The sequence below is a fragment of the Stenella coeruleoalba genome (assembly GCF_951394435.1).
Source record: "Stenella coeruleoalba genome assembly, chromosome: 5".
Classification (NCBI taxonomy): domain Eukaryota; kingdom Metazoa; phylum Chordata; class Mammalia; order Artiodactyla; family Delphinidae; genus Stenella; species Stenella coeruleoalba.
Window position 1 is genome coordinate 57091454 of NC_137150.1, and position 72089 is coordinate 57163542.

The following is a 72089-nucleotide window of genomic DNA, read 5'->3' on the forward strand; positions in this document are numbered from 1 at the left end:
CTATAATCTCATTTAGTTTTACCACATATGACTCTAGGCCACAAACACATTAGGGCATGTATGTGAACTAAGACGTTTAATAAACATGAAGCATATGTGCACAAACACGGATCCTATATCGTAAAGTTGCATACCATACATTAAGGGAGAATGGACTGATAGTACAGCTAAGAGTATCTTTGGCACCGTTTTATGCAGGGGCAAAGTTTCCCCTCCAGGCCAGTAGGCTCCTAGTGTCCTGTGAGCAGACCATGGTGTTTCCTATTGTTTCTTTCACCTGGAGCATCCTCCCTGAACCTCTCCACCAGCCTAAGGCCTACACATTGCTCAAAGATCAGTTCAAATTCTGCCTTTTTCCTGAGGGATACACAAATGTGTAGCTAAAATGAAAAAGGGGAATACAAACCTTGAAGACAGACATAAATAATAATCATAGGTACCACTGCTACCAAGTACCAGATTTACTTTTCACATCACACCACCCTTATAAGCATGGAATGATTATAATTGTCATGTTACAGACAATGTAACCATTCTGTGACCTTAGAGAACTTTCAGTCTGATGGAATCAAATTTGTGCAAATTCACACAAAGGGCTAAGGGAGAATTTGCCCAGAGAATAAGAGTTTATTATAGCCTGCATTGGGGGGAAAACTCCTGCAAGGAAGCCCATTTTACAGACAAGGAAACAGGTTCACAGAGGTTAAATGTTCATGATCACAGCTAATAATTGGTGGAGCCAGAAAGCAGACACAGCAGGTCTGTCTGAGCCCAACATTCCCCCTCTTTCCACTATGGGAAGTTAACATATTCATTGTACATTCCCAACACTAAGTATATCAGTTACCTAGGGCTGCTGTAACAAATTACCACAAACTTGGTGGCTTATAACAATGGGAGTTTATTCTCTTATAGTTCTGGAGACCAGATACCTAAAATCAAGATGTCAGAGGATTGGTTCCTTAGAGGGAGAATTTATTCCATGCTTCTCTCCTAGATTGTGGAAGGTACAGGCAATTCTTGGTGCTCCTTGACTTGTAGGTGCATCATTCCTATCTCTGCTTCCATCTTAACATGGCCTTCTCCATGTTTCTCCTCTGTGTCTATCTTAAATCCCCCCTCCCTTCTCTTATAAGGAAACTAGTCATTGATTAAGGACCCATGTTAAATCCAGGATTATCTCATCTCAAGAACCTTAACTTAATTACATCTGCAAAGACCCTATTTCCAAATATCACATTTTGTGACCTTTCCTAAGGTCACATTGACAGGCATCTGGGGTTAGAACTTGGACTTATCCTTTGCGGGAGACATTATTCAGCTCACTACACAAAGCACATTGTTTACAAGCCTGTTCTAGCTTTTACTTCTCGGCTGCAGGCCTCAAGTTCATCCAGGGGTTTGTGAAGAATTCTTGAGCATGTGCAAAGCCTTGGGCATGTAGGCCATCTTCCAGACCACCAAGAATAAGTGGGAGTTTACCAAGACCCACTGTGAACTGCCTCATTCCCTTTATCTCCCTAGTAATTTTCTCACTAGTCTGTTGGTTTCTTGTTTATTCCAACTAGGAGCACAACATCAGGCTAGCTGCATCATTAACCTTCCCTGTTTATTTGCCATTTCTGACAATAATTGAGGGCATGGGGTTTCCCACTCTCCTCTCCAAATCAAGTCAGGCCCCTCTAGTGGCTAACCTGCTCTTTTTCATGGTTTGCTCCACCCTGACCCAACTATCACATGCTAGAACTGTGGGAGGTGGAATGGAAGCAGCCCAGGTTAATACAGCACAGACTCATTGCTTGTACCCGAGGTTCAGCAGTTGTTGTAAAATAAATACTTATCAATTTGTTGTATGCCCTAAGTCAATTTACAGATCTCTGAAATGGTTGTTTTTGGTAGTGTTATCCAGTTTTATCATTGCTTTCTGAGAAGAGGATTTGCTATGCTCCTTACTCTAATCTCTCAATATTAACTAAAAATAGAGCCATTGGGCTTCCCTCTTGGGGCACTGATTAAGAATCCAGCTGCCAGTGCAGGGGACACGGGTTTGAGCCCTGGTCCAGGAAGATCCCACATGCCTCAGAGCAACTAAGCCTGTGCACCACAGCTACTGAAGCCCGCGTACCTAGAGCCCATGCTCCGCAACAAGAGAAGCCACCGCAATGAGAAGCCCACGCACAACAGCGAAGAGTAGCCCCCGCTCGTCACAACTAGAGAAAGCCCATGCGTAGCAATGAAGATCCAACGCAGCCATAAATAAATAGATAGATAGATAAATAAATACATATTAATTAATTTAAAAAAAATAGAGCCATTGCCATATTGCAACTGTACTCTCAGTAGTGAAAGGAGAGAGGCAGAGAAGTCTCCAGAAATGCTCTCTGCACAGTTGGGATGGGACTAGACGGAGCGGGAACAGACAATAGTTTCTTTTTCCCTTCAAGCATATTTATTGTCTACATTTCTCAATATCTCAATAGTAAAAGAAAAGAGTATTATTGCCTAAGCCTATATTTTATAGATGAAAGGAAGAGTTCAAGATCTAGATAAAATAATCCATCCATCAAGATGCAAATTGCTACAGCAATTGCAGGTTACTCTGTATACATAGGCAAAAAATTCTTACCTATTTTCATTGTCCAGGGACCATACTGATGCATTTTAAATATTTATGAAGGTTTGTTTTAGTTTTATAAATCTATAAACCTGTTATTATGAAGTTTCCATAGCTCTTCTTTCTGACTAGGAAGCCAAATCATTGAAAACCACTCCTATTTATAATATAGTCCAGTTAAAAGGTGATAAACGCAATCGTTCATTATTGACTTTGGGGCTATTAAAGTACAAAGTAACTGGATCTATTTTTCCATCTATTCTTTCACCTGCACATGCCCATAAACATAACTGCAAGATAGTCTTTATTTCAGAGGCTACAAACTAGTAAACTCTGGCTGAAACAGAGGTTTTATTTAGCTCTTATAATACATTTTAAAATATTGAGCTAATAATTAAAAATCCTCATATTTCACATAAAAAATGAGCACCTGCTTTTATTTTGAAAAAAGGGCAAGCAGTCTCCAATATGTTGCAACCTCCACCTGTCCCGGTAGTTTCCCTGACATCGAGAACCAAAGTCAGCTGCCATCAATCACTTCACTTGCGTTATTTTTCTTTTTATGGTAGAGAAATATTTTTTGTAAAAATGTCTTTATTAAAAATGGGAAGACAGGGCTTCCCTGGTGGCGCAGTGGTTGAGAGTCCGCCTGCCGATGCAGGGGACACGGGTTCGTGCCATGGTCTGGGAAGATTCCACGTGCCGCGGAGCGGCTGGGCCCGTGAGCCATGGCCGCTGAGCCTGCGCATCCGGAGCCTGTGCTCCGCAACGGGAGACGCCACAACAGTGAGAGGCCCGCGTACCGCAAAAAAAAAAAAAAAAAAAAAAGGGAAGACAAAATAGAAACTAAGAGGGCTATTTGATTATCCTTCACCCAGTTCTCTTCACTTAATGCCCTTTGTCTAACCCCTATAGGCATTTGAATTTGTGATCTTCCCTTTTTGTTCCTAGATTAAAACCAAATAATCTCTTGAAATAAAAATAATTCAAGATTGTGGGGTTCTTGCTTATCAGGTTGGCCTACGCCAGAAGGTAGTCCAGAAGCTGTCCAAAAATCAATTGATTGCATAGTATAGTGGTTACATGCCTAGATCCTAGAGCCAGATTATTTGAGTGCAAATCCTGACTTTGCCACTATAGATTTTGTGACCTTGGGCAAATTACTTAAAGTCTCTGGGATTCAAGTTGTCCTGCCTGTAAAATGGGGAAAATAATAGCATTCACCTTGTAAGGTCATTTGAGGGTGAAATTAAGTTCTCAGAACTGTGCCTCGTAAGAGGTAAATGCTATATACATCTTTGCTATTATTCTTATAGAAAAGCAGCCACCCCTATAAGCACTCCCACATTGTCGAGTGTCAGTGGAAACAATCATGCTTTGTAAAACTAATCTATCCCCAGGACACATATAAACATTTTTATGAAATCATGTCTACACAATTAAAATTGGTTAGAGAACAAAGCAATTATCTAATAAATTGAACTAATGTAGACAGTTAATTTGCCTGGATAATTAATTCAGGTCTTAATTTTTTTTAACCTTTCAAAACAACTAGTAGAGCTTGGATCCTGAAATGTCTAAATATCTACATCAAATCTCCAAATTACTCACTTTGCCTACATATTCCTAGTTGGTTATTTTTTTAAGTAACTTGTTTAAAAATAATAACAATTATGTCTTCAACAAAAAGTTGAAGTTCTACAAATATTAATGTCTCATCTAAGTACAATTCCCTTGAGCTCCCTGCTCTACCTCTGAATTTTTCCTTTCTGAAAGGAGGTGCTTACAACTCAACTTCCTTCCCATTGTCCTCAGAACCACTGCTTGGACGGTTAGAGATTTATGGTAATCTGAGGCAAGGAAAGGAAAGAAAGTAAAAATGTACCTAATTCAAAGGAATGCACAAAGCATCATTTATAATTTAACAAAAATAGATCAAAGGCAGCTGTTAGATTCCAATACATGCATTCCATTAATGCAGTAAGGGGAAAATATAAGGGCATGAATACCACTGAATAACGCAGAGTGAGTCTTAATTATCTGTCCTGGAAGCAACCTATTCGCTTAAACATTGCCCAGCAATACAGGGAGATCCCTGCACTTCAGCCCTAACTAGAGCCCTAACTATGAAATCTGTAGTCCCAGGAAGGACCCATCCTAGGCCATTCTGATTTCCAAAGGCTCTACTTTCAACTTCAGAATAATTTATGATGTCCACTGGAGACTCCGAGGGCAAAACTAGACATTATGTTGGTGGATTTGATCAACCAAATCAAAATAGCTACATCAAAATGTAAAAGATTTTTTTTAAATTACCAATTAATGTGTGCTACAAACATTCCTCATCTTTACCCCAATCCTGGAGCTCAGGGATAGAGGGTCAGCTTCAGGAATGATATGTCTCACATGACAAGGAATTTTTTTTCTTGCAAGTTTAATGGTTCTCAGAAAATGACCAACTTGGGTGTTCTAGATGCTCTCATAGAAATAGAGAGGACACTACCAAGGGCCAGTTTTAAGTTTCAAATGGGGCCACTGATGAAGATGTTAATAAAGCAATGAATACCAGGTTCTGACCATACAATAAGTATTTTAAAAGTCCAGGGGTCAAATCTGGAGCTAACTTCCTACTCCATCTGTCCAACAGCTCTTCCCTGCTTTCAAACTCACTTTGCCCTCACTAAATTAATTATTTCATAAAACTGAATTAAGCACTGCCAGGTGAAACAATTTGGACTCCTGGAAAAGAGGCAAAATATATTTTTCTGCAAAGTGTTCACCTAGAGAATCAAACTACCCGCAACACTATAAAACACAGACAAACAATATATATGCATGAGCAGAGCAATTTAAGGGTCCCATGTATTTTTGGATCAATGCAAGCTTTGGACCAAGCAAGACTGAGTGAAAAGAACAGTGAACTAAAAGGTAAAAGAATGGGCTGTAATCCTGAATGCTTACACAACACGCACTGCCTGTGTAACCCTGCATGGAACATTGTTCCTCTCTAACACCAGTGAGTGAAGTGACCAGATTAGATAGAAAAGTTCCCTTTTAAGGAAATTAATTTTACAATTTTCTATGAAAGTAACTTATCATGTGTTTTCTAATTATTTTCTTTTCTGAGATGTTTTTATATTCTCACTTTTTGCCTTGTTTTACATTACATTTCATTATTTTGTGGTTCTGTTAGCTTGATAATTTATACTTTCCAAAAGTAGCCTTTTAGTGAATGCCTTAGATTCTACACATACCTCTGACTTTTTAAAAAAAATTATAGATGATCTGAAGTTTTCTTTCATATTGAAGTACCCCAGCAAGTGTGCTGCTAAAAATAATTTTCAATTTTTCCAAAAGACATTACTATTTTCAAATAATATTTATAAATGATATATAGAAGTGGTTAAAGTTTGTTTCTTTAGATATCCAATTGTTGCAGTACCATCTTTGAAATCACTTTTATCCCTCTATTAAAGTACCTTGGCACATTTGTTGAAAATAAATTGAACATGTATGCATGAAAAAAAAAAAGAAAAAACAAGAAAAGTTCCCTTTCGGCTCTGACTAGAACTTAATACGAAGAATACCAAAGATCTTCAAAAGGCTTGTTGCTGTATTCCATAATGGTATGGTTTAAATTATTAGGAAAATCCTGAGCTTTTCAGTTCAGTGGTGTTTCTTATAACAGGCTTTGTCCAGGATATCATAAACTGAGCCTTTAAATACACACAGAACGTAGAGTAAAGAACCAATTAGTGTAAAGTAGAATTAAACATGGAAACTTCCTAGGGGCATAATCTGTGAAAGAAAGTAGACAGTATGTTTAAAACTACAAATCTCCCCCAGAATAAAAATACACAGACACGCATTTTGCATACAATTTTAGAAGACTCACTGACCCTTAGAAAGTTTTGAGAAAAACTGGAATCTGAACATGAGAAATTAAGGGGACAGAGGAGGGTGACCTAATGAGGGCTACCTAGCCAGTGTGGGAGAAGGGTATTATGTGATACTTTGCTTAAAGTCTAAATGCATTGTAGTTGACAGCTACTTTATAATATAAAAAGTTTATTATGACTAGTTCAGCTAGAAGGCAAATACGGCATTTTTAGTCACATTCCAGCTTTTGAAAACATTAACATAATATTTTCATTCATTCATCCCAAAAAGGAAATGCTGTTCATTTTCATTCAAAGACCAGTTTCCTTTTCATTCTTAAAAAAAATAAATAAATCTGACAAAAGGCATGATGAGGTGCCCTCTTCTGTTTCTAAACAGTTAATGCAGGGTTATTGAATCCAAGCAATTTTTGGAGGATTTCATATTAAACTGTGAACACAGCAGGATTTTAAAATCCTACTCTATTGACCTCCAGCAATTGGAATATCTCCTTATGCAGCAGAAGTTCCTCTCTGCCAATTAAAGAGTCCTCATTCCTCTCTCTGTGTAATAGTATACCCTGTTCCTGTCTGAGAAGAAAATAAAATTAACCTTGGGCTGGAGGCCATGTGCCTGATTTCCCTGGGCGAGTGAATGAGCTCACCAAATGTATAAATAATGTGCCCAAGTCCCCTTGTTGCTCAGTTTTTTTATATTCACTGCCCACAGCCTTGAGCACAATTCCAAACTGTTAATGTGTTAAATATTTTCATCAGGGCTTGATTCCAGTTGCTGAAAAACCAATAAGATAACAGTAAACCCAGAAGGGCAGCCCAAACTTCCTGTTCTTTGTTGGCAGAGTTTTGCTGTGCAACTTGCAAAGTTTGACAAATTATGCAAAGAACCAAATGTAAAAGGAGAGTTCCGAGATCCACATCGAGGTGCTGGAGCACAGTTTTAGTGGAACTGCTTCTGGGCCGCTGCCAGTAGCATCTGGGCAGGAAGGAAATGCAAATTAAAAGGAAAAATTAGGCCATTTTAGAGCAAAGCCATTTTTCAGCAAATGCTCAGTGCTAACACTAAAGAATAAAGAAGGCATTATGTAGTTTTAAATTGAATTGATGGATTCTTTTCCTGGGTTCTTCTAAATTGCTTCTTTCCCTCTTCCCTGGAGGCACTGAGGGGTTTTGATAAGAGCAGCGGGCTGTTCTCATCCTTGGTACTTCATACAACCTCTTCTCATCTCATTCAACTACAGAAAGTGAGTTTGTCCTTATGTAAGATGTGTAACCTTTGCCAACATCAAAGCTATTCGCTTTTTTTTTTTTTTGTCTTTTAATCATCTTCAAAACTAAACAAATAACTCTAATCTAGAAAACTAGACTTTGGAATCAGAAGTGAATTTTAGACACCTCTCTACTACTTACCAGTCCTTTGAACTTTTAAGATTCAGAAATAGATGTTTCCTGTTACACTATCAAGTGGCTGTTAAGATAAAATGAGATTATATATGGAAGTTCACTTTAACACTATTCTTTGCCCTTTATATTTATTAACTCATTTAATCCTCGCAACAGATTTACAAAGTGAAGACTATTTTATTCCTATGTTACAGATAAGAAAACTGAGATAGAGAAATTAAGTATTTTGCCTGAGTCCTCCCAGCTACTGATGTCAGAATCTCTGACACTCAGACCCAGGTAGTCTGGCTCCAGAGCTCAGACTTTTTACAACTACGCACACCGCCTTCCAGTATGGATGTCAAGGGTTGTCATTCATTCATTTGTTCAGCAGATATTTATTGGCCATCTACCATGTGCCACACACTCTTTGATTATAAATGAAAAATGATCAAATCAATAAGATTTTTATTACTTTTCATTTTCACTTTCTTCACCCTACAGAAAATGAACAAAACGCAGAAGGAGAAGAAGAAAGAACCCATCACTGAGACCCTTTTCAAGATAGTCTCATAGAACCTTACGATGCTACTGTTCCGAGGAGAGGACCCCTCTGTGGCGCAAACTCAGTTACTGCTGATAAGAGGGTCTAGGGGTGGGGGAGACAATGGGGCACAGCAGACAGCCTCCCTCTCCACAGCAGGTGCGGAGGGGGGAAGGCCACAAAAGCACAGGCAAGCTAAATTGGGATGAGGATTTCCTGCTCACTGAACAGCAGAATCACTAAGCAGCAAACCCCAGAGCCCCACTAATCTTCAGCCTGCTTCGTTAGGTTCTAGAAGATCCAGGGAGACAACGTGAACTGTGAACACACTTGCTGGACGGAAAGCGCTTACGGTGTTAGATGTAATGACCAGGTGACCTGTAGTGAGTGACCCCCACCTCAGCAAGGACTCCAAAATTGGTAGCTCTCTACAGGAGACATAGAGGTAGTATTTAATTTGTAAAATGAGGGAAAGGAGATTCAAGTCCCAGAATTTACTTATAATCATCTAGAAAAAAAAATCATTAGAAAAAGGATAATTAATAGTTTTAACGCTAATAAGGCTTTCTCTTCCAAAGTAATCAAGAACATCAAATAAGTTTAACTTCATTAGTCAATCACCTTCCCCTGTAGTAAGTTATCATGGCTATTATTTACCCTACTTTTAAGAAAGGGAAAATTTAAATGATCAAGAATAAATAGGATTGTGATATTGTGACATAATAAGAGATAGATATTTGGACTTCATCCCTGATTACTGGCACAGAGTTTCTAAAACCCTTCTAATTTCCTAAGTCATAGGGGTGAGAGGAGTGTCTTTTGCTGTTCATAATAAGCCCCTTTCAACCCCACCTGAGTTTATGCTAATGAGGTGACACTCAGCAGACTGCTAGATAGTTTCAGGATGGGGCTGGTAACCAGAGTAACCAATAGTGTGATTAGAAGGTTGGAACTTTCAGCCCCACCCCTGACCTCCAAGGCAAAGAGAGGGACTGGAAATTGAGTAATCACCAATGGCCAATGTTTCAATCAGTCATACCTACACAATAGAACCTCCATAGAAACCCTAACCAACAGCGTTTAGAGAGCTTCTGGGTTGGTGAATGCATTCATGTGCCAAGAAGGGGGCATATCCCAAATTCCATGAGGACAGAAGCCCCTGCGCCCTTTCAATCTCACCCTGTATACTTCTTCATCTGGCTGTTCATTTGCATCCTGCAAAATATCCTTTATAATAAACCAGTAATAGTAAGTAAAATGTTCTCCTTAGTCCTCTGAGCTGTTATAGCAAATTATCGAGCCTGAGGAGGGGCTCAGGGGAACCTCCAATTTGTAGCCAAGTCAGAGAGAAGTCTGGGTTACCTGGGGGCCCACTACGTGCAATTGGCTTCTGAAGTGAGGGGTAGTGTTATGGGACTGAGTCCTTAACCTCAGGGTTCTCTAACTCTGGGTAGTTATTGTCACATTGAGTTAAATCGTAGGACAGACCTATTGGAGTCCACAGAGAATTGGAGAATTGCTTGGTGTGGAAAACCTACACATTTGGTGTCAGAATTGTTGGTAGTAAAAACAGATAATAGCAGAGACATTCAGGCATTCCTACAGGAAGTTACAAAATGTCACCTGCCAGGAAAAAGATTCCCCTATCAGGGAACGTACACACTTTCTTCACTTGAAAATGTCGATTCCTTTTTGAAAATTCTGGCTAAGTATGGGCTCTGTCCTCTCCCATAATCTGCCCTTCTGATGAATAGTAACAGTATTAACTTGGAAAGTGCAACATCCCTCTCTCACCATGCTTTTTGCCCCATCTTCTAGGACACTTGGAAAGAGGAGGATCTTGGAGATCATTGTTGTCAATCAGTTCTCTATCACACTACACAGACACACACACACACACACACACACACACACACGGAGTGTGTGAGTGCATATACACCATCCTGACCCTGAACAAGCTGGTAATCTTCAAAGACACAGGTGGAATGAGTAAGAGGTGCACTAAGTTCACAGAGGCCAGTCAAGCAGTCCAAGGGTAATCCTGGGCCTCAGAGTTCAGACATTTACTCAAAACAACACATCAAACTTATCTCAGAAAAGTGGAAGAGTAGACAGAAATAACCACAGATATTATTCAAAAGCAAACTGAGGGGTTAATGGTGTGGGGGATTATAAATTGGAGAAGAAGAGTGAGGCTTCGTCGTCAGTGGTGCTTTTCTGCTGAGTAGGGCTGTCATTTAAGAAGCAGAAGGAAAACAGAAAGCATCCATGACACTGTGATGCCTGGAAACTTTTCAAATTCAGCTTTAGATAGAGGTTTGGGGTCCGAAGGAGGCTCAACGTATCAAGAGGGATTTAGGTCTCATCTTTAAAAAGCACCTGAAAAGAGAGAGCAGTTAACACACTGGTAACCAAGGGTTAACAAGAGAAGATGTGAATTCTGTAGATTTTTGGAACACACGTTCTTCCAAAGGCAGAAGAACCAATTAAATGACATAGGATCACAGATTCTTTGAAAATGTTTTAGAGATGTAGACCCTTGTTCCATTCCACAGGATTCTGTAGCCTTTGACTGAAAATTTTTGTTTGTTCATTGGGATGAAATTTGCCTCCATATAACTCACATTTACTGATCCTAGGAGTAGTGAGAATAAGTCTCTGTGACAATTCTTAAAAAATGAAGGCAGTTATCAATCCCTCTCCAAACCTGCTCTTCTCCAAACCAAATAGCTACAGTTCCCTTTGAAAGTCAGATGACATGGCTCCTAGGGTCTCTCAAAACCCTAGGAGCTCTGTTTTGGCGTCAAACTTCAGCGACCTAATAATCACCTGGAATGCTTGTAAAGATGAGAGGAAGCCTGCCAGCCACACCCCACCCCCATGTTCTGTTGTAGTCAAATATCTAGAATGGGACCTGAATCAGAATGTTTAGGGATCCCTTCCTGATGCAGGTGGCCTAGGACCCACACTTGAGAAACTGCTAGTATATTCTTGCCACATTAAAGTGTGATGTCACAAACTGGATGTGGCACTTCAAACTCCCTCCTACTAATCCAAGGTCGAGTGAAACAATAACCCTCTCTGATCTGGACACACAAGCCTATTTTCAAAGCCTCACCTCTCTTGGATAAAATATTTTGTCAATTCTGTCCTTTGGGAATATAACTACAGAGCACACTAACTTTAATGTCTAAGTGAATATGTTTTATATGACCCAAATCATAACTGTGAAAGTTGTATTTGGAGTTTTATTATGATGGGAGCAGATATAATTCAAAAACAGATATAATTCAAAAACAGTCTTTTAAGTCCTGACCCTGGTCCTGCCTGACAAGAAAGATCCTGACAGCCTAGGAATATTCTTACACATTGATCTCTTTTTAGTTGAAACGTTTTTACTATTATTATAGTCTTTGGAGAATTATTTACTATTCTAAAACTCAATCATTTTATGTGCCTATTCTTACTTTTGATCAGAGACCACCCTGTCAGTACTCTTCATAAGTCCCCAGTGTCATAGGATCTGTGGACAATTATAAGAGCTCCTTCTAGGAAAAACAAAAGACAGAACAGACTCCATTTTCATTTGGGGTTAAATGGGTGGAGACACAATGTCCTACCCAGCAGCATAGTGAAGTGGAAAGTAGCAACTCCAGGTTCAAGTATGAATCAGGAACAAGGCATGAAGCAATGTCCTGGCCGGACATCTGATATGCCCAATAGGAGTGAGGCCTCCGCATGACCAGAGACAAGTCCCCATATCAGATTTCGGGTGTGACAAGAGAATAGAGGCTTCCCTTGTCCCTGATCTAAACAGAGAAACTTTGAAAGAAACTAATTTAAGAGCCAGACTGGTTCAGACACACCAAAAGAATAATGTTTGTGAAAATAAAACAGAAGATACCGATCATCAATGTTTACATAATAGTTCAGAGAGATGCCATCAGCCAGTTTCCTCTACTAGTAACAATGTATATAACTACAGTACAATATCAAAATCAAGAAATTAACATGGGTACAATCCACAGATCTTATTCAGATTTCACCTGCTTTATATGTGCTCCTTTGTATATGTTTCTACGTGGGTATATGGTTCTCTGCAATTTTATCACATATGGAGATTCATGTAATATTATAATATTATGATATATTATCATGATATTATGATACCATATCATACCATAATAATATTATCAAGCTTTAAATCAGAACATGATTTATTTTTTAAGCTTCCATGTTGTTGGTGAAGTTATTGAACTAGTATTGTAATGAAGTTCAACCTCACTATTAATCAAAGAAATCCTGTGTAAAATTTTAAAATACTCCTTTTTCCTTTTAAATCAGCAAATTTTCCTAACTGATAATATTCAGCGTTAGAGTATAGTAAGTCTGGCGTGCTCATGGTCTGCTTCTAGGAGTCAAAATCAGTACAACTGTTCTGGAAACAAATATATATCGAGGGCCTTTTAATTTTTTTCCGCCTTCTGATCTAGCAACTCCCCTTCTAGAAATATATCCTAAGAAAATAATCAGAGAATTGGACAGTTATCAGGAAAATATGTTTACTTAATGTTATCTACACTAGTGAAAAACTGAAAACAGACTAAATGTCACAAAAAGGCCATTGAAGCAATGCTATGTTATACAACAATTAAAAGTGGTGCTTTTCAGGGACTTATAGCCTAAAGAGAATCCCTATAATAAAATATTAAGTAGAAATAGTAGCTATAGCTCATACCTCACATTAGTTTTGTGGAGATGTATTTTTAAAGCCCTGGGCTTCTGCTTCTGGGAAGGTGGGGAGGATGTACTTTTCTCTAGTCCTCCTGCTAAGTAAAATGTTATATGTAAGACAATCATAGGAATAATCAGAAAGGTGGAGAAAGGAAGGCCCAATGGCTAGGGACCTCAAGATGCAAGGAATGATATGGTCGTGAGTACCCTGGATTTTCTGTTTGCCTCATATATCTCAGACTTGTACAATAGCTAAGGAAGCCAGCTACTCAATAAATAAGTGCAGATATTTAAAAAGCTCTGACAGGGGTGGGATAGGGAGGGTGGGAGGGAGGGAGACGCAAGAGGGAAGAGAGGTGGGAACATATGTATATGTATAACTGATTCACTTTGTTATAAAGCAGAAACTAACACACCATTGTAAAGCAATTATACCCCAATAAAGCTGTTAAAAAAAAAAAAAAAGCTCCGACAAAAGCCTGCTGTCTCTAGCCAAAGGACTAGGAGAGGGGGAGCCAAGCAAGATAGTAAATGTTCAGACAGAAACAGCTATACTCTAGGCAAATACCACAGAAAAACCTGTGGTTCCCAACCCCACCCATGCCAGCCAAGGCTGAGTGGGGAGCTAGACTTCCACCCTCACCAGGCACCCCAACACCCCTGCCAGGGTTGCATCTGAGAAGGCCAAGTAGAGAACCTGGACTTGCATTCCCATCAGCCAGTAATGAGCCCCCACTCTAGCAGTATCATGGGAGGTCACATGGGAGCCTGGACTTCCATCTCCACTTAGTGCCCCCTGACATCCCCAGTGGCATGGATCAGAGGAGGCCTACTGATGAGTCAGGATCCTCACCACTGCCCAGCAGTGAGGAGGCCACTGGGTGACAGTTGAGGCTGTCTGGGAAGCAATAACAAGGCACTCCAACCCCTTCCAGCCAGGCAGGTGTCAGTGGAGGCCAAATGGGGAGCCAGAATTTCCACCCCTGAAAGGCAGTAATAAAGAGCCTCCTCTTCAATGTCAATAGAGGCCAAGTGGGAAACCTGAACTTCCAGCCTCACTTGGCTGTCTCAGTGTTCTGCTGCCATTTCCCTGCTGGAGCAGGGCTTCACGAATCCAGCTGATACAGTAGGTTTAATTAAGATCCAAGGTCTCATAACAAAATGCTACCCAAATGTCCAGATTTTGTTAGAAAGTCATCTGTCATACTAAGAAACAGGAAGATCTCAAATGGAATAAAAAAGACAATTAATAGATGCCGACATTGAGATGACAGAATTATCTGACAAACATTTTAAATTATCTATCACAAAAATGTTCAATGAGCAATAATTAACACACTTGAAACAAATGAAAAAAATTGAAAGCCTCAACAAAGAAATAGAAGATATAAAGAAGAGTGAAATGGAAATTTTAGAAATGAAAAATACAGTAACCAAAATAAAAAACTCAGTGAATGGGCTCAGGAGAAGAATGAAAGGGACCGAGGAAAGAATCAGTGAAATAGAAGATAGAATGATAGAAATCACCCAACCTGAACAACCAGAAAGAAATACATACTTTTAAGAAATGAACATAGCCTCAGGGACTCGTGGGATGATAACAACAGATTGAACATTTGTGTCATCAGAATTCTAAAAAGGGAGGAGAAAGAGGAAGGGGCTGAGAAAGGACTCAAAGAAATAATGGTGAAAACTTCCCAAATTTGGCAGAAAACATAAACCTACAGATTCAGTTTGGGAGAAAATCCCAAATAAGGAAATCCAAAGAAATCCATACCAAAACACATTATAGTCAAACCTCTGAAAATGAAAGACAAAGAAAAACTCTTAAAAGCAGTAAGAGAGAAATGACATGCCATCCATAGGAACGAACTATTTGAATGAAAGTGTATTGCTTATTCGAAACCACAGAGGCCAGAAGGAAGTGGCACAACATTTTTCAAGTGCTGGAAGAAAGAACTGTCAACTCGGAATCCTATATCTAGCAAAAATAACCTTTAGGAAGGAAGAGAAAGACAGTACATTCCCAGATGAATGAAAACTATGAGAATCTGTCACCAGCATACCTACCCTAAAAGAATAGCTAAAGAAAGTTCTCTAAACAAAAAGGAAATGATAATAGTAGGAACCTTGGAAATACAAGGACCAGAAATATGGGTAAATACAATAGACTTTCCTTCTGCTCTTCAGTTTTCTAAATTATGTTTGAGAGTTGAAGCAAAAAATATTACACTGTCTGACATGGTTCTAAATGTATGTGGAGGAAATAGTTAAGACAATTATAAGGAAGCAAGGGTAAAGGAAAGTAACAGGGGTAAGGTTTCTACACTTCATTTGAAATAGTAAAAGGACAATACTAGCAAATGGTAACATTAGGTATACATAATGTAATACCTAGAGCAACCATTTAAAATGTTATACAAACAGATATCACCAAAACACTATAGATAAATTAAAATGAAGTCTAAACAATGTTCAAGTAACACCCAGGAGGGTAGGAAAAAGAAAACAGAAACAAAAAGCAGAGAGAACAGAAAACAAAAAATAAAATGGCAGTTTTAAGTCCTAACATATCAATAATTACATGGAAATGGTTTAAATACAATAATTAAAAGGCACCAGTTGGCAGAGTGGATTAAAAATCATGACATAACTATATGATGTCTATGAGAAACTCACTTTATTTTCTTTTTTTTACTTTTTCTTTTTTTATTGGGCTATAGTTGTTTTATGTTGTGTTAAGAAACTCATTTTAAACATAGCAATATAAGCATGTTGAAAGTAAAAGGATGGAAAAAGGTATACCATGAAAACATTCATTTAAAAAGCAGTAGTGGCTATATGAATATCAGATAAGTCTTCAGAGCAAAGAAAATTACTAGAGACATTATATAATAATAAAGGGGTCAATCCACCAAGCAGATATAGCAGTCCTAAATTTAGATACACCAAATAATAAAGTTCAAAATATGTGATGCAAAAATGATGAAACTGAAAGGAGAAATAGACAAATTCACAATAGTTAAAGACTTCAACACTCCTTTCTCAACAATTACCAGAACAACTAGATAGAAAATCAGCAAGGATATAGAACTCAAAAACTTATCAATCAACATGATCTACTCATTCATAGAATATTCCATGCAACAGCAGAATACATATTTTTTTCAAGTTCCCAAAGAATATATTCCAAAATAGACCATATTCTGGGCCATAAAACAAACCTCGACAAATTTTTAAAAATTGAAATCAGGCAGGGAATTCCCCAACAGTCCAGTGGTTAGCAGTCCACGCTTTCACTGCCAAGGGTGTGGGTTTGATCCCTGGTCAGGGAACTAAGATCCCACAAGCCATGCAGCACAGCCAAAAAAATCAAGCATCATTCTTTGACCACAGGGTAATCAAACTAGAAATCAAAAATAGGAAAATCTCCAAACACTTGGAAGTTAAGCAATACGCTCCTCACTCTTAAATAATCCACGTCAAAGAGGAAGTCTCAAGGGAAATTTTTAAAAATATATTAAACTGAACAAAGTGAAAACACAACACATTAGCACTATAGCTGTGCTGAAAGTGAAATTTACAGTGTTAAATGCATAATTAGATACAAAGAAAAATCTCGAATTGATAATACAAGCACTTGCCTCAACAGTCTAGAAAAAGAAGAGCAAAATCAACTCAAAGCAAGCCTAAGGAAGGAAATACTAAAGAGAAGAGAAGAAATCAGTGAAATTGAAAACAGAAAAACAATAGAGAAAAATCAATCGAATGCAGAAGTAATTCTCTGAAAAGATCAATAAAACCAACAAAATCTCTAGCAAGACTGACAAAGATTAAAAAGAGAAAAGACACATATTACAAATAAAATGGAGCTAGCACTACAGATTCTGCAGCCAACAAAAGGATGATAAGGGAATACTATGCATTTGAAATAGTACATGTAACAAACATTGACAGTTTAGGCAAACTCAACCAAGTATCGAGATTTTGCTAGGTTACTCATTTTAATAATAATTCCAGCAATAAGTTAATTGAAGCTTGAAAACAATACCTTCTTTTCATTTTCTTATCTTTTAAAACAAAAACATTCCCTCTAAACCACTGTGGGTACTGCCCCCCAATCAGGTTCACCGTAGGTACCTGCTCAAAACGCAGATTTCTGGGTTCAAGCCAGACCCCTGAAGGTGGGGCTAAGGAACCAGCACCCCAGGGATTCTAGTGCACACTGAAGCTTGAGAACTCCAGCCTCACCTCAAGAAGCCCTGAGGTGAAAACAGCCTGATTGTTTTCAGAATATTACCTTTTGTTCTTCATTCTTGTTCTATCTTTTGTTACCATCCCATGAGTGAAAAATAATTGCCGTAACTAAAGGACTTTTAGTCTTGCTTCATAAAGCAAAGATGGTGATGCAAACAAGATTTTCACAAAATTAAATATGGAAAAACCAGCCTCAATGGGCAAATGCAATTTCCCTTTCCCACATTTTTTTTCCCATTACTTTACCCATATATGCATCCACACTTTTGGTTGTTTGGTTTGTTTACTTCGATTTAGGCTCCTGACTAAATTTGTTAAACGTAGTTGAGTGTTGCATCCCTGAATCAGGCATATCGTCCTCCCATCATTCCATGCAGCTATATTCCTGCCTGTGTTGTGGTGAATCAGTTGTGCATGTCTTCACAGGATGGTTATGAGACAATGGAAAGATTCCCACAGACATCAAGCATGTAACGTTTATTTAATGGTAAGGATGTGAAAACTTTGAAGATGGTTGTGTAAAGCAGGCAATAACACAAATAGAAGCAAATACATTCCACGAGGAGATTCATGGCTGTGGATAAACCACCCTTCTGGGCATGAGAATTTGCTGGGCAGGAGACATCTTTTCCACTCTCATGGAGACTGGTGCCCCTCTGTTCTGGAAACCACCCGGACTATGCCAGACTACCAAACACCCCCAAATCCTTCCTAGGTGTTTACAGCAATGCTGGGGAAAGCAAAGGTACTTTTTCCAGAAGCATGTTCCCCCATGTTCTGGACAGTCTGTCCATTCCTGTATCATTTCCAAAATATGTCAGAGCCTCAAGCACTGTGGTTTCTAGAAATGCCACAAGGAAAACCAACAACAGAGGAATGATGCCATTTGGCAAAAGTAGAAGTTTAGTTGCCAAGAACTTGACAATGTTCTAAGAGGCAGGCACAGTGTTACTCATATTTTAGGAGACCAAGTCCAATTTATTCTTCCTTCTTTTTCACTTTCTAGTGAAATTCAAACAAGGTCACCACCTCCTACAATCACACTGGCTGGCTTTGTCTCCTGCTCCACTGGGAAAATTTAGGTCAACTAACATCACCCATCTCAGCTTTCTTTTCCCTAAGTATGTATTTTCTACATTAGCTTCCCTTAAGAAACCATGAGACATAGTGGAGAGCATGAACTTTGAAACCAGATTACCTGGCAATCTGACTATGTACCAGCTGTGTGATCTTGGGTAGTTACTTAACCTTTCTGTGTCTCAATTTTCTAATCTTTAAAATGGGGATAATAATAATACATACCTCACAGGATACAAGAGTCCTTGTGAGGAAGAAAGGCTTACACTTGTTAAATATTTTGAAAACACTCAGAACGTGCCAGGCACATAGTAGATAGTTTTTTGGCTATCATTACTCCTATCTCAGAGAATGAAGAATCCTTCACCTTTTAGAGGTAAGCACCTGCATCTGCACCCCTGATGCCCTTCCCATCATCTCCAACAAGAGCGGGCTCCATCAGTGTCTTCTCCCTCTATCTGCAATCTCTCCCTCTCTCCTAGTTCTTTCTCCTCAGCCTTTAAAGATGCTGGAGTGTGGAGGAGTTAGGTAAGGGTCCACAGAAGAATCTAAACTGAAGCTGGCCTTGAAGGCTGAGTAGGAATTTGCTGATGGAAGGAGAGGAGCAGGGAATCGGCATAGGGCTGCAGGAGTGGGGTTTCAAGCAAAGCAAACAGCACTAGCAAAGGGCTTTGATGTTGCCTGGAGTGCCTGAGGACTTACTCCGGGTGGTCATGGTGTAGAATACCTGGAGTGAGTCGCTAAAGGAGAGTCTCTAGGGCACGGTCACAACTGCAAAGACCTGCAGAACCAGGAAGGTAAACTGAACGAGTCAAGTGGGCTGGTTAAGAAAATTGGGAATGGAGGAGGTCTTAGCCTTGGTGCCCACCAAGCAGAGCCTGCGACAGGGGCTTAAGTACAAGCAGTTTATCTTAAGGAGGTCTTCCCAAAGAATGAGAGTGAGGGACTGGAAAGAGTGAAAACGAGGAGAGAAAACCAATCCAAGAGTGAAGGTGATCTGGTTACTGCGGTGGAAAACTGCAGCTCCGTTCCACTGGGGACTCTCCAGGAGCTATGGAGAATTACTACATGGAACACAGCTTGGAATTATCCCCCCAAGACATAAAAATAGGGAGCATTTATCAGCTGGCTCTTGATCCTCATTACCAAAGGGCTGCCACATAGGTTATTAACACCTTGACGCTCACAGGTTTGCACCTATAACAGAAAGGTTAGAGTTCCTTCCTGCTTTCCATCCTGCAGCAGCAGAGGAGCTGCGGGGCAGAGAGCAGGCTTGTAGTTCCAGAAGCCCCAGAGGAGTCCAATAAAGGGTGGAGGCCCGGCTGTTTTTGCAAAGTGGAGAGCTCATGCCCCATCCAAAAAGTGTAGCCACAGCTCACACATCATCTTCTGACTTACACAGAAATGCTGCCCAATATGGCCAGAAATCCAAATTTTTATGGTAAATCCATTGGCTTTAGTCTCTTAGGAACTAATTCTAATTTTTCTAAAACACTGTGGGGCTAGAGAAAATATATCTGCAAGACGAGTTCAGCCTTAGGCTGCTGGTTTGTGAGCTCTACTTTAAAAAGACTTTGATTTAATTATATGACAACAGGGAAGCAGTGAAGGTTTTAAAGGCAAAGAATGACACGGCCAGATTTGACTTAGGCTCCTTCCTCAGATGCTTGGCTCTTACTCTTCAGGGCATCAGTCTATGAATTCCAAAAGTGGCAACCACCTGTGATAGGGCAATTACAAGGTAGCACATAAATCTCTCTTGAAATCCAGCACAGGCCACAGATTTTCTAACTGGTAGTGACTCTGTAGAGTCCTTGAACCCAAAGATGAATTCCTGTTTTCCTCGCCAGCTACCAAGTGATAAAATGGTGATCACACGCAAAGAAACACGAAGCTGCTCATTTTCTTTCCTGGTCCACTAAGAAGGACTTGGCAGGAGGGCATGTGGATGAAATATATGGCGGCATCAGGCAACAGCCATTCTGAGAGTGCCCATCTGCAGAACACAATGAGCATTTCCTAAGGCCTTTGCTTATGAACCCATTGGGTGGATACCGTGCTCCAGTAATCAAAGAGAATTCCTAAGGAACAAATTTCATCATCCTCATACACAGGTGGAGGAAGGGAACAGAGGAAAAACAGCATCACACTCAGCAAACAAAAATCCCCCAGGCTGCTGACTGCGAGCCACTGGCACTAGAGGAAAGCGACAGTGGGTCCTCACGCAGAAATAGAGGCACAGTTCTTGTCCCAGGGAAAGGCTTTGCCTTATAGTTTTATCCATCCAAAACAGGAAACATACAACTAAGGTGTCGCTGCTTGCCTTTTAAAATACAATTCTGCTACAGCAGTGAACTCTTCAGCTGTGGTCACTTGTTTTAATTCTCTAGCGTGTATTTTTAAGCTGTAACGGGGGTGAATAAATTCATATCTAGTGTCACACATGGAAGAATTTAGCAAATCTGGGCTAGAGATGAGAACATATGGTTAAATAAGAAGCACTATAACAGACACTAAAAGTAAAGGGCTTAGAAAACTTCTCCAGTAAAACATAAAAGCTACATACTTAGAGATACAGTGAAATAGGTTTGGAAGGATGCACATTATGCTGGTAGTACGAGTTACCTCTAGGAAGGGAAAAGTGGGGTTGGGGAAACGGGGATTTTAAGGAGCATTTTCCCTTTTCAAAAGTGTTGGAATATTTGACAGTGAAAATATTTGTGTGTCTACTTACGTGATTAAACATGAACTTAAGTAATGGGAAAAAACAAATTTTTGAGAAAGTTCCTTCAGGTCACATAAATACACTTCAAAATAGCTGATCCAGTTGTGATTTAATGCTCTGTTCTACAACTTATTTGCAAAACTGCAGCGTAACTGGATAGGTGAATTCCCAAGACTCCACTGAAGGTCAGAAATTTTTCCAATTTTAGTGTTGGGCAGAAAAGCCCACATCACTAAAGGGACAACGTCCCAAGTTCTATTTCTTTGGGAAGCGGCAGTTTTTATGCACTCAAATCCTATGCCCTGTCCAGTAAGTGGGTGGCAGCTTCCCCCAGGAAGAGCCCCAGACTGGATGCTGAAAACAGAGTGCTTCACAGCCCGCTGAACACAAAGCACAGAACCTCAGCATCCTGCAGTGCGATCTTCCTTAGGACTAACGTATTCTGACTTTCTGTCAAACTGCACTTTTTCACTCAAAATTCCAAAGTTTTCTTAAGTGGAAAGGAAATTTTGCAACAAATTTTAAGAGAGATAACATTAACAAAGTGCTCTTTCGAAGATTATCTGATATATAGTTAGTGCCTTACAAGTGTGAGTTAAGCAAATTAAGCTCTATGGACTAAGAACTAATTGTACTTAAAATAGGACAAAGCATTTGCTCAAGTGTTTTGAAAATTTCCTGCAATACAAATTCCATCATAATATCTACCTGCCTGCTCTAGCCCCTTGTTGGTAAAACTGTCCTTTCGAAAGAGCCATCCCAGTAAAAGCCCAGCGACACACACAACGCAGCCACGGCTGTTTTGGTCCAAGCAGTCATTCTAAATCTTGGCTACATATTATAATCACCTAAGAAGCTTTAGAAGTCTCTGGAGACTCAGGCACGTCCTAGAGCAATTAAATCAAAATCTCTGGGGAATGACCCAGGCATAAGTTTGCTGTTATTGTTATTGCTGTTGGCTTTAAGTCCCCAGGGGATTCAACTGTGGGACTGTTTGAGGACAACTGATCAAACTTTAATATGCCTACAAATCCCCTGGGGATCTTGCATAAAGATAGGTTCTAATTCAGGAGGTCTGGAGTGGAGTCTGGGATGCTGCACTTGTAACAAGTTCTGACGTGATGAAGCAAGGAACCAGTTTCTAGAATCTGTTGAGATAAATTTATAAAATCCATTGCAGTATTGTTTCTAAAAAGGAAATATTGAAAAACCACCTAGACGTTCATCAACAGAAGGATGAATTCAGACAGTGGGACACTATATAGTATTTAAAATCAATAAATTATAGCTAAATGTATATCGATAAATCTCAAAAACAATGATGAGAAAAAAGAAAAATACAGATATCTGTATATTGTGATGCCATTTATATTAATTTTGAAAGCATAAACAATATTATATATTGTTTATGATACATGTGATATTAATATAGTAATGTACGTGGAATAATAAATACCAAGTTCAAGATGTGGGTTTATCTGGGGAGAGATGAGATTAGAATTGGAAAAATGTGCACAGTGGGCTTCAGCTGAACCTGTACTTCAAACTACCAGAATAAAATATGGCAAAATGTTAAGATTTGATAGTGCTGGCAAGCTTTGTGATGAGTATATGTATATCTGTTTGGTTTTCCTCTATATTGCATATATGAAATAATTCATAATTTTTAAAAGTTTAAAATTTTTGTACACCCATGTTCATAGCAGCATTATTCACAATAGCCAAAAGGTAGAAGCAGCCCAAATGTCCATCAACATTTGTCCAAATGTCCAGATGAATGGATAAACAAAATGCAGTATATACATACAATGAAATATTATTTGGCCTATACAGGAAAGGAATTCTGACACATGCTACAACTTGGATGAACCTTTGAGGACATCATGCTAAATGAAATAAGACAATCACAAGAAGACAAATACTGTATGATTCCACTTACATGCGGTACCTAGAATAGTCAAATTCATAAAGACAGAAAGTAGAATGATGGTTGCCATGCTCGGGGTGGGGTGGGGGGTGGGAAAGAGCATTTTTTAATGAGTTACATAGTTTCAGTTTAGGAAGAAGAAAACAGTTCTGGAGTTGGAGGGTGATGATAGTTGTACAACAGTGTGAATATACTTAATGCCACTGAACTGTAGACTTAAAAATGGTTAAAATGATACATTTTGTTATGTATATTTTACTACGATTTTTAAAGGTTTTTAAACTTAAACAAATCACAAGAATATATACATCCATCAGTAGAGGACCAACAAAAGAAATTTTGGAAATTATACAAGGGAACACCACACTGTCAAAAAGAATGAGATCCACATGTGTTGGTATAGAATGACTGCCAAGGCACATTGGTCACTGGAAAAAGTGTATGAAATGCCACCATTCATATTGCATAGAATATCTCTGGGAAAATAGCTAATAAACTGGTAACTGTGATCACCTCTGGGGAAGGAAACAGGGAAGCGTGAGATCAAGACTTATCTATTCAAAAAACTCAGTTAACTGAGTTTTAAATGATCAATTCTCTAAACTATCCATACTAAGAGGGATGAAAATAAATAACTAGAATTCACACCTAATACCCCAATTCTGAGTAACTGAATGTTAGAGAGGTTAAGTGACATGCCCAAGAGCACACAGGTAACAGAACTGGAACCAGTTATCTTAGTATGTACTTTTCTAAACGTTTGAAATATTTAATAAAAGACTTAAAAATGTCTCTTTATGTACTGCTAGCTTACTGAGGCAGAAAACATTATGTTCTCCAAAATAAATTATGTTTGAGAAAACCTCAGTATTACCTAGTTTAGTTTGTATATTGTCAGCATGATTTACACGTCTGTTAACATTTGTCCCTGTATATAATTTTTAAATTTTCAACAATCTTCTTTGATGAAAGATTTTTCTAGTCCTTTCCTTCTAGTTTGGGACTTTTGTTGACCATCATTTTAATGTAGTTTCCATGCTTGTTGTTCACATACCCAAAAATGTATGGATAATGGATTCTTTAAAGCAAAAATAGACATTTTTAAAACATCACAAAAAAATCATAGACACATATGCCTATATATACAGACATATACATACATATGTATCCTGAATCCAGATCTGCCACTTTTCCCACTCTGCACACTTTAGCAGATAAAACTGTAAAAGAATACACTCCTCAATATCTCCCAAAGACATATCTGCCTTTGCTTTATTTACGGATGAAAAGTCCTTTCCACCACTAGGTGTTTTTTAGCCAAAGATCCTGCTTCAAAGGTAGTGTACCAACCACATTCCAACTGCTAACTGCAAGATTTAAAGAGTCCACAGGGTGGCACTATATACCTTTCGTCAAAGTCCATAACCTGGTAAACCGTTTCCAGAAAACAAGGATAGAGAAGAGCCTCTATCATCAGCAAAGATTAAAAAATTGAGGCTAATATGAAAGACATCTTGTTCCTGTCTGGAGGGATGGCTGCCAGCCAAAACACATTTGAAGCTCCAATTACATACTTAAAAACTTATCCAAAATGCCAAGCAGAAGTTATAGACTGCCTGTGGTGGAGCATATTTCTTCCAGTGGCAAATTTCCGTCTGTTCCTTTGGACATACTTCACTACAAGTATTTGATCATCTTAAACATATTTCCATCTTTCCATCTACTCCCCCCAATACACATCTCTCTCTCTCTGTCTCACACACACACACACACACACTATGGAGTGTATTTTCAGGTGACTTTTGTTTTCTGATACAGGGTAAGAACTCATAATCACATCTCTATTAAATAATATTTATACTTCAAAATAGTTACCTGTCTTTATCTTTTTCTAAGTTCCCAATTTTCAACAGTTTATGAATGTCTCACTAATAGGAATAAAACTTGGTGGGTTAAGTTTCAACTCAGATGATAAAAATCTTAAAACTTATCACAAAAAGATCTATTTATGATCTTAACAATCTTGTATCAATTTATAACAGACTGGGAAAGTTCAGTGTTAGTCTTTGCCATACAGGCAATTTTAAAAGATAACACCCCATGCTTGACCTTGAATAGATTTTCAGCAAACACATAAGCCTCAGAAATGCCTGAAGAAAGAAAATCTGACAAGCTCAAGTGGTTTAAAACTCTGTTTTTATGCCCATTATCGTGGCTTTCTTTTAAGCTAAAAATCTCCTGTACATGATTTAATAAAATGTGACGATGCCTTGAGTATTTTACAACACACAGACAGATTCAATGCAATCTGTTCACTTCATTCAGAAACATTTTTTCTGTGCAGACACAAGAATTTTTCCCACGACAGTAAGCGTATGTGTCTTGCATCCCAATTAAAAAAACCACAACAGCACCTTCCAGGCCTATAATCTTCTTTTTAAAATAAGCATTCAAGTTCAAAAGCACGTTGCATACAGTTAACCAGGGTGCTTAAAAGACCATACCCCAGTAATATATTGTTTATATAAGCTGATTATATTTGCAAGAGTATTTTATATGTGAAATACACGAAACATTAACGGGCATATACGCCTTTTAATATGTGTTTATTTCCAGAAGCAGCAGTTATGGTCCCGCTAAGCAACTTTTCTCAGAATTTGAAGGAAAGATAAACTTCAAAATACATCAATAAAATTGAGAACTCGCTCCAGTCCCAGGTGAACTCCAGTGATGGGGGAAAGGGGTAGGTAGTGTGGGCAGCTGGGTCAATACTACTGCAAGCCCAAGTAGCTGACAATACTCTGCATGAGTTCAAGAAGCAGGTGGTGGAGTACATGCAGACTGATGAATCCACAGCCATCAACCATCTGCATCAAAAATAACACCTCAGCACCTCAGTGCTGACAATGTACCTTCTTTCCTTGATCTCCAACTCATAAGCAAATGATGTGCAGACAAGACTCAGAAACTCTTTTATTAAATTGAACGCAAAATGACTGTTATAATAATGTCAAGCCTTTATCAGAAATCAATACATAAGTGAGTATACACAGCCAAAATGAGCCATCAACATAAGCAGTGTAAATTTTAAATAACTTTCAGATTTCTCTATCCAATATGCTGAAGAAAATAAAACCAAAAGAGCAATTTCAGTTTCACAATTCACAGTTGAGTGGTTTTAATCCCATGACACTTTTGTCATTTATGTAGCCTCAGAACACAAACAGATTTCCAAAGTGGTGACTGGCACATAGCATATACAGCATATACAGATGTTAAACCCCTGTATGACATTTAGGGAAAATTGTAGGAAACAATCCCAATTTCATACAGTGTTGGCTGGCATTTTTTAGCTATATCCTTTACCAGAGACCTTGTCCTAGTGAAACAGTAAAAGCAGTTTTAAAAGTTTGCCATGCCATTAAATGAAGGGTTCTAAAGCCTCCTTGGTTTTCCACGATTTTATTCTCTAATTTAAAACAATGACTGCGCTAAAATGCAACATTAACAGTGAAAGCAAAATCAGTTTGGCTTCTGGATCTAGAGCATACATCCAAGAGAGGCAACTTATTGTCCTAGCAGATACATGAAATGCTTTAGAGCAGAGTCTGACATACTCTAGTAAGGCATTTCAAAGCAGACACACCATACCCAAAGTAAATTATTACGGCAGCCGAGGATACCACAAGGTGAACACCAATTAATACAGAATAACATGAAATTCTTACAAAACGACACACTAATTTACAAAACCACAGAAATATGCTCAAGTACCAAAAGAAGGCAAAACAATGACCAGCCACTCTAAAAGAGTTTTGTTCCCATAAATGCCAGATTTTTCAGAGTAGAAATAAACTGCTTTATATGTGCTTTGCCCTAGGGTAATATCGTTCATCCAGACACATGGGGTTACTTTTCCTTAAAAAAATATATCATGTAGAGAATATACATATAATCAGCGATATAGAACATTTATTTTCACTAGTGAGGGGGTCACTTAAGCACTTACATAGAAAGAGTTATGAATGAATCAAGAAAGTTATATAATGCAAAAGGAAATCTGATAAAACCTGTATTGTTAGTGAGATTTTTAGCAGTTGCATTGACTTAATGAGGAACTCTGACCATGGAAAAATCTTGAAGCTCAAAGAACTGTGAAATGTCTAAAAGTGAAAGTCTAATTAGTAAAAATACATATTTTCATTTTAAGGGCCCCAAAGGAAGTGTTATTTTGAAAGCCATGAATTTTATCAAGCAAGCACAAGAACATGCATCAGGAATACTGACGTTTCAGTTCTGACTTACCCGCTGAATCTTCATGACCTGCAATAAGTCACTTAAATTCTTCCGATTTTGTCCACAAAAAAATTGGCATAAAAATAAAGGCATATGTCAAAACTTTTTCCTAAACAGTACTAGAGTAAAGCTGAAGATGGTTACTAAGGCTCACAATTTCAACAACTCATCGTACAGTACAATCATTTTTAATCCTGCTAATTATGGCTAAGAGAAAGCACGGGCAATTACAATTCTCAGGGAAGTCAAAGGCTTTAGATAAATTAATGGTTCCACTTTCTAAACTACTCAATCTGTTCCTGTAGAGTTGATTAAAACAGCTAATAGTCTATGGGGTTGACTCTTTACTCCTCTCTACTTTCTGGTAGAACATGTGAAAGTAGTAAAAGAAGTGATACCACGGAGAAAAGCAGCAGTAGATTGAAATGAGGTATAGCTGATTTAATAAACCCCAATCAGTAACTTACAGTTTTCTAAAGAAGCTGCATAGTTCAGCAAAAATACATCATAAGAGGAGGGGTAAAGAAAAAGTTCTTGTCATGAAGCTTTAAAATGTATGACAATTAGCATTTAAAACGACCAACACCAGAAAACTTCAGTTTGAAAAGGAGTCGTCTTCCCTCACTCTAAGCACATACAGAAACTGAAAGTGGTAGGCTAAAGTCCACAGGAGAAAAGGACATATGTTAATTGGCTCAGGTTTTCAACTTCATACACAGCTTTTTAAAAGATGTTAATATGCAGACAAATATTAAACTACAGTTAATGCCACCTATGCTAAAGTGTTTAAGGGAAATGTCTGAAATTTACATTAAAATGTGTATTTTTTTAAAACTCCATTGTTTGATGGATAAATAGAGGGATAGACAGATATGCAGTAATACAAGTACTGGAAACTGTTGATGGTAGAATCTAGTGGTAGTGTATCGTAAAATTCTTCAACTCTATGTTTAAAAATTTTCATAATAAAATGTCAAGAAAAATGTTAATATTTCTACAATAAAATTAATTTAGCAGTGTGTTTTAAAGACTCAAAGTACTCAGGCAATTTAAAATTTTGAATTAATTGAAGCAAGGAAAATTTTGCTTTAAAACACCTTGAACCTGATTTGTGAAGATGCCTGTTTTTAATGTAGAGACGAACTAGCACAATTAATAAGTATTGTGAAGACAGTCTCTTCACACACTTCATTTGCAAATACATAATTCTATCCTCTCTACAGTATTAGATAAGTTTGAAAAAGACACTGGAATAAAGTTTTTCCAGACTTCAATATCAAGCTCTCCCAATCCACCACACTACTATTCACTAAATATAAATGTAACACAGATCAAGGCGAAAAACAAAAATCAATGACTGTTGCCAGCCTGGGACAACTGGATTCATTTTCAGGATGTATGGTTCCTGATCAATAATGATACAGTCTTACTCAATATCAAATTGAGATTGCATAAATAAAAAAAAAAGATGTAGAATGCGCATAAAGCTTTGTTATTCCAAGCTCCTGTTTTATGAATCGTGATTAATGGCAATAATTCTATCATCTCTTCTCTCTGTGAAATGCTAAAACTTGCTAAAGGCACTCATATTCTGGGCTTATCAAAGACAGGGTCACATGGTACCATAAGCCGGTTTTTTTTGGTAGCTACCCAGAAAGGGAGTTGATAAATGATCCTCCCATTCATAACAAGAAGGCAGAGTCAAACAGCTATCAGTAGAAATATCATATGAGAAGCTATTTACACAGCTATTTGTCCATTCAGTTAGATTGACAGTAATAGCTCACAATGGCAGGGGTCCACCACCAAAAAACTAAAGCAACAACAAAACATTCTTTATGATGCCTGAAGCTCCTGAAGGGAGATTTTGCTGGTTAAATAAAAAAAGTTGGTAAGGTGGAGTATTTTTAAAATATCTGTTCAAAAGCCTGCATTAAACTTTTGCCTATACTGACAAAACATTTCTCTATCTCTAAAGCAGCTCTATTGTCTTTAGTACATGTCCCAACAAGTTTTTTTAGAAGGTACTTCCAGCCTTCCAGTTCTGACATTGAGGAAACAAAACAGATTAGCTTCCAAATCCATCACTCCTAGGCCTCTCTGTAGAGGATATTATGCAGAACAGTTACCTGTCTCCCCTGACACAAGCAAGACTCGTTTCACATGGGTCACTGGATAGTCCTCAAACTGTCGTTGCTCATAATCCCAGCCAATTCAGGAGTGAAGGAATCATTAATCCCACCACTAATCTATCTACAGAGGAAGATTTAACCAGATATAGATATATACATATATCCTTTTATCCTTGTTCAAAGTGTAGATAGTGTAGCTACAAGCAAGCACACCAGTACTGGAGAACAGCTCTGTAAAATAAAGTGGAAGATCTCATGCTTTCCTTTTAGTTGTTTAAGTAAGAGGGACATGGGGATGATCTCTGATAGCCATGGTTCTTCATTCAATCTCAGGGTTTCAAAAACTCTAAATGGTTTTCTAAGTTTACCAACTAATGAAAAGGGGCAATAGGGAGGAGAAGTTGGAGGCAGAACTTTTTCTAAATGAATCGTATAAAACAAGTATTCACCTTGCGGAATTCCGTGCAATAAGAGACAAGCAGACGAACGTCATAAACAACATGCACGTATTTACAAGTTGTAGTACGTGATACACAAAGACAAGACCAACACAGTGTTTTCAGTGTGGGGTCCAAAGGATAACATGGCACACTCGGTTCTGTAGCTGAACATTTTTGAAAAAACACTTCGAAGGCATAAGCAATCCAATCTTTTAATTGGAACACCAAAATTTTTCCTTCACAACTTCTTGCCCTCAATATCTTAGAAGAGTTTCTAATTGTTATCTTCGAACACTGATTTTTGAATGACAATTTACACAAAGATATTCACAGAGAAAAGAGACGTTGATGCTCTGAGTTCTTCTTGCAGATGATTACTGGAATCTACTTACTTGACTAAAGGTTTTCCATTGGTTAGGCCTCTGTCCGTCCTTATATACAGAATATAAAAAGATACTAACATGATTCCTGGGGAGCACAGAGTGCAAATTCTAAAGCACAATAAAGAGCAGGACTCGATTTCACTAAATGAAACCAAATGAGATCACGTATCACTGACTGCAGTAGTAACAACAGCCTTCTTTGACAGGGGGAAAAAACCCACTGTCTGTAAGGAATGCATGAGTATGAGAAATTGTACCATGAAGGGATGTATTTATTTAGGCATTTCCTTTCTGACACCTTTGTCACACTTTGTTTCACCTATGGAACACAGGAGAATATTGCAAGGTAACAAGCTCAAAACATAACCTACTGTCACAGAGATGTGTGATTTTTTTTGGACGTGTATGTAACCTTTATAAATGATCATAGAAGTTATTTATCAACTTCCTAGAGTTTGGAAATTAAGGAGCAAACCCAGCTATTGTAGGCAATATGGTATTTAAAGTGTCATATAAAACAAACACATCACTCTTTTTTAGTGCAAAGAAATATAACAAGTAAGAATTAACACTACAAATCTAACTTTTTTCTTTGAAAGAAAATGAGTTTATGGATTCATAACATCCATTAAGGGCACTGAGATGAGAAACCTGAATATGCAAGGCCAGGAAAAACATTAAGGCCTTAAGTCCACTGCTGTTATATATATATAATGAAATTGTTACGTGGGGAGAGTAGAGGGAATCCTTCCTTTAATTTTATCTGCAAAGGAAAAACCGAAAGTGGATGAATGCCACTTTTATAAAATGTAAATTTTTATCCACAATCTTTTACTGTTATCTAAGGATTCAATGAAATCTTCTCTATGGTATCACATAAAGCTATATGTACATAGTTTTATACATATATGTGTGTGTATACATATAAATACATATATATACACACACACATACCTATACATGTGTATACATATATATAGTCACACATACACAGAGGGGAAAAAATGAGATCTTTAAATAATCACAGAACCATGTGGCCAGAACTGTCATATTAAAATCTACCAAAAAATTATACTTAGCAGCAAAATGAGTAACCTACTGACCAATAAGATAAGCTCTAAATTGCCCTAAAATAATCAATTATACTTTATAGATTACTACAAAAAGCGTTATTATACTAAGAGTCACAGGTCTACATAGAACCTCAACAGAATATTATTTCATTCTTTTGTTTCTGGGAGAAAATAAAATTACTAAGCAATTTTACTTTTAAAAAAACCACCACTTCAACAGAAGGGCAACTTGGTGGTGTACCAGAGGTTAATCACAAAACTTAATTTTAAATATGGGTCTAGTATTTAAAAATTGTTCAGAAGTACTAAAGGAGAGGAATGATGATTATAATTTTCCTTCTTCTCATCTCCTTGCCTACAGAATTTTCAAGGAAAAATAGGAGTTTTATTTTTAATTAATAATATAAGCAATCAAAAGTGAATTTACCATAGTACACAGATACTGCTCAATATAAACTACCTGGTGAACATGGCCTTTCAAAAGAAGTATGGATGAGCACCAGTCTTATCCATGTAAATATAGTAAATATGTAAAATATGGTTAATGAAAGCTCGTAGAATCCTCCATTATTTAATCTAGATATAACACTAGAGCTTCTCATTTTAAAAACAAAGAACAAAAATAATAATGCTGTTGAAATTATCAGATATGAAAGTAATCTATAATATATTTTTATTATCTTCAAGGAAGCTAGATTATAAAGAATAATACCAAAGTTCAGGTATTTTTCTATTGGAAATGATGATACTAAAATTTGATTAACTTTTTAAAACAATTCTTCTCTATCTCAGAAATAGTAAAGGTGTGGTATTTTTCAGGACAGTCAACAAACTAGCAAGACAAAGAAGAATGTAAGTAAAACATAAGGATCTGTTTACCTAAAAAATCTACCAAAACAAACATCAAGGGATCTGAACTTACAGTTGAGACCATCATATAAGTACATGTTATTATCATCAAGTAACTCTAAATTGAAATATCAAACACATTTCATTTCCTAAAACTAACTGAAAAAAACGTATATTTTTTTTTAAGTCACATCTATTCTAAACTCATTGGATATTCAAATGTGAGGCTTGGAAAACCCACAACATAGCTGGGGCATGAAAATGAGCTTATTGGATAAGCTAATTCAACTGGGGGAAGAAAAGAGGTGGGAAGAAGGTGAATTTAAATTTGTGAAATTCACAACTGGAAATGAAGTTTCACTGTTTGGAAGTACACAAGCACATAAGAACTGTCTGAATCCAAGAAAACCTGCATTTCAATCATTGGAGGACATGATAAAGAGAAAAACTGTCCTGGGAAGGACTCTAATGCAGTTTTACATAGTATATCCTACTGACAATGCATTGAGTTGAGATGGTGATTCCAAAGAAGCCTTGGGAAACTAAAATCTTTGCTTACCTGTTTTTACTATGATCTGAAGCAAGAACTCAATAAAATTATTTATTTAGCAGTACGTAACACTAAAATTGCAGAAAAAGATGAAGTTTTTAAATAGCTAAAGCTCTAAGTGGTCAGGCTACTAGTTGACCAGAACTTGGTCAAGATAAAAAGTTATTTCTCATGGGGTAGGTAGGTCACAGGCTTTAAGCAGCTCAACACAACTGACCTGAAAAAGCATCATGACTTAAGCATGTTCTCTTCCTTCCCCAGTTTTGACACCTTGTGGTACCACTGCAGGTTAGGTGTATTAACATTAAGCAGAGGAATGTACTCATATCAAAAGAACCACAAAGCAGAACATGTTGACAGAAGGCAAACAACAGGCAGGACAAGCTGCTCTATCTGAATATGACAATCACTATACATATCCCAGATTCTCCATCTCATTCCTGTACCGCTGTTCAGACACCTTGCTTTTATGTTGCTTGCTCTCTAAATGCTGCCGGAATTCCATTTCTTCGCCGGCCCCAACATTACACATGGAGCAGTAAAACTGGCCACTTGGAGTAACGCACATGGCCAGATCACGTGGAATTCTCTGCCGAGAGCGGGGGTTGAAGTAAGGACCTGCTAAAGCAAGAGGCAAAAGTAATGTACTCACTTCAGCATACTAAGTGAATGGTGGTCTGACCAATTATCACCGTAATTTGTAATTCTAAGCTCAAAGTATAAAATTCACAGATTCCTAGCTTTAAAAGAATGTAAAGTTAATGGGTGTTTTAAATTACAATTTTATACAGGTTCAACCTAAAAAGCTAAAATGATTCCTCCAACTATCGTCAGAAATGTTACTGTAGAGCCAGACCCAAACTCTAAATGGCAATGTCTCTGAAAAGTAAATATAATTTAAAAAATACTTTCGTTTCCAAGAATTATATAAAAATCTGTATAATTATGCTAATTCTTTAATCCAAAAATTCTAAGAATTATACTAAGAAAATGTTGAGAATTTTTGCATAGAGATTTATGAGCAAGGACATTTATTTCATCAGAGTTTATAAAAGCTTTTTTGGGAGGGTGAGGGGAAAGGAAAGATCCAAAAATATAACTCGAAAAATCATGGTAATGAATGCAATGAAAAACTATACAGTCACTAAAAACAAGGTTATAGAAAACTCTTTAGTAACAATATTTGATTATAATATGCTATTAAGTAAAATAAAAATATCACAAAATATGATTACATTTCCATTTTACAGAAGTAACATACACAAAGAATTGGAATGATGTATACAAAAATGGTGGAATTATTGATAATTTTTTTCTTTACGTAACTGACTTCTTAAGTTGGACCATTAGCTCAATCATTTTCTGCTTTTCCTTTCTACTATAATAATAAACATTTAAGGCTTTTCTCAAAATGTTACTTTAACTGCATGCTACAAATATTGATGTATTTTTATTACTATCTGGGTCTAAGAATTCTCCATCACCAGTATGATTTCTTCTTTGGCCCATGAGTTATTTAGAAATGTTTAAAAACTTCCAAACACATAAAAATTTTGTTTGCTTTTTTATATTTTTATTATTGACATCTCATTTAATTGTACTCTGATCAGAGAACATAAGTCTAAACCACCTTCTATCCTAAAGTTTTTTTAATCTAATATTAAGAGACCTACCTCAGCTTCCTTCATTTCAGCTGAATATTTTTTACCTAATCTTAAAATCTTTGTCTTTTAACTGGGACTTTAGTAAGTTTACATTTATTGCAATTACTGATATATGTGTAGATTTTCATTAATCTTATTACATTGTGCTTTCTATATGTCCCTTTTTTCTATGCTTCTCTTGCCTTTCCAATTAGCTTTTTGTTGTTGTTGTTTGTTTTACTGTTCACATGAGTGACCTCTGCTCATATATGTATGCATTGGAGGCTGGGGTAGGGAAAGGATGAGGGACTGCTCAGTCCTACTCCCCCTACTGAAGGTAATCAGAAAATGCAGGAAATAGTCCTAAAAACTAGTAATTCTGAACTGAAGGTATATATCAGAATCACTGAGGAAGCATTTTCAAAACACACATATGTCTGAGTACCACTCTAAATTTACTGATTGAAAATCTCTAAGTCATGGTTCAGCCATGTGTATTTTATAAAAACTCCCCAGATAATCTGAGTCACTATCCTGGTTGAACACCACTGCTATAATTTTTATTTTCCCCAATAAATGGGGATTTAATATGGTGCAACTTTAAACCAAACAGTCCATTTTTATGACGCATTTAAATGTCTCAGCTGACAAATACCAGAAGAAATATAAAGGTACTATAAGAGACCTTAAAACATAGACTTGGTTTAAAATCAAAACAAATAATACTCTAAATAGGAAATAAATAAATAAAACCTGAAATAAACACCAGCTTGAAAAACCACTAGACCAATTCCACAAAACAACAGCTAACCCCAAATTCTCAGGGCTATCTATTACCATTAAAGGAAATAAAAATAGAGGAGACGATTTGCAGAATGTAGTGAAGGTATGTGGAAATCCACAGAATACCTGAATTATTCTGTACTGCATACATATTTCTCCTATTAGGCATCATCTTATATTCATTCCCTTCTTTCCGGGTCCGCCGTTGACCAATCTCTGAGGATTCTCTGGAGAAGAGAAATTTTAAGAGTGAGACTTCTAAACAAGGATCCCTTTCAACTCTTTTCTCTCTAGAGACAGTCTCACATAACACGCTGGCCTAAGAGAAAACAGCAATACCTACGAGAATGAGTTACTCTGAGCTTCCGCCAGCCGCAGCCTCTTGGCATGATTCTTCCCTTGATAGTGAGCCTGGGCCACAGCCGGAGAACTGAAGGAGGCATCACAGAGCTTACAGTAATCATTCTCTGTGGCCAGAATCACTCTGCCTCCTGGCTTAAAGGAGCTCATCTGACAGCAAAGACACGAGAAACAAGGTTTAAAAATGTGCACTTTATTCTCTTCTTCTCCTCAAAGTTCCTTCCTTCTAAGAGTTGAAAAATAACCGAACGTTATGGCATGACCACGAACACTCAGCTTTATAAGGACAGGAAATAATTCATTCCAGAAAGAAAAAAAGAAAAAATGGCTGGGAGACAATCGTGGTTTTGCATTACAATCACCTGTGTACCAAACTGATGAATGCCTCATTGCTATCTCCATTGAAGAAATTTTAGAAAAGAAGTTTAAAAACCCAATATGGAAGATTTAGGGCAGTACAGGTAAGGCTTAAAATCACATTACCAGAAAGAACAAAGTCCTCCCAGAATCCATCAACAAGTATTTACTGAATGCCTACTGTTTATAGGGCTTGCTACCTAATGCAAAAGTGATATACATACATGTATTTAAAAAATGAGCCCCTGTCCTCAGAGTCTATAAATTAGCTACAGATATAATATAATTAGGGGGGAAATAACCAGCAGATCCAGACAATTGTATTCAGGTTGGGAAACAATGAGTTAAGGGAAACCTAACACAGTGCCTGGAAAACAGTATGAACTCAGTAAGTATTGCTGGGTTAACAAAACATGACACATTAGATTTTGGCTAAAGAAGAATAAAATATACAATAAAGAATCTGGAAAGCATATCATATCAGGACCAGCTGAAGGAAATAGCACTGTTTCACCTGGAAGGGAAGATTTTTCTGGGGACAGGATAACTGTTTTCAAAAATCACAAAGGGCTATGCTATGAAAGAAGCCTAAGGCTGTTTGCCCAGGAGGGTGGAGCCAGTTGAAAACAGTCCCTAACAGGAAGCAGCTGTCCATTTTTAGAGCAGCCTTCAGGTATTAGCACTGTGACAACTACTCAGCCTGAAGATCTCTCTGGGTATTTTCCTGTCCTCTGATTCTCTTTTTAACATATCTCATTTTCCCCACAAACTCATGAGGACATGAATAGCTGATATTGCTATCCACACTGTAAGTACTGAAAAACTGACACTCAGAAAAGTAAAATTATACCATGGTGTTTAGGAGTAGAGGTCTAAGGTCAAGAGAAATCATTTGCTCCACCACTTTATAAAATTTGTAACACGACGGACAAGTTACTTAGTTTACCTGGGCTTTTAATAAACTTCCGGGTGAAACCAATGCTGCTGGCTCATGGATCATACTTTGAGAAATAAGGTCAATACCTCTGACTTGTTGCAAGCATTAAAAGAAGTCAGGACCCAGGCCAAGAATGAGGCAAGAGAGGCACTTGCCATGGGCACACAATTTAAGGGAGCATCAAAAAACTCAGCAATCAGGATTAAAAACACTTAATGGGGAGTTTCCCTTGTGGCACAGCAGTTAAGAATCCGCCTGCCACTGCAGGGGACATGGGTTCGAGCCCTAGTCCGGGAAGATCACACATGCCGTGGAGCAGCTAAGCCTGAGCACCACAACTACTGAGCCTGTGCTCTAGAGCCCACGAGCCTCAACTACTGAGCCCACGAGCCACAGCTACTGAAGCCCGCGTGCCTAGAGCCGTGCTCTGCAATGAGAGGCCACCGCAATGAGAAGCCTGCACACCGCAACAAAGAGTAGATCCCGCTCGCCGCAACTAGAGAAAGCCCGCGTGCGGCAACGAAGACCCAACGCAGCCAAAAATAAATAAATAGAATAAAAGAAAAATACTTAATGGAATATTTTTATCAATCAAACTTATTGCAAAAAAATCAATGAGGAACAAAACAAAAATCAAACTTTTAAATAAAGACAGGATCAGCAACAGTGCCATGCCAAGCCACATTGCTGCCTAAGGCAAAAGGAAAATTAATAACACTTATCCTGTCTTTAAGTTTTTGACATTTTGTTCACCATTGACTTTTTCACGTTCATTTTGAATTTTTTAAATATCACATCTTGATTACTTGATTACTGAGTATTTTGGCTCCCTCTTAAATTCTGTGCCTAAGTCAAGTGCATCCCTCATCTCACCCTAGGCCCAGCTCTGAATGAAATAATGCATGAAAAGTGCTTAGCAGAGTACCTGGCATAGTAAGTACTCAATTAAAGTGATTATTATTTATTATTATTTATGACCTATAGAAAAATAATACTTCAAAGACAGAGTAGCATCCATACTTCAGAGGCTACTAAAGTACAGGAATATCTTGCCTCAAAGCACCTGATCTATCTCCCAAAGAGTGAAAGGAACTTGGCTCTCAAGTGTGTGTCACGATACCAAAGTCCAGAAAGAGTTTATACAGGCTCTCTTCATGGAGGTAAGAAAAGGGCAGCCTCAAGAAACTGATCTTGCTGGAAGGCAAAATATAAAGTCAATGGGATTAACTGTGATAGAGATATAAATGTTTAAAAATCTCTCATTCAGGGCTTCGCCTAGACATTCAGGGCCATTTAACCCAGAATTTTGAGAACTGCATAGAGAAAGACTCATGAAATAATTTTTCATCATTTCTTGCACCGTAACCAAAGCCAATGAGAAATCTTGGGATTCATGGATTTTTGCATGCATTAAATCCAGTACCATGGAGTTCAAGGAGTTAAAAGCACTAAGTAGGACCTTTTAGGAATATTTGCTCAACTGTACCTTGATGGGCACATAGACAACAAATTTTACCCATGACCATCTGTGCATAGGTCAGTGCCCACCTTGACACACGTGTCTCACCTGCGGAGGGACTGGAACAGCTGGAGTAGCCACAGGTTCCACTGCATTGCTCATTCTGGCAGGAGGAGGACAGCTGTTTGCTGCATAGTAATTTCGGAGTTTCTTACCATGATTTTTACCCTAGAAGTAACATGAAATGAGAAATCACTGTGAGGAAAATTTGAAAAATTGAGTTAATGTATTTATTAATAAATAAATTTTATTCTTTCAGAGATATGCAACAGTGGGATAAACAGACCACTAGCTAGATTTGATTATTACATCTTAAAGTAGAAGAGTCTACTACTCTTTGATTCTAACAGAATGATTAAGTTTATCTGGGAACGATAAGAGAACAAAGCCAAAAGACATTAATTTCCTATATATTTCTGGAAAAGTACCACATTTTCCAGATCTGTGTCCTCTCCCAACTTGTTGCCATTCATATGCCACTGCCTAAATATGAATTTTATGACACTCTGATCTAATCTACTTTGTAAGTCAGTAATGAAATGGATAATCCAATTACTTTTACAAAAATAGCACTTACAGAGCATCTTTTTACTTACAAAGAACTCTCATATGCATTAGCTCATTTGCCACTCACAAAAATCCTGTAAGAGGAATTTGTTAATGTTATCCACATATGACAGCTGAGAAACTGCAATCCAGAGAGTGTGGGGAACTTGCCCCCAACACCTTCAGGAGGCCTAGCAATGGGGCCTGCCTTGAGGCAGGCCTTCTGAATCCAAAGCAAGGCCCTTTTTCAGTACAGCATGATGGCTTCAGGATACACTGTGAACCTCTATTAAAATGGCTTTCCTGGGGCTTCCCTGGTGGCGCAGTGGTTGAGAGTCCGCCTGCCGATGCAGGGGACGCGGGTTCGTGCCTCGGTCCGGGAGAATCCCACATACCGCGGAGCGGCTGGGCCCGTGAGTCATGGCCGCTGAGCCTGCGCGTCCGGAGCTTGTGCTCCGCAACGGGAGGGGCCACAGAAGTGAGAGGCCCGCGTACCGCAAAAAAAAAAAAAAAAAAATGGCTTTCCTCTCTCATCATGTTTCGTTTAATTTATTATTCACAAGTTTATGGCTGAGCTGATACAAACGGGTGGGAAGGGTCAGTGGTCTGAAAGCATTCTAAATGAGGGTAAAACCGTGTATTACTCTTTAAACTGCACTGTAAAATCCAAACCTGTAGACAAATATTTATTCACCATCTACTACATGCTTAGCCCTAGAAATAAATAGGACTAGCATATGGTCTAGAGGAAGAGACAGATACATAAGCAGTTAAAGGAATGAGCTAAGTTCCACTTTTTGGCCACTGGAATGCTGTAAAGGTGCTTTTACCACGGTCACAGTGATCTCCAGGAGTCAAATACAACAGTCACGTCTGTGCGGTCATTATGCTCTAACTCTAAGAAGCACCATACTATTCATACTCCCTCCTTCTATTGTCTTCTATGACTACCTCTTACCTCCCTGCCTCTCATCCTCTAAATGCTGTAGCGTCCAATGCGCTACCCTCAGCCCTCTTTTATCTCCATCTATACACAAACTCTAGGTTATTTTACCCAGTTTCCCAGCTTTAAAATATAATCAATAAGTTGGTGACTCCCAAAATGACCTATATCCATCCCTGTTATGAGCTAATTGCTTGTGTCCCTCCAAAATTCCTATTTTGAAATCTAATCCCAATGGGATGGTATCTGGAGGTGGGACCTTTGGGAGGTAATTAGGTCATGAGGGTAGAGCCTAATTAGTGCCCTTTAAAGAAGAGGCCAGAGAGCTCCCCGGCCCTCTTTCCACCATGTAAGGATATAAGGAGATCTCCTTATATCCTTACATATAAGGATATAAGCCTGTCTGCAATCTGGAAGAGGACTTCGCCAGAACCCACGCATGCTAGCTCTCTGATCTCAGACTTCCAGCCTTTAGAACTGTGAGAAATAAATGTTTGTCGTCTAAGCCACCCAGCCTATGTAATTTTATAGCAGCCCCAACAGACTAAGACAATCCCTGACCTTCAGAGCCATATACCCAACTGCCTTCGTGCGATCCACACATTGCATTCTTAAGAGGCATATCCAACTTAAAACATCTAAAACATAAATTTGGGTTCCCTCCCCACCACAGAACTTTCTCATCAGTGCCACCACCGCTATTCATCCACATGTCAGTAAATGGCACTCCTCTCCACCCAGTTACTCAAGAAAAGCCGAGGGGTCCTTTTCTTGAGTCCATCCCTCCTTAAAGCCAACACATGCAGTCCATCAGCAAGTCTTGTCAGCCTACCTCCAAAATATATTCCCTAAGTCATTCCATTTCTTTCCATGGACACTCAAATGCCACAGTAATCTAAGCTACCAACTTTTTGCACTTGTAGTAGGCAGCACCTCCTAATGGTCTCTGCTCTACCCTCTCATCCCCCTAGCATTCTCCTCATAGAAGCCATACTGACAATTCTAGACATAAGTCACATCTTGTCACCTCTCACTTAAAATATTCCGATGGCCTCCCAGTACACATAAACTAAAATCCACAACTCTTACCTGTAAGTCCTATTTGATCTGGTCCTGTCTATTCTCGGACTTGATTTCACACAGCACCCCTTCCTCCTCATCACGTTCCTGCCTCACGGCCCATCATGCTGTTCCTTAAACATGCCAAACACATGGACTCTAGGGCCTGTGTACTCGCTATTCCTTCTGCCTAGAATGTTCTTCTTTCCAATCTCTACATGGCTGGCTCCTTCTTATCTTTCAGGTCTCAACTCAAACAGCATCTCACTCAACCTGAGGTGTCACCCCCATCGCCCAAACCCACTCCCCACACACACTCTCCGTCACACCGCCACACTGTCTGCTCTCACTTTATCATAGTGCTACTTATCACTATCTGAAATAATGTTTGCTTATATTTTTCTCTTTCCTACCCTCTGGAATGTAGACTCCTTGAAAATAAGGGCCTTGTCTGTCTTGTATAGCTCCAATTTCTAGAACAGTTTCTAACATATAGCAGGCAATCAATCAATATTTGTTGGATAAATGAATCACTATTATAGTGGAGATAAGGAACAAACTGCTTAGGAGAACACAGAGAAGGAATGGCTTACTTCTGCCTGAGTGTGTCAGGGAAAGCTTCCCTGAAAAGGGGACGTGTGAGTTATCTTTTAAAATGAGCAAGTTTACTAGGCAGGTAAGGAGTGAGGGGAAAGAAAATTGGGAAAGAGGAAATAGTGTGAGCAAAGGCCCAGTCTGCTGGAGAGATGGTCTTCAGGATCCTTTGGAAAAGAGGTAGGAATTGATATACACAGGGAGCTACTTATTCATGGTTTTGTCCATGATACAGAACTCAGACTTTAGAGGCAGTAGGGGGGCCTCTGAATGACTTTAAGCAAAGCAGTTACATGACTGGATCACATTTGATAAATATCATGGGAAGCGTGAAGACAGAGAAGAGAGCCAAAGACAAAGCCCGAGGATGGTACAATATAGTGCAGTAGAGAATGAGGATCCAGAAAAATGAGATTGAGAATGCCTGGTTTTGAAGTAAAATGAAAACCAGAGAAGTGTGGCATTGTGGAAGTCTAGAACAAGGTGTTTCAAAAGAAGAATCTAGGTATATACATTATTAACCCAGGAACTTTTACTTCCAGGTATTACAAAACAGAAACACACATATAAGGAGGTATCTATAATAAATGTTTCCAGAAGGACGGTTTGTAACCACTGAAAAGTGGAAACAACTTGACGGTTTGTAATCACTGAAAAGTGGAAACAACTTAAGTGTCCAACTACAGGATAATGGATAAACTGTTCATACAATGTAACACTATACTGTAGTGAAAGTACACATCTTAGGCCATGCGTGTCAACATAAATGATTCTCATAACAAAATGCTGAATAAAAAGAACATGTTGGAAAAGAAGATACGTAAGAGTAATCATTTTAATCTGGGGGTTAAAATATGAAAACCACTACATTTTTTTATAGGAAGATACATATGTAGCAAAAGTTCAAAAAAGTGTGGGGCATGAACAATAAATACCAACTTAGTATAGTGGCTACATCTGGGAGCATAGGAGCATCTACTGTTGGGAAAGGACACAGCTTCAATTGAATTGATAATTTTCACTCTTGAAGCTAGATGGCAAATACACATGTTCATTATATTATTTTAAATACTTTTTATGTCTGAGGGACTTGAAAATGATTTTAAAACACCAATAACAAAAAAAGGAGTGGTTCACCAGGTCAGGACAGAGAAGTAATACTTGGATTTGAAAAGACACAGGTCAAGAATAACTTTGGTAAGAACCACTTCAGTAGAGGAGCACGGGATAAAAGGTCATATGAAGTGGCTTAGAGAGAGAATGGGAGATGTGAAAATGGAGACAACCCATATAGGCAGCTATATAGAAGAGTTCTACCATGACAGGGAGCAGAGAAATAGGGTACAGAGTTAGAAGGGGAAATGGGTCAACAGAAGATTTTTTTTAAGATGGCTTAGGCTTCTTTGCATGACAAAAGGAGGAAGTCAATAAAAACAAAAGAACAGATGATGCAGGAGCTAAAGCATAGCTACAGAAGCACAGTCCATAAAAAGGCAGAAGAAGATGAGGTACACAGGACTACAGGAGGGATCAACTTCAGATAGTGTCAAGCATTTTATTTCCAAAGCAGTAACCACAGTAGTATTCGAGCAGATATTGCATCCATACATAATGATAATAATGGCAATTAACAATTTTGAGCACTTATGTTACAGGCAGTATTATAAACACTTCATAAATATTATCTCATTTAACCTTCACAAAATCCCTATCAAGTAGGTATAATTATTATCCCTATTTTACATATGAGGAAACTAAGTTCAGAGAGTTAAAAATTTGCCCAAGAGCTTTCAGATAGCTAGGTAGAGGCTGCCCAGATTTGCATTTCTACATATATCCTCTATGAACAATATAGAACAATAAGAAAAACAAATAAAACTGCACAAAAACCATGTCCTCCATACAACTAGAAGCCACAGAATGTCCAGACTCCAAAATAACTGTAAGTGAAAAAGAAAAAACATCAAATCCCAGTGAGTAATCACTCATGCTCCTGCCACAAGCCTTCACAGTAAGTAAGAGCAGTCCAGCAAAAACTGAAGGACAGAGAAAAGAGGAAGCTAGCAGCAGGCCTAAAATTGCTTTATAACCACTACCAGAAAAAGTAAATCCCTTAATTTTATAAATACTAAAACATGATCCAGTCACTGACTGCTGGAGAGGGACTTAAATGTACACATGATCTGAAGTGGGTATCTTCAAAGTGGCTTCTAGAGGAGAAAAAAGGCAAAAAGGAAGGGAGAGGCACCCTTTGGCAACTGGCAGGTGAAAGGGAAAAGAAGCAAAACAGGAAAAGTTAGCGTCCTTCAGGACAAAACAGAACAAAGCAAAAATCAGAGGACATGCAAACACTCTCCTGACCACCGTTAAAAAAAAAAAAAAACAACACCTCACAAATTATTAAAGAACTGGACTTTGATACAGTGATGGAAGAGGTTGCCATTGAATAAAGAATCTCATAAACTACCCAAAATCCACATAATGAATAGACAAAAACAAATCAATTCTATACAAAGTTACTACCAAAAAAAGCAATACATCTCAGCAAATGAACCACCCCTCAAAAAAAAAAAAAACAGGGCTTCCCTGGTGGCGCAGTGGTTGAGAGTCTGCCTGCCGATGCAGGGGACATGGGTTTGTGCCCCAGTCTGGGAAGATCCCACATGCCGCGAAGCAGCTGGGCCCGTGAGCCATGGCCACTGAGCCTACGCATCCGGAGCCTGTGCTCCACAACAGGAGAGGCCACAACAGTGAGAGGCCCGCGTACCACAAAAAAAAAAAAAAAAAAAAAAAAAACAGAAGAAAACAACACTCCAAACTGAATTAAATATAGTATTCAAACAAAACTTTGAGGATATAAAAAATCACCTTGAATCAGGAATTCAAAATGTACAAAGAAAAATGGGCAAAACGTAATGAGAAATGAAAAGAAGGAAAATTAAACCCAGGAAAGAAAAAGATAATTATGCCAAAAATGAGGAGTAAATACAAGTGTCAAAGAATAGACTCAAATGAAAATGTAATAAGAGGCATTGAAGAAAGACAGAAAAGCAGTCAAGAAAATAAAAATGATACAAAGAAAAAATGTTAATGGGTCAGAGAGGAAGCAATGGAAATGAAGACAAGTAAAGAAGGAATAACTTATGTAAAACTGGAGTCCCTGAAGAAGAAAAGCAAAACAATCAAACAGAACTAATATTTGAGGGACTTCCCTGGCGGTCCAGTGGTTAAGACTCCACACTTCCAGTGCCGGGGGTGCAGGTTCAGTCCCTGGGTGGGGAACTAAGATCCCACATGCCACTCAGCATGGCCAAAAAAAAAAAAGAAAAACTAATATTTGAAACTATAATTGTCCAAAATTGTCTAAAATTGTCCAAAAGTAAATGAAGATCTGAATCTACATACTGAAAAGGCATACCAGGTATCTGGGAAAATTGACCCAGAACAGTCAAATCTGGGGTAGATCTTTTAAAAGGTATGAGACTTCAAAGAAAAAGAAAAAAGTCCTCAAGCTCTCCAGGCAAAACGATCAAATAACTTACAAAGGCCAAAGAATTAGAATGGCATCCACAATATGCAAAACAAGGCAATAATGGAGCAGGATTTTTAAAAAAATAAAGTGTGAAACAAGGATTTTATGTCCAGCCAACTCTTCCTATATCAAGTGTCAAGACTATAGAAAAACAGTTTTAAATATATAAGACCTTAGGAATTCAATACTTAAAAGTCACTCTTCAGAAACCTATTAGAGCTTCATTCAACAAAGAAATGACTGGGAAAACTTCAGCAAAAAGGCTGATGGTAAGTATTTTCATATGTCTAATTGTATCAAAGACTAAATAAAAGGTGAAGATGAGGGTGAAAGATCAATGTTCAAATATTATACATTATGATACAATGGAAATAATGCAACAAAAAATGGGAAGAAAAAGGAAAGAGGAAAGTAGAATAAGCTATTGATTCTGCAATAGGCAACTGTCGGGATACCATTAAAAACTGACAAACCAGACATTAAAACATTAAATAACCAAACAGGCTGGTAAAATCATTTTAAATAGAAATAAGAAAGATGAATAAGAAAATGAAATATGGACTACAAAGGATGGTATGGTGTGACACTTTTCTAAATATACCTTTATGTATGATTCTGACTTCTAGAACTATGTTAACATTTTACAGACTTAGAAAAAGAATCAAAGCCAACAAGAATTGGGGAAGACCCGAAATGAAATACATACAAACAGAAATAAGCCTAACTATATGAAAAAATAAATACCATAACCGCACTGAAGGCAGAGGGAAGAAAAAAACTATTCACATAGTCTCAAAGTATCTCCCCCATGATACTTATTAAGCACAAAAAGAAAAACAGTAACTTTACAAAGGACAGACCTAGCAGGTAGCACCTTTGTAAACTAAGTAACTTTGTAAAACAGTATTTTGACTACACACTGTAATGCTAAAGACAAAAAGAACAATGCACAAATATTTTCTTCTCATTAGTAGGCTTGTTTTTCAAAAGGACATAAGATTATCAATCCCTGAACTACTTTATGTGTACTGTGAGTGAATGAGTGTGTGTCTGTGTTGTGAATAATGAAAGTCCAGGTTTCTCACTATCAAAGAAAGGAGTTAAACATTAAGATAAGGTGGAAAGCTGGAATGAACACTGTCATGTTGTATTGAAATTTTAAGCATCAGCCTGAACTCAGTTTTCAATATGTGTACGTATAGATAAATACAAATGTATGTATACATACATATATATTACTAGCTCTGTCATGAGAAGATCTAGAAGCAATGACACTCCAGTACCAAAGGGCACACCTAACACTTAGATTTTGGTTTCTAAATACCATTCTCCAATAAAAGAAACCTGGCTCCTTGAAGAAATGGTTGGCATGGGGAAGGTACAACAAAATACTGGAATATTTTGTATTGTCAGAAAGTAAGGAACTATGCAAAAAATTATGGAGACCTATCAGAAGAACATAAGCAGCAGCCTGAAGGGACACACACTGGTCAAATGTGAGACGGTTAAAACATCAAAATAAATTACAGTAAGTGTTTATATCCCTGGAATAAAATAAGAATCCATAATCCATAGTGATATTCATTAATTAATTAACTAATTAATTAACTAATTAAGAAGAAAAAAGTTCTTCTTTAAAGTAAAATTCTAACTATAAATGTAGAAAGAATGATTAAAACAGAAAAATCACCATTTGGCAAACACCACAGTAATAATCGTTGCAGGGAAGAATCATCAATAGATGCTAAAATCACTGAGTAAAAATATAATGAGAAATATTCACGTAGTCTCAAAGTATCCCCTCATATGATACTTATTAAACATGAGAAGAAAAATAATAACTTTACAAAGGAGAACCCTGGCAGGCACCACATTAACCAGTGATCAAAGTTAACAGCACCAGTGATGCAAAATATTCACATCATGTCCTTCCCAAAATGAGGAACTGGGAAGGACACAACCTTGGTTCTATGGTATTCCTGTCCAAAAGACCACATAACCTGAATTTAAGCATGAGAAAACAACAAACAAACCCAAATTGGGACACTCTACAAAACAACTCTTCAAAAATTGCAAGATGGTAAAAAGCACAGGAAAACTTAACCCATCCAGATTAAAGAATACATAACAACTACATGCAAAATTTTATCCTGGATTGGATCCTGGAATCAGAGAAAGTACATTAGTAGACAATTGGTGAAATGTAAACAGTCTGTGGATTAGATAATATTGTTGTTATCAGTGTTGATTTCCTGATTTTGCTAATTACACTGCAGTTACATAAAATATAAAATTTGGAGAATCTGATGAGGTGCATTCAGAAATTTTTTAGAAGTGTTTTGTAAGTTAAAAGTTACTCAAATTAAAAAGTTAATAAAATAAAATACAACTTGCCCAAAGCCACAAGTAAATGCCAGAGCTGGGAACACGCTTGTTCCAGAGCCCATACCAACATGCTCCACTGCACCTTAGGACAACTAAACACAATTAAAGACTAACTCAGGTACCAGGAGCTGTTCTAAATGCCTTAAACATACTAACTTGCAGGTATTATAAGTATCATCATTATCATCATCATCTTCATGAGGCATAGAGAAATGAGGAAATATTTCCAATATCATACATCTAGTAAGTAGTAAGACTACAACTTGAACACTAGCTTAACCCCAAAGTCCATGATTTCATGTTCTTAACTAATATCCTATAAAACAGATGCTAGAAAAGAAAATAATAAGAAATCAAAAGATCCTTAAAAATTAAAGATATGATTGTCAAAATAAAAAAAATTCAACATAGCATTAGAATTTAAGAATATCTCTCAGAAATTAAAGAAATAAGAGAGAAGAGATAAGAAGTATGAAGAATCAATCCAGCTAATCCAAGATAGAGCTAACAGAATTACCGGGAAAAAAAAAAGAGACAGAAAATATAGAGAAGAATATTATCAAGGAAATAGTACCAAAGAAAATTCTCCAGAGTTCAAGAGAAACAGGAGTATGCAAACTGAAAGGATCCACTAGTGCTGACAGCGACAAATGAATAAAGACCCAGACCTAGACACATCCATCATTGTGAAATTTCAGATACCAAGGATAAAGAGGAAAGCCTAAAAACTTCCAGAAAAAAAACATCCAAATTAAAGTGGGTCACCCACAAGAGAATAAGAATCTGAATAAGATTTCTCTTCAGCAACACTAGGAAGACAAAAAACAAAACAAATCAAAACAAAACACACACATACACAAACACAAAAAAATGCAGTATAGCCTTTAACATTCTTAGGAAAATAATTTTCAGCCTGGAACTGAACTGTCAAATATGAAGATATAATACAGACATTTTTAGAAACACAAAGGCTCAGAAAAATTTATTTCCCATTCATCACTCCATCACTTTTTTATTTTATTTTTTTTTTGAAGATTTTTTTTTGATGTGGACCATTTTTAAAGCCTTTATTGAACTTGTTACAGTACTGTTTCTGTTTTATGTTTTGGTTTTTTGGCCACAAGGCATGTGGGATCTTAGCTCCCCAACCAGGGATCAAACCCACACCCCCTGCATTGGAAGGTGAAGTCTTAACCAGTGGACCTCGAGGGAAGTCCCTCCCTCACTTTAAAGAGAGAGATGTGTTGTAATACAAATTTATATTTATCCTTTCTTCCTTCAAGTAAGGTGAAGATGTACTCCAACAAAACAAGATTAAAAAAAAAAAAAGAAAACATGTATATTTAGAAATAGTAGCCTAAGCCATAGAGTAATGAAGAGAAGTTCAAAATTAACAGCTGTGCAGCAAAGCCAGAGGGCAACCAGTTGAGACTGGAGCAAGAAGATAGAGGGATCCAGAAGACGGGGCGGGGGGAAGGATCCCACACAATAGACAGAGTGTTCAAGAGTTGGAAGGGAAAATGAGGATATGATAAAAATACATTATGTAAGAAAAAGAAAGGAGAAAAGAAAAGCAATGAAAAACTATAGGGAATACAAAAATCTACACAATGAAGTCATGATCCAAATGTAAAATATCTAGTCCAAATTAGAACAGGAATCAGTGGGTTTCATGAAGATAAGTGAAACGGACTGTAAACAATAAACAGAAAGATTAAGAAACTAGTAGATTTTTTTAAGGCATAAGATTCTTCTCTGTATATTTTTTAAAAGTGTGAGAAACTCAAAGAAAAACAAAAAGCTATTTCAAAGTTATAATCCACATATGAAGCAAACTAAAATGGACATGATTTTGAGTAACTGGTGACTTAAAAGAAAGAGCTACCCATCTGAACACCTCTTTTAAGTAGCATGGAATCATGACATTGGACACAAAGAGAAAGAAACAGCTTTGCAGTGAATATTTCCCTACTGTTAATAATGCAAAAGCTGAATATCAATTTTCAAAGGTCGGAATCACCTGCAAATACGAAGCATGGGAAACTTAATTTGATTACAGAATAAACAAAAATGTGATAAACCTTGATAGTGTCAAAATAAAACTACAGCCAACCCAAGATGGGAGGTAGAAAGAAGAATGGAGAAGAAAGAAAAGGTAGGGGATGGATAAGGAAGGGAGAACAGGTGATTACTGCTTTTCATTATAAGTACTTTGTTCTATAGGCATTATTTTGCGAAAAATATCTTTTAATGTTTTAAGGAGAAAGCTGTTACCAGTGCAAATGCTACAAAGAGGTCAAGTGAGAAAGCTAGATCTGGCCTGTAAAATCACGGATGACCTTGAAAAGACCATTTCATGAGAATATTGGCATGGAAACCAGAGTATGGTGGGCTGGGAAATGAAGACCTGAAGAGGACAAGTATACCCAGCAGAACTCTAAGGACAGGAGAGAAGAAAAGAAAGGTTGCTAACAAGAATTAAAAAGAAAGGGAAGGTTGTTGTTGCTATTTTTATTTACATGGGGAAAAGACCTGAGCATGTTTTTAATTTGACTAAGGTAAAGAAGAGACGACAGGTGATGAAATCCAGAGTACAGGATGAGGAATCAGCCTTGCACAGAAGAAGGGATATCTATTCTTCTGAAATACAAAGAAATGAGGTAGGGATGGATTCAGTTTGGGAGGCGGAAAGGCGGTGAGATCCAGCTAACAGGATCACAAAGAGCTTCTTCATCCACTGATGAAGTGTATTTTGACCATTCTCAGTACACTGCAAGCTCATATGAAAAACAATCAGACAGGAAATTTTTGAAAACATAAAAATTAGCTGAAATTAGAGATTATGCTATCCAAAGCTGGGTGATCAATGTGAAAATGTATGTGCCAAAGTCAGTACTTTAAATTTGGGGATAATATCAGATGTATTCTCTGTATTATGAATTAAGATCACTACTTTCAGTATTACAATTCTAGAGCTACTTTTTCCTCCTGTGTTCTATCTCTCTTTCTTTCTTTCTTTTTTTTTATATTTTGGCTGCATTGGGTCTTCGTTGCTGTGCGCGGGCTTTCTCTAGTTGTGGCAAGTGGGGCCTACTCTTCATTGAGGTGCGCGGGCTTCTCATTGCAGTGGCTTGTCTTTGTTGCAGAACACAGGCTCTAGGCACGCGGGCTTCAGCAGTTGTGGCACACGGGCTCAGCAGTTGTGGCTTGCTGGTTCTGGAGCACAGGCTCAGTAGTTGTGGCGCACAGGCTTAGTTGCTCCACAGCAATGTGGGATCTTCCAGGACCAGGGCTCGAACCTGTGTCCCCTGCATTGGCAGGCAGATTCTTAACTGCTGCGCCACCAGGGAAGTCCCTATTTCTCTTTCAAATTAACCTGATTACTATGATAGGCTATTATTTGGCTACTAAATATTACAAATAGAAATCTATGTTTATGACAGATTTTTAAAATTTACCTTGAGTAACTAGTTCTTTTTCAAAAGAGTACAGGAATTTACAAAAAAAAATGGTTGACTTTATTTTAAAATGTAGATGCTTTAGCAAAATTTATCCATGCTTTTTGCTTTTTAAATTTCTGTTAATGACCTTCCATCCTAAAGTAGTTCTTCCTCTAGGCATTTATGCTGCTGAAACAGTGTTACGTTACTCCATGACAGGCTTACCCTAAGTAACCTGAAGCCTGCAGACGAATTTTAATAAAATGAAGACATGTTTTTCCTCCAAAGGTTTTACTTTAAATTATAACTAAAACCATAATTTTGAGACCACAAAAATATGCACCCTCATTAAAAATTAAACAACAGCTAAGGGTATTTTGAAGCAAGCTGACTGGGTTAAAAAGTCCTGGGAATAAAACTAAATCTGTGATGATCACTGATACGCATGGGTCATTGCTAAGGCAGCCCCAACTTAAGAACACAAGGATGGCAGGGAAAGATCGCAGTGAGCTTAAAGGGAAGTATTTATTGAGCAGTTTCCATTGTGTGTCCTGGATTACTGGAACATGATACAGTCAGACTCTAGTGTAACACCACTCAAACCAGACTAAGGGTTGTTTACAATACCCTGGGCAATTTGAAACTTTGAGATTTCAACAATGGCATCAACTAACTAAAACATTTTGAGTAGTGTAATCAACTGTGATTTATTACCTCACATGAATGTGTTTCTAGCTTATAAATAAGCTACCACTGACCCCTTTTATCTCACACATAATTGAAATAATGAATTTGTAGTCTTGGTATCACTCTGTATTAAAAATTACAAAGCAGGCGTTTAGAGTTGAAACAAAACCTTACTCCCACCATCTCACCAGCCATTAGCTTTATTAGTCTACAATCATTGCCATTCTGCCTATTTCTGGTTCGCAATAAGACTTACTCATTAGTCTTACTCCTGTCTTTAGCAGCCTTTTAAAATCACAGCCTATTCATGTACCCTTGGTGTAGTCTCTGATGCATCTTTCAGGCTAACATTTCTATGCTTTCCTTCTATGTTGGTTCATCCACCTCTAGGTTGTGTTCATGTTCTGATTGTTTATTATTCTGACTTACTCTTTGATCCACACTCTCTCATCTTGACATTTCTATCTCGTTGAAATCGAGATTTCACGTCTAAATTAGCTTTTGTCTATGCTACCCTAATGAAATTGCTCTGTACTTGTATATATGAACTGCTTTGCTTTGTTCCTCTGCCGAAAACTTCTTCTTTAAGAATTACCAGTGACATTGGTTTCATTCAAATCTTTGCTTCTAAGCTCTTAGGAATAGGCTTTTATTACACCCAAACATTTCATTTTCCATTAGGTTCCACTCTCTTGATACCTGCTTGCTTCTTCTCTACTCTAACCTTCCTTAGTTTTGGGCTGCTTAAATTGTTTCTATGACAGGCTATCCTTTCCTCCAACTTTTCCACTTAAAAATTCTGATTATTGAGAAATTTATCTAAAATTTACTTCCATTTTCTTATCTTTTCTAATTTATATATTCAATGTATCACTGAGGGAGCTGAAATTAAGTATATATTACTCATCAGCTAAAAAGTTCAGAGTGTACACACACACAAATGTGGAAGAAAAGAAAAAATCTAAATAAATGTTGATTCTCTTTCTTATTTAAGCTTTAGAATCCAACGACCCTGCTCAAACTGAATTCTCTCTATGTATAACCAAAAGCATCCATCACTGTCTATAAAGTCACAAAGTGATATTAGGAGAAAAACAGGCAGGAGGTGTATGCACAATCCATGCACACATATTAAAATTACACATTGCCCGAGAGTCTTCCCTCATAAAAGTAAACAACTCTTCTGTAAAGAGTAATTATATGTTTGTATGACACACAAGTGGGCTTGCTCCCAAGTTAATGGTTTACTAGGGGCTTTACACAGCTAAAAATCAAAACTTTAGAACCCAGGCTTGATTTTTCATAGTGAGTCGTAGGCCATAAAACTGAATATTCCACAGGAACAAATGAAGACAAAAATTAGCACTGTGTCTTGGATTTGAGATAGATTATCCATCCTAACAGACTCCAACCGAATGGCAAAACAGGCAAAGGAAGACCCTGTATCAAACCATCGTCGTGGAGAGTGGTACACAGAGAGAATGAGAGTAGGGGTTGGGGAAAAGGAAAAAAATGTAAACTAAAACCAGAAGAGGCCTTTATGAACCAATAATGACATGTGTCAAGATCTGGGTGATAATCAACTCAACTTTTTGCACCAGAGGGCAAAACAAACCCAAACAACAGGAACTCCAGAGAAGTAACATATCATGTTTCCCCCTAAATCCCAGAGAAAACAATTCACCACCAAAATGTTTCTGATGTACAATCACAAAGTGACACAATTATCACTCTTCAAGATCAAAACAAAACAAAAAAGACCTGCACCCAGAGTAAATAAAAGCTTTAAGTTGGAGAAAGTTGTAGAGGCACAATAGAAGAAACATCTTTGTAACAGTCATCTTTCTACCATACTGTCTTATTATTTTAGATATTCATGCAGAGAATAGTCAAATCAATGATGACCCAGAAGATACACTTTCATTCAATGGCATTTGGCCTCAATTGCTTCTTTGAGCTCTTTTCTCAAAAAAAGGATATAATTTTATATACAGAAAACAATCTAGAATAAAAAGAAATACTGTACTCTCTTTCTAGCCAAAATTTAATTTTCCATTTGTTCTTCGGTAATAACATCCTTTAAAATTGTCCTTTCCACTAGTTATTCTACATGGAGGTGGAAGCTTTACATCTTAGAAATAAGTAACAGCTCATACTAAAGGCTAAAAGGAGTCAGAGTATGATTATTAAAAATGAAGAACAGGGTTCAATACTGCAATGTCATTTTATTCTCACTACAGAAAGATACCTGTGTTTTCCTTAGCAGTGACAGAGGTCACCAGGAAAAGCATAAGATTCATATACAGAGAATACCCTGAACTGATACAAACTGTATTAGCTAGAAGAGAATATTTATAAAACTAATTCTTCTAAACAATTTTGACACTGGATTGAGTTTGGTACACCATGTTTCAAACAGCTGTTCTCCTTAGCATCACAGGTTCAAACGCGCATAGACGATTTACATTTAACAACTGGTAAGCTATCAAATGCCACACAGCTAAGTGTAGGAGGTTGAGAGAGACGCCATCCTATGAAAAGTGATGCTTTTTTTTTAAAGTAGGAACATTGTGTTTTTAGCCAAACAAACTAATACTTAGCCATCTTATTATTCCAGGCACAACTGGTCATTTCAGAGACAACTCTGAATTGGGCAGAGCCCTGAAATGTTCTCCCACTAAATGCCTGATTTTTCTCTTCTTCCCTTACCTGATAATGAGCCTGGGCTTGCTGTGCTGAGTTCAAGGTGACATTGCAGAGCTTGCAGTACAGGGGCTTACATAGCTCCTCCAGGGCAGTGTCTTGCTCCCCTCCCTTAGGTAACTCTTCTTCCCCGGCCAGAGGCAAGGAAGCCTCCTGCCCAAAAGACTTCTGCGGCGGAAGCGGCAAGGTTCCTGTAGACCTGGCGGCCACTGACATAGGAGGAGAGGATGAGGGCCGCTTAGGCGGAGGAAGCCCAGCGTGTTGCAAGAGGATCATTGGGTAGGAAAGACTTGGGCATAATCCAGTGGGTGACGAGAAGTCGGGTCTTCAAATCTGAATCAACAGCAAAAAAATACTTAAAAATGTGTCCTCTGCAATATGACGTGTAAATTGACCACACCATCTGCCCCTTCCTCTACTTCTCCAAACCATCTTTAGGACTCCTTTCCTTTTACCTCATCCAGCAGACTGCCCCTGTGTGTTAATCCACACTGACACAGTGCTCTTCCACTGAGAACAGCTTTATAGATCTGGCTTGATTTTGCTTGGCACAGCTCCAAATGCAGTCCCTCTGGCCCAGGAACATTATTAACAGTATTGCATCCGTGGCTAATTAAATCTAAAAATCACATGGCTGAAATGGACATCAAAGGTCACCCAGTCCAGACCCCTTCCCTCAGGCACACTTAAACACTCCTGACCATAATCATGCATAGACAAAAAAAACAACAACACCAGCAAAGAACCTTAGCAAATATCTCCTTTCCATGCAAACTAGTCTTTCTATCCAAATGATATCAAAAAGAATGAAATAAAGAGTGTCACTGCTCAGATTACTGCCAGCACTTCTAGAACTAGCTAAAATATCACGGAACTCTAGGAAAAAATCTGAGTTACCATGTGACAAAAATAAATAAAAGTGTACCTTCTGATCAACTAGTAATATTTAAATAATTGAGCCAATGACTCCTCAGAGCAGAGGCTGCAAGCAGACAACCTATACGCCACATGCAGCCACAGATGTGCTCTGCTTGGAATATACAGTGTTTTGTTTTGCTTTCATTTTTAAATTGAATTAAAGTCAACATTTAAAAATCAAAAGATTTGTGGCTCCTCTTGATAAAAGGGTGATCTGGCAACACTTGGCCCATGGTCCTACATGGGCAACAATTAGCTAGTTAGTGCTGACAGGCACTGTCCCGGGGTAGCCAAGCTTGCCTTCTCTAGGCCACCTCAGTCTGCACTCAGCCTGCTGCCTATATTCATATTACTTGCCTGCTCCCCGTAAGCTTAAGACCCCACCTCATATAGCCTTAGATGGTATTCATGAGTCCACTATAAAATCAGAGTATTTTCTCTCCCTCTAGAGGTAAATTACCTACATGAAATAGTGTATCAAGTAAATGTCCAATGGCATACTGAATCACACTACCACAAGCCCCAATATAATTCTAGTTCCTCAGTCTTTCGACTACTTGCTTTCCCCTTCTTATTAAATAACTGATAGTCTCTATTCTGTTTCCCTCAGAAAAGACCCAGTATGTTCCAATTCCACTTCAATTTTATCTATGATTTCTCCGGTCTCCCACCCAGATGGCAACTTCTAACCCTGAGTATCTCAAAATGAACCACAGTATGCACTTTGAGTTCCCACAATTCTAATTAACCCAAATTAAAATCCTTATTTCAAACTCCTCTATTCTTTTCACTCTCAATACTATTAAAACCTCTTTTCTTGGTCAATAGAATATGGCTATTTTAAGCTGCTGAAATTTTCCATCTGCAATAGAAATGTGTACATTTTATGACAATAATAGATTTACTAAAATTAACCAAGAACATTTTGAAAAGTTAAAAGTCTCTTTTACCACATTTAATAAGTATATACACATGGAAATTGCAACCAAGTAACAGCTTTTATACTAAATTCAGGGTCTTGGGGCAGCAAAGGACATCAGTGCAATGGGAAAATAATATAGTAAAGGACAAAGTACATAAATTATTAGTCATAGTACTTAACAATACTTCTCATTAAACATAATATTTAGAAATACAACAATATTATTTTATTCTCAAGCAGAAGTATGCTGTCCATTTCTCTGAGAATATTTTTTTAAAAAGCAATACAGATTTAGAACATTTAAAAAGTCAGGGTCTCTATAACCATATTATTTCTCTCAATTAAGTCAAAGACATTCAGAAAGCAGATACAGATATTTTGAAAAGGGAAGCTAAGGAGACAAAGACCACTTTTTTTAAGTTCAACTACCTAATTATAATAATTCATAATATTAAAAAACTACACATACCACCTGTACAGAGACATACTGATACCAAAGTGCCAATGACAAGCTGTCAGCTCAGAAGAGAAATGGTGGAGGAGGGTGTCAAAACATCTGGATAAAGGAAATCAGCAATATAAACAGAAAATCAAATGCTACCAAATGCCTAGACATGTCTGGACTTGTTTTATGAAAGTTTACTCCCACTTGAGGAAATACCAGCATGTGTCTCCCCCAGTGTTGTCTACAGGCTTCCATCAAAATAAAGGCCTGATAAAATCCCCTGAATTGAAGAAAAAATTCTCACCAAGTACAGACTTACCCATTATTGCATCTTACCTTTATAATGTTTAAAGAATAGCTAGATAGTCCAAAATTCTTTCTTGTAATATTTAACAATCGAAACGATGTCAACTCCCCCCAAAAGCGTCTATGCATGACAATTACATCAGGTATTTCTATACTTGCAAAAAAAAAAAAAAAAAACTAGCGGAAAATAAAAAACTAAAAGAAATACTAAAACGAAGCCTTCAGTGAAAGCAGGAATGGTGGAATATAAAGAGACTCAAAGCACTTGCGACTCAGATCTGCTCAACTACTGCATTAGATTAAAAGAAACTAACTTGATAGCTGATGTAAATAAAATATTCCTTGGATCAAAAAAGCCATTCAATTTGATGCTTGAAGTGGCATAATGAAGGATTTATGGTGGTTAATATCCCGGTTTGGAAGGGGTTGAGGGGCAATAAAGAAAATCAAAGCTTCAGTGTACCCTATTTAAAGAAAACGAATGATCATATAGCATAGTTTTCATGATCGGACTGGGGCCTACTCTTCACTTACTGTATTAAAGACAACCACTTTCTCATTTGGAGAAATCTTCTTAGGAAAGGGAACACAATAAAGGAACAGGTTACTGGCACCTCAATAAACTAGGGAAGTCTGTAATTGGGAATTCTGGAAACGAGGGAAAGACGGTGAGTGTTATTCAAAGGTCATCAGAAAGCAGCGAGAAGGAATGAGAGAGAGGAAAATAGAAAAATAATCAGTTGAGGTAAGGTATATCACATAAGGAAGACCCAAAAGAACGGAAGAATCTGGGGGAGAAGAGGCCTTGGTAGATTGGCGAATGTTCTCTAGGCTCAGCTATGACGGTTCCTAATCCCAGGGAACCTTTCACGTTATTTGAATCAAAGCTACATATACTTCAGCATCGCCCACATATACCTTACATTCTTAAAATGTGCATGCATACACACGAGCGCGCACACACATACATACACATACACACGCACCTCAATCCCATAAGGATGCCATCACGAAACATGGAATCCCCGGTCTCCCACGGGGCGGGGGCAAGCGCGAGGGCCAAGGCAGCTGCACGCCTAAAATGATCCAAACAGTACACGTGAAATGCTTATAAACAAACAGATAAATAAAAGCAGCGCAAGTCTGTCACGTGGAGGGCAGGTGGAAAGACCGCACCGGAAAGGAACTCCTAGTCCCGTCGCTCCTGTGCTCGTCCTAAATGCCCCGAGGCTCGCGATCGCCCGCACTTACCGGAACCCCCAGAACGCTCCGGGAGTCTGGGCGCCGCGTCTGCCCGGGACGCCCGCCGCCCTCGGTCCTCCGCACCCCGCTCGGCCCGGTTCAACTCCGCCTCCCTCCCCGCAACTTTCTCGCTGGTCCCGCCGAGCCCCCTCCGCAGCTAAAGGCTGACTGTCAAAAGTCAGTCCAACCGGACCCACAGGGAAACAGCTGCAGGAAGTGACTGCGGAACCCGGAGGCTGCGGAGGAGGAGACTGAAGGCGCCGGCCCGGCGTCGCCAGTGCGCATGTGCTTGGTGGAGCAGGCCCCGTGGCGGCGGCAACTACAGCGGCGGCGGAGGCTCCAGCCCCGGGCTGGTGGGGCGCACGCCCGGCAGGTGCGGGGACTGTGAGCGCAGGGGCGCTGAGCAGGAGCGGCGAACCAAGGCACGAGTCAGAGGGAGGATGCACCACCGCGAGTCCTAAGACCTGTTCATCATATAACCTGGAAAGTTGATCCAGAGCAGAAACCTGGGCAGAGTTTTTGCAACTTTCATCTCCTGTCACTGAGATCCAAACCTTTTTCATTCCAGCCCCACCCTCAGTCCGCTGATTGCCGGCTAAGGCGGCAGAGTGGAGTGGCCAAAATATCCAGGTTCTTTTAACCTGCTGCGACAGAACCTTTAAATTGCACCTTTCCCCAGGAAGGAGGAAGACTAGTCCGGCTGCCTACTCAGTGGTCTCCAATCACACAAGAAAACACAGAGGGAGAGGGAGAGACAGAGACAGACAGACAGACTTGCCCTCTCCCCAGCATCAGAGTGGGCAAGGGATAGAGAAGACCTTCCCTTGAGCGCGCGCGCGCGCGCGCGCGCGCACACACACACACACACACACACACACCAGCCGCGCCTGCAAAACAGGAAAGACTAGGAAGAGACTGGCTAAGGCCAAAATGTCACATCCTCTCATAGTCAACCTCAACACTTTCAGGGTTGACATTGAAAGATGAGCTGAGAAAATTCCAGCTCTAAAATTCTGTTAACTTGTAAATTAACCCATAGGAATATTTCCGGGGGGGGGGGGGGGCACGTAAAATATACATAACATAAATTTACCATTTTCACCATGTTAAGTGTTCAGTTCAGTGCCATTAAGTACATTCACAACGTTGTGTACTTATTTTTTAATCATTAATTAAAATGTCAAGGAGACCTACTTATAGAAAGATGTGCCTTAGTAGTAGGCAAACCACTGCAGGAAATTAAAGCTGTTTCTTTGGTTGAAACACACCATCCAGTGCTACCACCAACACACCAAATTGACTGTTTTCTAGAAATGACTTAATAAATACATTGACCGTTTAGCAATCACACCCACAGCTAGTGTACACAGGCCATTTGGGGAGAGTAATCCATCATGCTTAGGTAGAAAACAAATTGTTTTTCTGAACTAATTTTCTGTTTATATATACATACTTTATATGTCAAGTTTTTAAATGGCCACATTGTTTTTAAGTAGTCTGGTTTGATTCTTCCATATAAAACTGTCCAGTTTCCCCATCGCCATTTATTGAAGAGGCTGTCTTTCCCCCATTGTATATTCTTGCCTCTTTTGTCATAGATTAATTGACTATATAAGTATGAGTTTATTTCTGGGCTCTCTATCCTGTTCCATTGATCTGTCTGTTTTTATGCCAGTACGATGCTGCTTTGATTACTGTAGTTTTGTAGTATAGTCTGAAGACAGGGAGCATGATACCTCCAGCTCTGTTCTTCTTTCTCAAGATTGTTTTGGCTGTTCAGGGTCTTTGTGTTTCCATACAATTTTTAGAATTATTTGTTCTAGTTTGTGAAAATGCCATTGGTATTTTGATAGGGCTTGCATTAAATCTGTAGATTGCCAGGGGTATTATTGTCATTTTAACAGTACTAGTTCTTCCAATCCATGAACACAGTATATCTTTCCATCTGTCTGTGTCATCTTCAATTTCTTTCATCAGTGTCATAGTTTTCTGAGTACAGGTCTTTTACCTCATTAGGTAGGTTTATTCCTAGGCATTTTATCCTTTTTGATATCATGGTAAATGGAATCGTTTCCTTAACTTCTCTTTCTGATAGTTTGTTGTTAGTGTATAAAATTGCAACAGATTCCTGTATAATAATTTTGTATCCTGCAACTTTATCAAATTCATTGATTAGTCCTAGTAGTTTTCTGGTGGCATCTTTAGGATTTCCTATGTATAGTATTGTGTCATCTGCAAACAGTGACAGTTTTACTTCTTCCTTTCCAATTTGGATTCCTTTTATTTCCTTTTCTTCTCTGATGGCTGTGGCTAGGGTTTCCAATACTATGTTGAATAAAAGTGGCAAGAGTGGACATTCTTGTCTTGTTCCTGATCTTAGAGGAAATGCTTTCAGCTTTTCACCATTGAATATGATGTTGGCTATAGGTTTGTCATATATGGCCCTTATTATATTGAGGTATATGCCCTCTGTACCCACTTTGCTGAGAGATCTTTATCATAAATGGATATTGAATTTTGTCAAATGCTTTTTCTTCATCTGTGGGGTGATCATGTGATTTTTATCCTCCCTTTTGTTAATGTGGTGTGTCATGTTGATTGATTTACAAATACTGAACCATCCTTGCATCCCTAGGATAAATCCCACTATATCAAGGTACATGATACTTTTAACTTATTGCTGAATTTGGTTTGCTAATATTTTGTTGAGGATTTTTGCATCTACATTCTGTGATATTGGCCTATAATTTTGTTTTTTTGCAGTGTCCTTGACTGATTTTAGTATCAGGGTGAAGCTGGCTTTGTAGAGTAAGTTCAGAAGCATTCCTTCCTCTTCAATTTTTTGGTATAGTCTGAGAAGGACAGAATTTCTTTAAATGTTTGGCAGAATTCATCTGTGAAGCTGTCTGGTCCTGGACTTTTTGGTTTGGAGATTTTTAGATTACTAATTTAATTTCATTACTGGTAATTGGTCTATTCATATTTTCTATTTCTTCCTGATTCAGTCTTGGGAAATTGTGCATTTCTAGGAATTTATCCATTCTTTCTACATTGTCCATTTTATTGGCATGTATTTGTTTGTAGTGATCTTTTATGTAATTCTGTGGTGTTAGTTGTAACCTCTTTCATTTATGATTTTATTTATTTAATTTTTAATTGGTTTCTTGATGAGTCTGGCAAAAGCATTATCAATTTTGTTTATCTTTTCGGGACTTCCCTGGTGGCACAGTGGTTAAGAATCCGCCTGCCAATGCATGGGACACGGGTTTGATCCCTGGTCCAAGAAGATCCCACATGTCGCGGAGCAACTAAGCCCGTGTGCCACAACTACTGAGCATGCACTCTAGAGCCTGCGAGCCACAACTACTGAGCCCACGTGCCACAACTGCTGAAGCCCACACGCCTAGAGCCCATGCTTCACAACAAGAGAAGCCACTGCAACAAGAAGTCCGGGCACTGCAACAAAGAGTAACCCCCGCTCGCCGCAACTAGAGAAAGCCCGCACGCAGCAACGAAGACCCAATGCAGCCAAAAATAAATAAATTTTTTTTTAAGTTTTATCTTTTCAAAAATCGGCTCTTAGTTAAATTAATCTTTTCTATTTTTTAAGTCTCTATTTCATTTACTTCTGTTCTGATCTATATTCTTTCCTTCTACTAACTTTTGGTTTAGTTTGTTCTTCTTTTTCTAGTTCCATTAGGTGTAAGGTTTTGTTATCCACTTCATGTGAATGCAAATGTTCATGATCCTCTTTCCTCACTGGGATGGAAAAGAATTTATTTACCAAAATCAGTGACCACAAATAATGTACCTGAAGCCACATTCATCTGTTCTAACAAAAATACTACATCCAGCATGACTACTGCAGCAAGGCTATTACAGCAAGGTAGTCTACAGTTATTCTGCAGGATCTATATGGCTCCTGCAGAGGCCAGTCTGGTGGATTAAATCGAGATTATCATCTTTGCATCTTTTAGATATTTAAGGGACGCACTCCACTGTCTTCTCTGGGATGCAACATTATTTTTGATTCACTGTTTTGGCTGGGGGTAAGGGTGAGAAGTTTCAAAGGCTTCCCCTTAGTTTTCCCTGGTATGATATTTCTTACCTCACAAACCAAGACCCATTATGGGGCTATGACACGCTTGACATAACCAAGAATGTCGTTCCCAGTTTAGCAACATGAAAATGAACACCAGGTGGGTCTGCAGTCTAATGGGTCAGTGGGAAGTCCCACTTTGTTCAAGACTCCATTCATTACCTGCCCCCCATGTGCTTCCAAACTAATAGGGCATATTATGGACTGAATGTTGGTGTCCCTTAAAAATTCATATATTGAAGACCTAGCCTCCAGTGTAGCTCTATTTGGAAATGAGTTCTGTAAGGACATAAGTAATTAAGATTAAGTGAGATCATAAGGGTGGGGACTTGATCCAATAGGATTGGTGCCCTTATAAGAAGAGACAACAGAGAGTTCATTCTTTCTCTCTTCACATGTGCACACAGAAGAGGTCATGTGAGCATACAGGGAGATGGTGACCACCTACAAGTGAAGAGAAGAGGCCTCAGAATAAAACCTACCTTGGGGGCTTCCCTGGTGGCGCTGTGGTTGAGAGTCTGCCTGCCGATGCAGGGGACACGGGTTCGAGTCTTGGTCTGGGAGGATCCCACATGCCACGGAGCAGCTGGGCCTGTGTGCCACAACTACTGAGCCTGCGCGTCTGGAGCCTGTGCTCCACAACAAGAGAGGCTGCGATAGTGAGAGGCCCGCACACCACGATGAAGAGTGGCCCCAGCTTGCCACAACTAGGGAAAGCCCTCGCACAGAAACGAGGACCCAACACAGCCATAAATAAATAAATTAAAAAAAAAAAAACCTACCTTGACATCACCTTGATCTTGGACTTCCCAACCTCCAGAACTGTGAGAAATATATTTCTGTTGTTTAATCCATCCAGTCTGTAGTATTTTGTTATGGCAACCCAAGCAGACTAATAGAGGGGCATTATGACACTTTGGGTTTCTGTTTATCAATGTCAACTCATTTCCTGCAGCGTTAATAGTCTTCAACATGTCTGGACAGTTCCCTTTCCTCAGTGAACAGAACTGTCACCTGAATAAATGGCCATAGGTCCATTTGGGCGAAGACTGAGGCTACCATCAGGGCATGTACTTCTTGTGGTATTTCAGAGAACTTCCTCCTGGGAATCTAGCTACCTCTTCATGTAGCAGGTTCTGGACCTGAACACTGACTCAGGTCTGGGCAAGGGATCATCTCTTTTCAAATTAAGGTAAGATTTACATAGCACAAAATTCATCATTTTAACCACTTTAGAGTGTACAATTTAGTGATTTTTAGCACATTCACAATGTTGTACAATTATCACCCCTATCTAATTCCAAAACATTTTATTACCTCTAAAAAGAAAATCTGTACCTATTAAGTAGTTGTCACTATTTTCTATGCCACCAACCCCCCACCAGCCCCTGACAACTACTAATCTACTTTCTATCTCTATGGATTTGCCTATTCTAGACATTTCATATAAATGGATTCATATAATATGTCACCTTTCATCTTTACTTTTTAATGGAAGATAACCCTCAGTTTCCTGCTTATCCATTGCCACTTTCTTTTGATTATATGTACTAAACAGCACCTTCATTTCCTGCTCATCTCTTTTGTCTCTAGGGAGGCCATGCTCTGTTAACCATCTTCACAATGTTACGTGGTTCAAGCCTGCCTCTATGAACTGAATGTTTGTGTCCCCACAAAAGCCATACATTTAAAGCCTTAATCCGCAATGTGGTGATATTTGGAGGTGGAGCCTTTGGGGAGTAATTAAATTCAGATGAGATCATGATGGTAGTACCTCCATGATGTGATTAGCATCCTTGTAAGAAGAGGTGGGGACCAGAGCTTCTTCTCTCTACCATGTGAGGATACAGCAAGAAGGCTGCTGTTTATAAACCAGGACGAGGGCCCTCACCAGAAACCACCACACATGCTGGCACCTTGATCTCTGACTTTCAGCCTCCAGAACGGTGAGAAATAAATTCCTGCTGTGTAAGCCACTGAATGTATGGTATTTGTTATAAAAGCCCAAGCTGACTAAGACAGCTGCCATTCCAGCCCCTCTGGACATTACAATAATTGTAACCCCCTGGCTTCTGGCAGATAAGCATCACCCTCTGGCCTCTATAACTTTGGGGTCCCATTGTTCCCATTGCTATCATGAGCCAAGCTCTGTGACAACTTCTCCTTCCATCAGTTATAACCTACAAAGGAGAGCCACCACTGACCTTGTTAGTTATTCTCCTCTCACTTATGCACTCATGATGGTCTTGGTAATGATGTGTCCTCTGGGTCTTGGGCTATAATTCCTTGGTGGGTTTTCTGGTGGTGCATAATATAAACATTTTGGCATGCCCAGTCCCTAAGCCTTTTAATCCCTTCCTCCACCATCAGCCATGGTAGTTCAGGCATTTAAATTTCATTCAGCCTGGGCCATTGCTTTCTCCAAGCTTCTAAGAGTCATCTTAGCTCTGAGTTTGCACCATCCTCTGGCATCCTTGTCAGGATGTTAAATCTGATATCCTAAGAAAGTGGCCCCAAGTCAATAACCTCTTCCTTATCCAGTCTTAAATTTTAGTCACTTTGATCAAGAACCTTCCCTGGCTCCTGTCAGTACATGCTGACTCATTTTTGCAGCTCCTTTGGTTGGTCTCTTTCTTTCCATGTCAAGTCCAGCATGTCCTTGGATGGGTTATGTTGTGACTTAATCTTAGTTATTGGCCTGGAAGCCAGAAGAGGAAGCAAGGACAGATCTTGAGGGAGCCTCCACTGCTTTGCAGAAGAGAGTCCTCTGTAGTGTCTTCCCACAGAAGATAGGAGTACTAGCTCTTAATACGGAGGGGCGGGATATCTCTGCAGGCTCTGATGGTTCAGAGGAATCTGGGGATTCAAAATCTTTGAGGTTATCCACACAAATATCCTCATCCCATACATCAGGGACCCAAGTTTTCCAACCAAAGCCCTCACCTTGACATAGCAGTCCTGCCTTAGCTAAGAAGTCAATTGTCTTTGAAGACCAGTGACTCAAACTAAGTACTGAGTATGGTTTTCAGCAATTTTTGTTCTCTCATTGCAGGAGATAAAGGCCTTTTGTAATTACCAAAGAGGTCTTATGACATTCACACATAGTTTTCAAGTGCTTGTTAAATTCCCTCAACATTTCTTTAGCCCCCTGTAAAGTATCAATGCAACTTACTATCAGTCAGCAAATTTCATGTCATTGTTTTCATTGTTCACCCACTACCACCCTGGCACTTTTCCAAAGCTTGAATTATTGTACCAGTCAAGGCATTCTCCACCAGAACATTTTCCCAAATCACCAATGGTGAAAGTGTAAACAACTTGGCTGCCAATCTTGTGCTAGAAACTATCTTTGCCACACATACCACTTGGGATGCCAGCCAAATGATCCAATTCATAATCTTCACTGCTGGTGCCTTACTGCATCACTTCAGGTCCTTGAGTAAGCAGACACTAAGGTAGTATTAGGAGTGCAAGAGTTTTATTGGAGGGTGAGATCTGTCAAAGTTAGAGGGAATAAAGCAGGACTAGGCAGGGAAACCAATCAAAAACCAATGTAGATCCGACAGTCTTGGCATACCCAGTGGGGCTCTCCAGAATAAAAAAATGCCTATTAGAACTCTTGTATCCTACTTTATGATATGTTTGTTTGAATATAGAAACAATGTTTTGAATTAGTCATTGCTAGGGAAAATTTTAGTAAAAGCATGTCTTGTGGTAAACTGACAGAATTCTGTAACAGTGAACACCAATTTGAAAAATTGGATTCAAGCAAGCTCCTACCAAACATATTTTCAATTTCTTCTCAATTTTCTCTATTCTCTTGAGGTAAGAATATTTTGGAGACCCAGAACCCCATAAATGTGTAGGTAGGGATAACAAGAGGTTTGTTTGTATGTGTTTGCTTTTACTACATTTCAAGCTATGAAGGGAAATCATCAAGAGGAGGCAGTCAGAATGCAGCTACAAAGATAAGTGGGTGCAAGCAGAAACATCAGGCTAATGTTAGACATTCTGTAAAAACAAGTCACTAGTGACATAAGAAAGACTGATAGGCTCCTTAATCCAGGGTCAGTATATTTTACAATTTGGGGATTACTTGTCAAAAGACATTTTCAATAAAGAAAGTGAGATTTTACCATTAAAGCTATAATTTTCAATCACATGTATATTTAACAGTCTCAAATGGTTCATGACCCTCAAGATCAACCTTCTTCTTCAATCCTCAAGATTTACCCTCAAAGTTCATTTTTCATTGAAGCAACACTATTGTTTTCAGTAAAAACATTCACAATTTATCATTTTTACCATCCTGTGAAATGTTCTCAATAAATTCTACAGTATTAGCTAATAAATTCAGGAGATAAGCACCTCCCAGCCTTATATGTGATAGATTTCACCACATTAATTTTTTCAGTTTCTATTCTGTTCACTAAAAATTCATCATCTTGTTGAAAATATTTTTGTTTGTACTTTGCAAATAAATATGAATTCACAAATATTCTCACTGTAAACAATAGTAAACAAAAATCAATGAGAAGCTAGATCAATAATGTTTGTCATCAACATGTTTGCATACATGTTTTGAGCATATAAAAATGTGTCCTTCAACAGTATAGTTCAGAAAGGTCAATTGTTTCAGCTTGGATACCAATTTTTGAGGCAAAACATATTTTAGCTAAATCTGCAGTACCAAACCTTCTCCAAACTTTCTCCCATTCAGTAGCATCGTTGTCCACAAGAATTCTGAAAGTAATTTCAAAAGCAGCTTTAATTATTTCATTTTTGTTTAAAACTTTTAGTGATTTTCTTCATAATTTGTGGGGTTGGTTTTTAAAAACCACTGAAAGATGGGTCATTTTATGCAGTTACTCTGACTTTATCCCCGTAAGTCACACTAAGGTTCAAGCTATTTTGCACCTCCATGATAATAAGACTCATGCTTGAAGAAGCACCAATGGTAGAGTCCTGTACTCCTCACCAAATATACATGTGCTACTCCACATTTCCTTAGACACTTGCAGTTAGATAAGCCTGTGTGACTAGCTTTGGGTTGGGAAAGAAAATAATATATGTCATTTCTAACTCAAAGCTTTTAAGAGCCAGTATGTGATCTTCCAATCTGGAAGCCAGGTTTTGAGATAACAGTCACAATACGGAAGCAAACTAGATTCTTGAGTCCCTGTTTGGAACAGAGCTGCCCTGCAGAGCAACTGGACCCACAGTTGACTGGTCAAGTGAAAAATAGTCACTGTACTCTTAAGCCACTAAGATTTTGAGGTTAATTTGTTAACCTAGCATAGCTTAGCATCTGGGTACATTCTACAATTTTTTTTTTAAGGGAATAGTTTTTTTTGGTTAGTTGTTTTTAATTTTACTAATTTATTTATTTATTTTTGGCTGTGTTGGCTCTTCGTTTCTGTGCGAGGGCTTTCTCTAGTTGTGGCAAGTGGAGGCCACTCTTCATCGCGGTGCGCGGGCCTCTCACTGTTGCGGGCTCTCTTGTTGCGGAGCACAGGCTCCAGACGCGCAGGCTCAGTAATTGTGGCTCACAGGACTAGTTGCTCCGCGGCATGTGGGATCTTCCCAAACCAGGGCTTGAACCCGTGTACCCTGCATTGGCAGGCAGATTCTCAACCACTGCGCCACCAGGGAAGCCCCATTCTACAATTTTTGATTACTGCTGACCCTCCCTACTGTGATTGAAGTAATGCTAATTCTTTTATTTTCTGCCAATAAGGTAGTCTTCAGGGAAAATGCCACTCGCTCACAACCTTTGATCATTTCAGTTATTTTCTTTATTCGAGTATGAATAATTTACATATTCATAGGTTTTAAGCTTATACTGTACATCAAAATTTTCATTTGCCACTACCCATGGGTGGCCCTAGTTGAAAATACAATTTTAAATGTATAATATTACATTTTTAAGAAGAAAAAGAGAGGCATTACAGTAATTTTTAAAGCAGAATTTCAGGTATATTTGTATTACAAGGGAACTCGCCGCCAAGGAAAGTAAAACTAAGTTTCATATTTATAAACAAAAGATTTAATTATGGGAAATTATGTTAGGAAGTTGAGCTGATTTGTGAGAAAATTATTTTCTACAATCTAAATCATATATAAACAAATACACAAACAAATGTATGCAGGGGTTTGAAAAGAGGCTACCTTTTCAAAATGCTAAATGTGTGAGCCTCGGCAGGGTGACTGAAAAATCACATGGTCTAGATCTAGGGGGCAGAGGATGAATAATAGAGTGGAAGTGGGTTCACAGCAAAAATGTACCCAATTGGGCGGGGGCAAAGGGGCAAATAAACAAGGTTTCCTTAATGATACAAAAGTCCAAATTTCCCAGTAATTCCCGGTATATAAAAATATTAAAACATACAAAACTTGAACAAATGTAAAACATAAAACTGGTAAAAGACATAAAAACACAAGATAACTACTGATTTTTCTTGTGGACTTATGTGACAAAATGTTTTAATAAAAAATATTCACGGGCTTCCCTGGTGGTACAGTGGTTGAGAGTCCGCCTGCCGATGCAGGGGACACGGGTTCGTGCCCCGGTCCGGGAAGATCCCACATCCCGCGGAGCGGCTGGGCCCGTGAGCCATGGCTGCTGAGCCTGCGCGTCCGGAGCCTGTGCTCCGCAACGGGAGAGGCCGCAACAGTGAGAGGCCCACGTACCGCAAAAAAAAAAAATTCACAACTTTCCCCCAAAATCTTCACATAAATTTAATGCTTCAGAAAGATGAGACATGTTAATTCTTTGGTTTTAAGTATCCCCAGTACGCTGATATATATAATCCCAGGGACAGAATTACCTCAATTTGAGAAACGTCACTCCAATTTCCCTAAAGATTATTCCGTATTACACTAGTACATCTGAACACTTTCAATTTTGAGTGTGTAGATTTTTCATATCAGTGCTTTCACTTAGTGATATTTTGTTTCTATGCCACCAGTTTACATTAAGGGGTACCAGACAGTTCAGGTTGCTACAATAGAATATCATAGCCTGGGTAGATTAAACAACAGAAATTTATTTCTCGCAGTTCTGGAGGCTGGGAAATCCAAGATCAAAGTGCTGGCATATTCAGTGTCTGGTGAAAGCACTCTCTTCCTGATTGGCATATGGCCATCTTCTTGCTGTACCATCACGTGGCAGAAAGAGAGAGAGAGGGAGAGAGAGAAAAGGAGAGAAAGCGAACGCTCTTAGGTCTCTTCTTATGAGGACACAATTCCCACGGTGAGGACCCCGCCCCCCCCGTGACCTCATGACCTCATCTAAATTTAATTACCTCCCCAAAGCCTCACTTCCCAATATCATATAACATATATATGATAAATTTTGGAACATAAAAAAAAATTCATATGTAACTCATACCTGAGCTCTTTTAGATATATTGTTGAGAGCTTGTCTATGATTTCATATAATGTTCTCTTTATGCAGGTCCATGAAATAAATTAAATTTCTTTCATATCTCAATCTGGAGGGGGGGATGGGAAACAATTTTCTTTTTCCCACAAAACTGCTTTGTTTTTTAAATTAATAATGCTGAATCTTTTAATTGGATTGTGGTGAAGCCATTTGCCAAAACGGCCCCCAGTGATCCCCAATGATCATATTCTTGTGTACTTTCATCTCACAATGTAATAGGGTTGGTCTGTGTGACCAACAGAATACTACAGAAGTAATGGTATGTCATTTCCAAAACTAGATCACAGAAGGCAATATGGCTTCCTCTGTTGCCTTCTCGCTTAAATCGGTCACTCTGGGAAATCCAGCTGTCATATCATAAGGACACCCAGGCAGCCCTGTGGAGAGGTATGGTGAAAAATCAATGCCTTCTGCCAACAGCCAGCCAAGAACCAAGACCATCAGCCTCAGCCAACAGCCATGTGATGAACTATCTTGGAAATGGATCCTGCGGCCACAGCTGACATCTTAACTTCAGCCTTAGGAGAGACCTGGAGCCAAAATCAGCAAGCTACACCCCTCCTAGATTCCTGACCCTCAGAGATAATAAATGTTTGCTATTTTAAGCAGCTAGGTTTTGAGGTAATTTGTTATACAGTAATAGATCATTTATCAATCTGCTTCCCTCTTTCTTTTGACTGTTAGGAATTCTAGATTCATATATGAGGCTCACCTCTAAAATTTATACAGGACTCTCAGCATGTATTTTTGTGTTCTAACATTATTTCCTTATTTTTATTTTTCTCTTACCTCAGTTTCCTCTTCTATTTATATACTCTTATTACAATATATGCTAAAGCCACCTCAAGTAGTTTTTATGGGAATAAGGCAAAGTATTTTTTATGACAAAATGAAGAAAAATAACCAGAGGAGGATAACAAGATGTAAGTTAAGTTACTATTCCATGCTATACCTAAGTTTAAAGCTTTCTTCAACATGGAAGAAACAAAGCTATTATCTGAGGCTTTCTTAAAGGATTTGAATGTAAGTTCTAGATAGGAAAAAATATTCAACAGAAGTATAAGCTATTTGAAATGAATGTTATGCTTTTATCCTCTGAGTAGTGATTCGGAACCACTAGTCCACAAAGATAATTTCACCAGTCTGCTAGAAAATAAGAAAAATAAGGGCAATGCAGTCAATTTTCCATTAAATTAAATTTATTTAACTTAAATTTGGCTGTTTATATTGAGATTATGTTCTTTCTAATCTTGATGTATCTTCTTTTAGAATATGGTAATGATAGTGTATTGTGGGGGTTTTTTAATGTTTTTAATCACACAATTTCCCCATTTCTCCCAATATTTATGTGATTTTGTTTGGTTGTATCTTATTAAATGTTCCCTGTGCATGAAACCACTAAATGCAGAAACCACTGCTCCTAGAGAAGTATTGAAGGATGCTGGTGGAAGTGGAAGGGCAGTGCACAGATCTCAAGCCAAGGCCATGTTTGAGGGACAAAAACATACATACTTTCAGTATACACTTTGTTTTCATAACACGAACTCCAGACAAGAGAGCTCAACCAACGTGCACCTCAGGCCCTCCCCCTGGAGATAATACAAGAGAATATACAACACTTTTGCTCACTTAACATTACCTACTTTCTGAAGAATGTCTACAGATAATATATGTACAGTAAGTCCCCTACATATGAATGAGTTCCATTCCAAGAGCACGTTTGTAAGCCCAATTTGATGTAAGTCCAACAAAGTAAGCCTAGGTACCCAACTAACACAATCGGCTATATAGTGCTGTACTGTAATAGGCTTACAATGCTTTTCACACAAATAACACATAAAAAACAAACACAAAAAATAAAGAAAGCATTTTTAATCTTACAGTACAGTACTTTGAAAAGTACAGTAGTACAGTATAACAGCTTGCATACAGGGGCTGGCATCGAGTGAGCAGGCAAGAAGAGTTACTGACTGGAGGAGGGAGAGGAGGTGGGGGATGGTAGAGCTGAAGGATCCTCAGCAATAGGAGACGGAGGGCGAGCTGCACTTTCAGTCACACCTGACGTTGATGGCACAGGTTCTGGTTCCTTGCTGGATTCAATTCTATCTACCCTCTTGAAAAAACAATCCAGTGACGTCTGGGTAGTAGCTCCTTTTCTCGTTGTAGATGACATGGTAGCACTGGATTGTATTCTGAAGGACTGCTGCAAACTTTGTGTACTGTTCTACGCTTCGGTCCTGTGCCTCAAAAACTAACAGTGCCTCCTCAGATAAAGAGAATCCCCTTGCCATTTCCTGCATCGTGAATCTCTTCGGTTCTTCAGTTACTTCTTCCTCTTGTCTCTC

At 38.4% G+C, this 72089-nt stretch overlaps 1 protein-coding gene across 3 annotated transcripts; it reads right to left on the reverse strand.

The window, feature by feature from the left end:
- Positions 1 to 25720: 25720 nt before the first annotated feature.
- Positions 25721 to 58471, reverse strand: ZMAT3 (zinc finger matrin-type 3). 3 transcript variants are annotated; one of them, XM_079921544.1, is made up of 7 exons: positions 58211 to 58471; positions 57946 to 58035; positions 54375 to 54701; positions 38528 to 38647; positions 35650 to 35816; positions 35433 to 35533; positions 25721 to 33498 (listed from the first exon to the last, which is right to left on the reverse strand). In XM_079921544.1, exons 3-7 carry the CDS (start codon positions 54642 to 54644, stop codon positions 33290 to 33292), a joined length of 867 nt encoding a protein of 288 aa, XP_079777670.1. In that variant the 5' UTR covers positions 54645 to 54701; positions 57946 to 58035; positions 58211 to 58471; the 3' UTR covers positions 25721 to 33289. The 3 variants fall into 3 exon arrangements, with proteins under 3 accessions (XP_079777670.1, XP_079777668.1, XP_079777669.1); XM_079921542.1 differs by having other exon boundaries at positions 25721 to 33501; XM_079921543.1 differs by lacking the exon at positions 57946 to 58035 and having other exon boundaries at positions 25721 to 33501.
- Positions 58472 to 72089: the final 13618 nt, after the last annotated feature.

Excerpts from the sequence above, each read along its gene's own strand:
- ZMAT3 (XM_079921543.1), bottom strand. The coding sequence starts at position 54,644 with ATGATCCTCTTGCAACACGCTGGGCTTCCTCCGCCTAAGCGGCCCTCA. Across the intron at positions 38,648-54,374 it reads AAGCCCAGGCTCATTATCAG|GGTAAAAATCATGGTAAGAA; the intron begins GTAAGGGAAGAA and ends TGTTACTTCTAG. Across the intron at positions 35,534-35,649 it reads GCTCAGAGTAACTCATTCTC|AGAATCCTCAGAGATTGGTC; the intron begins GTAGGTATTGCT and ends TCTCTTCTCCAG.